At 37.2% G+C, this 69,785-nt stretch overlaps 3 protein-coding genes across 4 annotated transcripts; 2 read left to right on the top strand and 1 right to left on the bottom strand.

The window, feature by feature from the left end:
* The first annotated feature begins 9,119 nt into the window (after positions 1 to 9,119).
* LOC140169467 (D(1A) dopamine receptor-like) lies at positions 9,120 to 10,259 on the top strand. The gene has a single exon (XM_072192728.1). It carries the CDS (start codon positions 9,120 to 9,122, stop codon positions 10,257 to 10,259), a length of 1,140 nt encoding a protein of 379 aa, XP_072048829.1.
* A 934-nt stretch (positions 10,260 to 11,193) lies between these two features.
* LOC140170230 (lactoylglutathione lyase-like) lies at positions 11,194 to 36,847 on the bottom strand. 2 transcript variants are annotated; one of them, XM_072193565.1, is made up of 6 exons: positions 36,640 to 36,845; positions 30,848 to 30,930; positions 26,696 to 26,836; positions 15,904 to 15,974; positions 14,549 to 14,638; positions 11,194 to 12,811 (listed from the first exon to the last, which is right to left on the bottom strand). In XM_072193565.1, the coding sequence occupies exons 1-6, from the start codon at positions 36,706 to 36,708 to the stop codon at positions 12,711 to 12,713; spliced, it is 555 nt and encodes a 184-aa protein (XP_072049666.1). In that variant the 5' UTR covers positions 36,709 to 36,845; the 3' UTR covers positions 11,194 to 12,710. The 2 variants fall into 2 exon arrangements, with proteins under 2 accessions (XP_072049666.1, XP_072049667.1); XM_072193566.1 differs by lacking the exon at positions 26,696 to 26,836 and having other exon boundaries at positions 36,640 to 36,847.
* Positions 36,848 to 53,616: 16,769 nt separating this feature from the next.
* On the top strand, positions 53,617 to 54,747 carry LOC140169466 (5-hydroxytryptamine receptor 7-like). The gene has a single exon (XM_072192727.1). The coding sequence runs from the start codon at positions 53,617 to 53,619 to the stop codon at positions 54,745 to 54,747; it is 1,131 nt and encodes a 376-aa protein (XP_072048828.1).
* The last annotated feature ends 15,038 nt before the right edge of the window (positions 54,748 to 69,785 follow it).

The raw sequence follows: 69,785 nt of genomic DNA, 5'->3' as shown, positions 1-69,785 counted from the left end.
GCAAATTTGGAGAGGTGCTGTCGCACCACCGCACCTCCCCCCTGCGTACGGGCCTGTCATCAAGATAAAAAAAAGGGTTCAAATTCATACTCCAACATAATCCCAATTGTTTTTCAACCGATAGTTGTTTGAGAGCATCCAAATAAACTAAACATAAAGTTGTTTTTCTGACAAACCCGAAATTGCTACAAATTGGGATCTTGATGAGGCAACATGCTATTAACTATTTCGAATTCGCCCATCCAATGATGGCTAACACGGCTCGTGATATACAACACAAGCGAAACATGGCGTAAATGCAAGCAATGACAACTAAGATTGAACGCTAAAGACATAGATGCATTAGTAACATTAGTAAAACATGTACGGCGGTGAAATGAATTGGTGTAAACCATGAAGAAAACAGATACAGCGAAAGAAACATGATAATGGAAGGTACTCGTGGCATACCAATGAAATCCAGAACCTAATTTTGTACTATTCATCAATCAATGCAATTTATTTTGGAATTACTTTATTTGTATTAACAGCGCGTGTTGTTATTGTGGTGGTGGTGCCACTACGGAAAAGGAGGGATTGCAAATCAAAGGATCAGTATGTCAGATGTGTTAAGGGCTTGGGTAGCGACAATTTTACCCGTTTTCACGTAAATACATTTTTGTGGGACCTGAGAGCACATCAGACATATCGAACATTCTGAATACGAAGAATGTCTTTCTGATATCAACCAATTTGATTTTTTGAAATTCGCGATATAATACACTTTGGGAAGCACGGTGACCCAATGGTTTGGGCGCGAGCTCCATAATCGAAAGGTTGCGGGTTCGAACTCCACCACGGCCAGTGTGTTGCGTCCTTGAGCAAGATAGCTTAATTCCCAATTGCTTCACTCCAACCAGGTGTAAAAGTGGGGAGCTGCTGGGGTAATCACAATCTAAGGGCCGGTTCATATTGAATATTCGAAGGCGAATATTCGGCTTCGAATATCTTTTGGTCGTCAAAATATATGCGGCTTCGAATATAAAACTATGAACCGGAGAAAGATATATTTCTACAATTTACAGTGTTGCCCGACTGTTAACAAGTATTGCCTGTTGACCAAGGTAATCAAAATTTAGAGAATTTCTTTAACGAAGTCAATAAACTCAATTGAACTATTGTCATGATTTAATATCTGTAATGGCTCCAAATAGGAGTCAAAAGGATGTTAAACGTTGGTTATGTAATATTTAACCTATGGAGGAACTATACTTTATAGCGTTTACTATCAACTGTGTGATGATTTGTGTAATCTGTGTGTAATCAGGTGATTTTTTGAGACTATTAGCCAAGATAACTTAAAGGGCATTTCGTGATCCACAGCCTCATCCCCCACTTTTCCCAAAAAAAGTTGAGATTTTTACACCACTGGATACCTCTGGCTACATAATGTTTATGTACCAAATATTTCTTGCAGATAAAATTCGTTTAGCAAAAATATCGCCAAATTTGAATTTCGTTCTGGTGGACCAGAACGAAATTACAACACATTGTCTATGGAGCAGTGTGATACACATAATCATGAATAACTCGCAAACGCAAAATCGGCATCAACTGAAATTTTGGAAATGAGCTTTTTTCGTGGATATCTACTGAAAAATGTCATAAAAAGAGGATGCTAGGATCACGAAATCCTCCTTTAACTATGATGTTTCAGATTTGCGTTTGGGATTTTCATTAAGACGCCCTGTGTATTACCCAGTGTAAAATGTCAGTTATAAAGAATTCGGGTAAAGAATTCATACCCTGCTTTTGACGTCACATGAGGGCGCATGAAACACATGTACCCCTCCCATTTCCAATTTTTTTTTACTGGATGTTGATGCGCCGCTCCCAGACTTGCTTTTGGGGGCATTGACGATTTTCCTGTACCCAGCGCGGAGGTTTGTCCATATTTATATAATATGGTACCAACGTTCGTGGTTTTGGTTTTGGTTGTTCTGCATAATTTATGAAGACATTCATTTGAACGCTATATATCCATTCCCACATGTTACTTAAATATCATATTATTTGCATAAAACATTACTTACCATCACTGCAGCATTGGAAGGCTATTGCTTCCCACGCATTTTCCTTCTTCTGGACATCTTTGTAGTCCCTCATCTTCATATCAAATATAAATGGGTACGCCTGTACCGCGCTAATGATATTTTCTTTCAGTTCATCAGCCATCTTGCAACTATCCAGGCCTATTTGACAACTAGGTAGGTTAATTTTCATTGGGGATTTTTGAAATCATCGTTCGTCGAACAATATTCAGGTGACCTCGAGCCTTTCATATAAATCAATAGTATTTCGATATCAGTTGCGCGATATTTAATCCGATTCAACTCGGCGTGTCATAATATTTTATTCGTTGCCGTATATATTTTGACGTCACAAAAAGTATTCGCCTTCGAATATTCGCCTTCGAATATTCACACTGAACCGACCTTAAGTCGCTGAGAGTAGGCCTACCTACGCATCAGTTGCGGACTAAGTGAAGCGGAAATGATATAACAAGGCGAATATGGTAAATACTAGATCAAAATATCTAGGACCCGGTTTTTTTTTCCATTTTATTGAATTTTGACCAATTTCACCAAAAATATTTGAAATTTGGGCCAAAATCTGGCTTTTTTATGCTTTTTTTGAAAAATCAGCATTTTTTGACCATTTTTGGTGCAAATTTCTCAAAGTCGGTCGAAATTTTTAAAAAATGAAAAAACGGGTCTTAGATAATATATTGATCTAGTTTTTAAAAATTAATACAAAAAAATTTGGCCCAAGAATTTTTTTGTTACGATGCACGAAAAAGAACTGGGCCAAAACCGTTATTTTTGGGATTTTGGACCAAAAATGGCATTTTGGTCCAAATTTGACCTCACAGATGAACTTATAAAGTCTTTGCTATTCTAAATATGTATACTTTTATATGCTTTAGACCAACAATTTAAAAGTTATGAGGCCCGAAAGTTTCCATAATTCCAGGGTTCAGACCAACCTTAAGGTTATGAAAACTTAGTTAGTTAATCTTTCTTTAACCAGGGTAGTCCCTTCAGCAACTGGTATTGATCTCCAAAGGGGCCATGGGAATAATTTACAACATAAAATTTCAACAGTTACTATAAATTCAAATTAAAAGCAATGCACGGAAGCAAAAGGTACATAAATACAGTATTTTCATGTACATCAGGCTCATTTTTACATCAGGTCTGGTAATCATGATAATAGTTACGTCATTATACAGTATTCTATTACCCCCACGACCCATTATTCAAAATCGCGCACTGTGATTTGTTGAAACGCGTCACGTGAGAGCCCATTATTCTGCAATAATGGGTCGAGCGCCGTAACACATTTTACGCATAGCATTACGCTTGGTTACGCGTGCAATATTTCCGCGATACGCGCTGTCACTTACGCGTACTCGCTCCACCTTGAAGTAAACGACTTAAAATATTTGTGCCAAAAAATGACATTTTCTCTTTAAATTGCACTATTTTCTGGTAATAGAATAGAAATAAAGGGTGCAGCATTATCCTTTACACGCAAATAATGTGTCCTCGGCAGTAAAAACGTTTAAATAATGGGTTCGGCTGCGCCTCACCCATTATTTACGTTTTTACTGCCTCGGACACATTATTTGCGTGTAAAGGATAATGCATTACCCTTTATTTCTTAAATAATATTATAACAATGTACATGTTAGGCAATCAAATAGAGAGATAAAAGACACAAAGATGTATAAAGTTGTGGAAATTGATCAAATCAAATAGGTACCGTAAATCACAATTCTGAAATGAAGAGCTTGGTTCCAAAAGGCGCTAAATCCACTTTTGGAAAAAATTGAGTTATTGGTACCAATGTATAGTGTTATAGCATTAGTTTCATGGAATCAAACTATTTTTTCCAAAAGGAGCTCAATCCCATTACAGGGTGGGCCATAAATTTGACTTTTTTTCCAAAAGGCGCTAAATCCATTTCAGTTTTTTTCCAAAAGGCGCTAAATCCAACCGACCAATCACTGTGCTCTGTAGGCCGTTAAAGACTAAAATTGCATAGGACTATTCTCCAGTTGACAAGGCAACTATTGATCAAAATTTAAATCACAAAAGTTTAGAATTTCAACTTGTACACACACCCCTACACTCCAAGCAAGCACAGACGACAATTTGCGCGTAAAATGGAATGATTTGACAGAATTGTCGTTGTAAAATTTTGGAAAAAAAAAATTGCACAATTTTCTCACATTTTCAAGCGTTTGGTGAATAAATATCATTACATTGTTGAAATAAAGTGCAGTTTGATTTATAAAAAAATATTTGTGTGTATTTTGTTTAATATTGCAAATTATTTTGAATATCATTGAATATTTTGTTTCCAAAAGGTGCTAAATCCACGGTTATTGGATATTTTGTTTCCAAAAGGCGCTAAATCCACTTCAAGCGGTTTAATAAAAGAATACTTACAATTACACATTATAATCAGGATCTCAAAAACAGGTGTTTTTGTAGTTACTGACATGAGAGCAAACATTTAAAACCAAAAAATAAATGAATAAATACCAATAAGGCTTTTAATTTAAAAAACATTGATTTTCTCCTATTTCACTAATATGGATTTAGCGCCTTTTGGAAACAAGCTCTTCAAATACAGTTTTTAAAAGTATGAAGGGTCATGGAAGGAAAGTTTCCACGGATGTCTTTAGGGATTCCATTCCAAGCATAACATGGTCTGTAGTGAAAAGTTCTCTTACCAGGATTTATGTTCCATTTTGGAATGGCAGCAGAATTGAAAGTTTGGCTTCTAGTATCCATCAGCATGAATATATTGTATATCACGAGACGTGTTAGCCATTATTGGATCGGTAAATTCGGAATAGTTGATAGCATGTTGCTTCATCAAGATAAAACAGTGCTCAAATTCATGCTCCAACATAATCCCAATTATTTTTCAACCGATAGTGTTTGAGAGCATCCAAATAAATTAAACATGAAGTTGTTCATTTGATAAAACCTAAGTTGCTACAAATTTGGAACACGTCTCGTGATATACGGTACCACATAAGCGAAACAAGGCGTAATTTAAATGGAAGCAATGACAACTAAGATTGAACGCTGAAGACATAGATCCCAGGACATAGATGCATTAGTAACATTAGTAAAACGTATACGGTGGTGAAATGAATTGGTGGAAACCATGAAGAAAACAGATACATCGAAAGAAACATGATACTGGATGGTACCCGTGTCATAGCAATGACAGCCAGAACCTAATTTTGTACTTTTCATCAATCAATGCAATTTATTTTGGAATTACTTTATTAACCGCGCGTGTTGTTATTGTGATGGTGGTGGTGCCACTACGAAAAAGGATGGATGCAAACAGTATTGCAAATCAAATGATCAGTATGTCAGATGCGTTAAGGGATCTGGAATGAGCGTTTTGAGCGTTTCGACAGTATTTTTTATGAAACATGAGAGCACCTCAGACGTATCGAATTGCATTCTGAATACGAAGCATGTCTTTCTGATATCAAATAATTTTCATTTTTGAAAATTACGATATAATAAATTTTATGACAAATTATAAAAATTTGATATTTTTCAAATTTTGATATATAACAGTCCTCGAAGTAAATTTTATAAATCTAATGATATATTCTTAAAGTGTATGTAGCTGGGAGGAAAAGCCGACGATCAATTGAAAATTTTGACATTTCATATTGAAGATATGGATTTTTCCCCAAAAGACCTAATTTGTTTTGGTGTTTTGGGAAAAAAATCCATATCTTCAATACGAAAGGTCAAAATTTTCAATTGATCGTCGGCTTTTCATCCCACCTACATACACGTTAAGTATAAATCATCAGATTTATAAAGTTTACTTCGAGTAGTGTTAAAGGAGTGTTTCGTGATCCTAGCATTCTCTTTTTATGACATTTTTCAGTACATATCCACGAAAAAAGCCTATTCCCAAAATTTCAGTTGATTCCGATTTTGCGTTTGCGAGTTATGCACGATTATGTGTAGTACACTGCTCCATAGACAATGCGTTGTAATTTCGTTCTGGTGCACCAGAACGAAATTCAAATTTCACGATATCTTTGCAAAACGAATTAATCTGCAAGAAATATTTTATACATAAACATTATGTAGCCAGAGGTTTCCAGTGATATAAAAATCTCAACTTTTTTTGAGAAAAGTGGGGGGATGAGGCTGTGGATCACGAAATGCCCCTTTAAATATCAAAAATATCAATTTTTAATGATTTGCCATAAAATGTGTATTACATTGCGAATTTCAAAAAATTTCAGAATGCATATCGATATGTCTGATGTGCTCTAATGTCCCACAATAAATACTGTCCAAACGTTCTTAAGGGCTCGACAATTTTACCCGTTTTCACGTAAATACATTTTTGTGGGACCTGAGAGCACATCAGACATATCAAACATTCTGAATACGAAGAATGTCTTTCTGATATCAAACAATTTGATTTTTTGAAATTCGCGATATAATACACTTTGGGAAGCACGGTGACCCAATGGTTAGGGCGCGAGCTCCATAATCGAAAGGTTGCGGGTTCGAACTCCACCACGGCCAGTGTGTTGCGTCCTTGAGCAAGATAGCTTAATTCCCAATTGCTTCACTCCAACCAGGTGTAAAAGTGGGGACCTTCTGGGGTAATCACAATCTAAGTCGCTGAGTGTACCTACCTACCTACGCATCAGTTGCGGACTTGGTGAAGCGGAAATGATTCTGATATGTCCTGGCAGCGGAATAATAATGTTGAAGTGTGCTGATAATTAGGTGATGCCTTGCTGAAGCGCACGTTAAATCAAACAACATTTATTTTGTATTACATTTATTTTATACAAATTATATAAAATTGCTAAAATTTGATGAATACGAAGAATGTCCTTCTGATATTAAATAATTTAGATTTTTTGAATTTCGCGATATAATACAAATCATACAGAATTACTTAAATTAGGTATTTTTTTAATTTTGATATAACAGTCTTCGAAGTAAACTTTATAAATCTAATGATATGTACTTAAACTGTATGTAGCTGGGATGAAAAGCCGACGATCAATTGAAAATTTTGACCTTTCATAATTGAATATATGCATTTTCCCTCCAAAGACCTATTTTTTTATGTTATGGGTTTGGGGGCCGGGTGGGGGGATCCATATCTTCGATACGAAAGGTCAAATTTTTCAATTGATCGTCAGCTTTTCACCCCAGCTACATACACTTTAAGTACATATCATTAGATTTATAAAGTTTACTTCAGGACTGTTTTATCAAAAATATCAATTTTTAATCAATTGTCATAAAATGTGTATTATATCGCGAATTAAAAAAAAAATCAAAATTATTTGATATCATAAGTACAATCCCTGTATTCAGAATGCAATTCGACATGTCTGATGTGCTGTCATGTCCCACAAAAATACTGTCCAAACGCTCATACCCCAGCCATTAAGTAGATTGATGAGAAAGCCAGATTGTAACACATGAAGCGAAACAATAGTAAAAGATGTGAAATAAAGGTTGAGAAATTATTAAAAAATAAGAAAAAGTGTGTCAATTTCATTCTGACCCCTTTAAATCTAATTTTGTGCGCGCAGTTGATGTGTAAATGAATTATTGAGCCATCTGTCGAATAGGAATATCATGCTCATGAGAGTAAGAAAAAGGGTTGGTTTTCTACAGTCCATGGTTTAATTTTAATTGCCATCCAGTGGCGGTAGTGAAAACCTCAATGTTTTAACATGTGCTATAAATGACGAACTAGAGAAGGTTTTTTTCCTAATCATGCTGCATGAATCATTCTATTGTGGAACATCCTTCTGATACTTGTGTGTTTTGACAACTGGAAGAGTTTTCACAGGTCTTTTATCTACTGACGAGGTATGTCAAAATTGTCATCCTCACCAAATAGGAAAGTGACAGCGTTATAGTACGGTTCCTCTCTCGCTTTTTACCTCACTTTCCTCTATCTGTTCCTCTGTCTATCTTTCGATATCCTTTCAAGTAAATGTGTAAGCAAAGGAAACATTTAATACAAATGCATATTGTTGAGGCGGTCACTAATAATGAATTTATGACGTAATCATGGTACACACTCAGAACGCTAGTCTCCTACTGGCTATTGTTATTCAAGACCCACACAGTCATTTAATTAGGCTATAAAGCGATCGGTGTTGAAATTAGCAAAAATTTTCACGTTAAAATTGATTGTCTCTGTCAAATTACAAGTAATAATTTTCATTTTTCCAGTAAATGTCAGAACAAAACCATAATGCTTGATACTGAAATCCTGGTGTTAAACTTAGGCGTGACATTTAGTCATCTAGTGTAAGATTTTCGATTTTAACAGGCTTCAACTTGGCCCGCGAGCTTTTTTTAATGAACTTTTTAGCACATCATTGTGGGATATGTATCATAGTTTTGTTAGAATTTACGTTTTGATTTCACCATTCTCCACTTCAGATTGAATTTGTTTTTCAAAATCAACGTGTAAATACACCCATGGATGAATGATTCTGCAAGCCACAATAGAAATATCAATTATTTCTACTGGTTGCTTTCCAAATACAAGTATTAAGTACTGAGTTGGACATTGCAGCAGTCTGGAGTGAAAAATGAATTAGCGAAATATATTAGTTTGAAACGCAAAAAAAAAATAACTTCCGAAAAAAGCTCACGGGCGAAGTTAAAACCTATAAAAGTCCAAAATCTTACACTAAAAGACACAATTTCATGCCTAATTTTAACACCAGGAGTTTTGTTAAAAGGTATATCCAAGCACTATGTTTTAACTCACATTACTGAAGAAAAAAATGTTATATTTAACCGAGAAAATTAATTTCATGGCAAAAAGGTGTATCTCTGAATTGTGCTGATTTCAACATGTATCGATTGACTTTCAGCGCGACTATGCATAGCATGCAATAGAAGCTGTTCAGTAGCGTACTGAGTGGTAACATGTTATGCTCTACTTGCCTACTCTCACCAACTCATCATAACGGCTTGAACCAATTCAGAGATCAGCTGCATCATTTTACTTTCCAATTGGTAATCCCAATGGATTCTGCTTATATTGCAGAAGCATTTGATGGAATGATTTTGACAAACCTAACCAATGGGTCCTCCACTGGTGATATGAATCCAGGTTGGACTAATAGAGGTCTTATGAATGATACCCCATCCCAACCACATCGTCCTGCTATGCCGGTTATTCCAACATCTGTGATAATTACTGCTCAATCTTTGATGTTCATCGTTGGCGGTTTGGGTAATATCGGCACCATTTCTGCTTTTGCACTGGATCCCAAACTACGTGAAAAGGCGAGCGATTTCATTATCCTTGCACTCGCTGTGGCTGACTCCTACATATGTTTGGTTGAGACCACATTTATTATTGTTACAGAAGTAATGGGTACCTGGATTTTTGGCGATGTTTGCTGCAAAATGCGATATGTAATGCTGGCCTCTTGTCTTAACGCTGGAATAAACTTGATTCTTGCTCTAAGCTGGGATCGTTATCTCTTGCTTGCAAAAGAGTATGGTGGCTATGTGAAAATGCAGACACGAAAGATGATCTTTGTCCTTATAACCATAGCCTGGATATGCGCAGTGATCCCTGTAATTGCTGTCAATGTGAAGTTTGCATGGAGAAGTTCCTTAATAAACGTTGGTACGCATCTGCAATGTTGGCCTGCTTCATCTTTCAGTTCAGCGTACCTGCTGACAGAGCTCCTCCTGTTGCGGTGTTTCCCGATCGGACTTGTTCTTATATTTGGAGTCCTGTTTCTAATCCGCTTGCGACAACGTCTTTTTCAGTCACGGACAAGTTTCGACGGTATGGTTATGACTGGGACGTCGCGGGTGAGTACAGGGAACACAGATCATCCGAACACCTCAAAACAAAAGGCTGCCCGCATTCTGCGTAAACGTTACATAAAACCGACCATCATGTACGCTGCTTTTGTCTCCGCGCTTATCCTATGTACTACTCCTCTCTCTATCTACGCAATCAGCTTTACTGTGATTTGTCCTGAGTTCTGCTTTCAGTTGATTACACTGGATAGTTTGATTCTTCTGGCATACTTTAACTCCTGTATTAATCCAATTTTGTATGCACTAACTAATAGGAAAGTGAGACAATTTTATGCCAGGTACCTACAAAAGGTGTTCAAGACTGAGAGACAGAGGGTGAACTAAGTTCGGTTGTTTGATGGCATGTAAAACTGTTCCATTTAAAGTAAAATTGAACAATGATGGCGCTATTTTATGCCAGAAACCTACAAAAGTTGTTCAAGACTGAGTGAGAGACAGAGGGTGATATGAGTTTAGAACACACATCGCGGTTGTTTGATGGCATGTAAAACTGTGATAAGTTGGACAATGTTGGCGCTATTTATTTTAAATCTTGTTTGCATGTTTACAAGGGGTAGATACTTATATAATGATATTAGAACATCAGACAAAAGACTAACAAATGGGAAGGAAATTTTCAAAAAACTTTTTTTATCATAAAATGTAAGGAATTACTCATATTAATTGGCTAATTTAAATTCAAAATATGTAAATAGCGCCCTCAATTTGCCCACAAATGTACAGTATATATAATAAAGATAAAAAAGCAAAACAAAGATGAATACAAAAATCTATGTTTTTAATCCGCTTGCGACAACGTCTTTTTCAGCCTGTGAGTCACAGACACGTTTTGACGGTATGGTTATGGCTGGGACGTCGCGGGTGAGTACGAGTACAGGGAACACAGATCATCAGGAGCAAAAGGCTGCCCGAGTTCTGCGTAAACGTTACACAAAACCCACCATCATGTACGCTGCTTTTGTCTCCGCACTTATTCTCTGCACTACCCTCTCTCTATCTACGCAATCAGCTTCACTGTGATTTGTCCCGAGTTCTGTTTTCAGTTGATTACACTGGATAGTTTGATTCTACTGGCATACTTTAACTCCTGTATTAATCCAATTTTGTATGCACTAACTAATAGGAAAGTGAGACAATTTTATGCCAGGTACCTACAAAAGGTGTTCAAGACTGAGAGACAGAGGGTGAACTAAGTTCGGTTGTTTGATGGCATGTAAAACTGTTCCATTTAAAGAAAAATTGAACAATGATGGCGCTATTTTATGCCAGGAACCTACAAAAGTTGTTCAAGACTGAGAGACAGAGGGTGATATGAGTTTAGAGTACACATCGCGGTTGTTCGATGGCATGTAAAACTGTGATATTTTAAAGTTAAGTTGGAAAATGTTGGCGCGATTTATTTTAAATCTTGTTTGCATGTTTACAAGGGGTTGATACTTATATAATGATATTAGAGAACATTAGACAAAAGATTAACAAAATGGGAAGGAAATTTTCAAAAAAACTTTTTTATCATGAAATGTAAGGAATCGCTCATATTAATTGGCTAATTTAAATACAAAATATGTAAATAGCACCCTCAATTTGCCCACAAATGTACAGTTTATATTATAATGATTACCACAAAAAAAGCAGAAAAAGATGAATACGAAAATCAATATTTCTAATCCGCTTGCGACAACGTCTTTCTCAGTCACAGACAACGGTTTCGACGGAATTCGGCCCTGATTTGGTAAAATGATCTAACTTGAAATTAAAATCGCTGTTTCGAGAAAAAGAGCTTTAAAGTTTAAACACTTTTTTTTTGAATAAAATAAATTATTAAACAGATCTAATGTCTTAGAAAATATATAAATCTCATTATTTGGTGGCATGGTGGTGATTTGAGGATGTAATGGAAAGAGTGCCCTCACATTACCCATGATATGGATATATCTCAAAATGTCCAAATTTCAAGTAAGATCGTTTTACCAAATCAGGGCGGCGGTATGGTTATGGCTGGAACGTCGCGGGTGAGTACAAGGAACACAGATCATCAGAATACATCAAAATAAAAGGCTGCTCGCGTTCTCGTTCTGTGCAAACGTTACAAAAACCGACCCGATGTCAACACGCTATATTATATATTTTTTTTCATAAAGCTTCATACTCCGTTGGTGATCAATATTCTATTGTTGACACATATAAAGAAAGGTGATATACACGTATGATCGAATTTTCTATTATACACGCACCTGGATCATAAATGTGTTCATTTATATAATTGTAATTCTCAAAATTAAATATACCACAATTTTTACTTTTGATTTAAAAATCGTTACGCCAAAAATGCAGTAAAAATGTATCAAGAGCAAACCACCCATAGTGGGTAGGAGAACATGAAAACTAATATGAGATACTGTATTAGGATCACATATTAAGTATCATGTGAGAGTATACTCTTGTACTCCAGAAGACAGGATCACATATTAAATATTTGACACCATAGAACATAAAAACTAGTAATTTGATAAGTTAAAATAAGATTTTTAACGGAATAAATCTAAATAATATGATTATGCAGTTTATTCCGTTGAATATTTACCCCATAATTTCCCTCATTCTTCAGGCCCTGCCCTCTATCGGGTGCTAATTTAAAGTTTAAGCTTGATTGCTATTGTTTCTTTGTAAGCCTGCGGCGCAACCTTGAACAATATTGTCCTTGAGAAATATCCTGGGAGAAATATCCTGATGCCGCCACTATATACTTCTGAATTAATAGGCACTATATTTATATCATGATAATTGACTCCCATACTCCGATAAAATCTTCACCGCATTTCCGCCGGAGCAAATCTCAATCCAGTAGCCATCAGGATCTTTGATATATGCAGGACCTGCAACAACAAGAATAGAGAAATAAGCGCAATTACGGTATGGGACTACATTTTATAAACATGATCAAAAACGTGTTTCCTACTGTCATGCTGCTTATCACTCAGGGAGCGGCGTGATACGGTGTGACACGGCGTGACACAAGCATTATGGCACGCCGCACCAGACAAAAACGGCGAGACTTAAAAAATGACGTCCAGTTTAAAATATTCTCGGCGTCATTTTTTTAAACTGGACGTCATTTTTTTTTAACTCGACGTTTTATGTCCGGTGTGGCGTGCCATAAAGCATTGCTGACAAAGGGACACAATCAAGGCGGGGAATTATGGACGCACCATTAGATTATCGGGGGGTAAGAAGTTTTAAAAAAACTTCCCCACTACAAGAGCAACTTTTCCCACCAACACTAAAAAAAAAAAAGCTTCCCCACCTAACTGTGTATGAATGCAATAAAAAACTTTGCCGTCTTCGGCGGCGAAAAAAATAATTCCCCGACCCCAACTCCCCCCTGAGAATCTAATGGTGCGTCCATTAAAGCTTGTCATTGACTGCTATGTCATGACACAGCGGCAAGCGGCAGGAAAGTCGGGGGCAGAAGACCCATGTTTGTTAACCTTGCATCTTCCGGCCGATTTTTCCGGCTTCAACCATCAATTTGGTCATTTCTTCGGATTTTGTCGGACCTGCCTTTTACTATAATTTATATTTAACGCCTCGGCATGCAATCGTATGCATTACACAGGTAGAGGTTTATATAGGCGAGTTTCAGTTTTAATTAACTACTGAATAATAGCATGAAATGTAAATATACCTCATGATATTAGCTAAATTTTCAAGTTGCTAGAGCGCTTCTTGTAAACTCATCACAAGAATACTCTGAAAGCAAAATGAACAAAAGAGTTTTTCCGAGTATTCATGAGAACAGCATGAAATAATATTTTCGGACGTGGTCAATGGACCCCCTTCTCGTTAATGCTTTGTCAATCTCAGTCAAACGTTTTACATGTACGTGAGAAAACTGTAGAATCTGGTAGACATTTTTACAAAATGTCAATACACATAAAGTCAGATCAATGATATTCACAATCATGTTTGCGACTTTGATATAGACAATAATAACTGCGCACCATCTATTTTGAGGTCATTGTATGAAATCGGAGGGTTTTGTTTTGGGCTGAGGAAAAATACCGAGGCCCAAAACAAAACCCGACGATTTCACACAATGAACTCAAAATAGATGGTGCAAAGTTATTATTGTCATTCATTACCGTCGTATTTAATAATTTGAACAAATCAAAATGGCATTTTATGTTATTTTATACCATCAAACGTTGTTAGAATATAACCAGTTTTAATCATTGTTGTAACCTACCCTACAAAAAAATCGACCAGGCGAATTTAACATTCGCGCCGACAACAATAGCTACCAATCACAGAAACGCGGCGGCATCGCGTAGGCGCGTGCGTTGCAATAACGCTTAGCTTTATACACGCACGCTCGCGCAGAAGTCATTGTAGCGCGTCAGGAGTCATTGTGAGTTATTAATGACCTCGCAATTAGTGCGCGGTCAGGCAATCAATAATTATTTCTTTTGATTGGATCACAGGTTTCGCGTATATTAATGAGGTTATGAATGCTTTATACTACACTGACATAATTGGACTATGGTAGCAGTTGGAGCAACATGCCATACTTTGCTGACAAAATATGTTATAAAAACAACAAAACTTCAACCAACCTTGCTTTGGTTTCTCGGCAAATTCTACACCCAGCAATTCAAATCTTTTGACAGCGTCGTCTATATTAGGTACACGGACTGCAATATGTCCTGCAGAGTAAAATAGTTTTTAAACAAAATCCTTGACCAATCCGATATCAATCATATGGTTCTAATGATCCTAACCATACATTTCGGCGGCCGTATCACATGCTGACGTATTTGCAAAATACGCATTTCGAGAAAATCGAACTTGAAAATCTGCCGATTTTTATTTGCTGCATAATCTTGATTAAAACATTATTGTCGATTAAAACCAGGTTAACAATAATTCAAATATACCATATTTTAAATATAATTCACTTATCACTATCAGAACATATCTTATTCTGCAAAAAATCAATATTAAATAAAATACGTCACTATGTGAAAAAGACTAATGACAATTTCGACTGTCAAATGACAAATACGTCGCGCAAATACTTCACTATGTGATACAGTTGCGCAAATAAGTCAGTATGTGAAAAGGACAAAACAGCAATTTTACCGCGCAATGACAAAGTTGCGCAAATACGTAGCGCAAATACGTCAGTAAGTGAAACGGCAAATTCTTCAAATTGCAGATACGATATACTGGGCTTGCGCAATATAGATGATCGGTAAATACGTCGTTATGTGATACAGACATTTCAATGTTTTGTAAATACGACATAATTAAATTAATTAATATTTTACTAATTAAGCCACTTTGAGGCATGATATTTGGTGAATATATAGAGTAGAACATAACAAACTAATATACCAATTTTCTCAAAAATGTTAAAAATGTCGAATACGTCAGTATGTGATACGGGCGACGTAGATACAGATGTTTTTAAACTGTTTTCTAGTCATTAAATTCAGCATTATTACAACTCTTTATAACTTTTTGAAAAAATGTTATCAAAATGTTTCAAAACAGCATTTGTGTGTGTGCTGGTTAGATACCTAACACCTAATGGAAGCTAAGTTTCCCGTCACATATATTTTGTCAAGTAATGAGGTGACCCTTTTCGGCAATAGATTACGCAAAGGGTTGAGTTTGTTTTCACGAGGATTCCCCGAAATAAGACGACGAATCCTTAAAATGTACATTATTGACTACATCCTCTACTCCTACAACAAAGGCAAATGGCTGAAATCATCACTCATCAGCAGGGCATGTCTGATATTCTAAAATCTACTTCTTCATGAAAGTTTTGGCCAAATGAAAAAATAACGTGGGCAGCTGACGGGAAATTTGGAATCAACTTTCATTAACTTAAAAAAGACATTCAACTAATAATGCAGTGTCTTGTCATTACACCGTGATACCAGAAAATGATATAACATCTTACCAAATCCTCTTGGATCTGATTGACCATTGTGGTATCCTTTGAAGCTTTTGTCTGTATCAGTTCCATATTTGCTGTAAGGAGGATCAAAATAAGTCACCAATTATGTTGGATGATAACAAGATTAATATGATTAAAAAAAAAGAAAAAAAAAAGCTCAGTGATTTATAGTGCGAAACTTGAGACACAATGCCTAGATGTTGATCCACAAGCTCGTTATATTCAGGTGTGATACCGGAGACGCTAAAGTCCGCGCAGGTCAAGCCGTTGTTGAAGAAACATGGCCTGGATCGTAACGATTTCAAGAACTACCGCCCAATATCAAATCTCAAATTTCTCTTCAAGACCATTGAGAAAGCTGCTGCTTGTCACTTGAAAGACTACCTTGATGCTCATGGTTTGCATGATCCCAAGCAGTCCGCGTATCGCAAGCACCATAGTACTGAGACGGCATTAATTCGCATTCAAAACGATCTTCTGAAGGCTGTGGACAAACACCAGGAAGCCATTTTAGTGTTGATTGATTACTCCGCAGCATTCGACACCATCGACCATCAGATCATTCTCAAACGCCTGCGGGATCGCTATGGTATCGTCGACACGCCATTGAAATGGTTTGAATCTTATCATATGGGCCGCGTACATTCTGTTGATATCGGAGGCACTTTATCGGATCCTTGTGTGTTGGAGGAGGGTGTTCCTCAAGGGTCAGTGTTTGGACCTACCATATTTACAATGTATTCTGCTCCAATCGGTGATATTATCAGTGCCCATGGTGTTGAGTATATGAAATTTGCTGATGACTCACTGCTCTATCTGATTCTGAAGCCTTCGGAGAGATCAGACGCTCCTTTGCGGATGGAGAAGTGGATATCTGATGTGCGTTCGTGGAGTATTGGTGACAAACCCATGTTTAATGACTCGAAGACTGAGGTGATCCATTATCTTCTAAGTTCATGCATTTACCTCCATTTCCTAATGTGTCGATTGGTGAGTCTCTCATCCATAGCTTCGTTTGCTATCTATAAGATTGGATGGCGATTCCATCTAGCGACTGGTCCATGCGTTTGTTTCGTCGCGGCTTGACTTATGCAATAGTTTATTATACGGACTACCCGCGACTGAAATCGAGAAGCTCCAGAGAGTACAAAATGCAGCAGCTAGACTCATTACACGCAGTATCAAATACGATCATATCAGCCCAATCCTCCACGATCTGCACTGGCTACCAGTTCGTCATCGCATCCCTTACAAAATTGCACTCATGACAATTGAACTCATTTCTCGCCATAATCCTTCTCGCACACTTCGCTCATCATCTGCACATCTCCTTAAAGGGGCATTTCGTGATCCACAGCCTCATCCCCCACTTTTCTCAAAAAAGTTGAGATTTTTATATCACTGGAAACCTCTGGCTACATAATGTTTATGTACAAAATATTTCTTGCAGATTAATTCGTTTAGCAAAGATATCGTGAAATTTGAATTTCGTTCTGGTGCACCAGAACGAAATTACAACGCATTGTCTATGGAGCAGTGTAATACACATAATCATGCATAACTCGCAAACGCAAAATCGGAATCAACTGAAATTTTGGGAATAGGTTTTTTCGTGGATATCTAATGAAAATGACATAAATAGAGGATGCTAGGATCACGAAATACTCCTTTAAGCGCCCGGACATTCATAAAACCGTCACATATGACAGCAGATCCTTAAGTGTAGCTGCACCTACCATCTGGAATGCTCTGCCGGCAGACATTTCCAGCATCTCTTCTCTGCAGAACTTTAAAACATGCTTAAAGCCTCATCTTTTTAAATTGTCGTTTAAGTTGTAGTTTAATTATTGTGCTTAATTTAAGATATTGTAACCTTGTTTTTATGATTTTTTCTTGTATTGTACTAATAATTTGTGTGTTCTTGCTTTCATGTATTTTGCTCTGTAAAGCGCTTAGTGAATTTGCTTTTGTTGTCAGGCGCTCAAAAATATATTTTATTATTATTATTATTATTATTAATATTATTATTATTATTATTATTATTATTATTATTATTATTATTATTATCATTATTATCATCAGCACCAATGGAGATTAGCCATTAGACTATGCCATAGTCAATTTTGATAAATACAAATGTTATTATTAATCATGATGAACGCATTCCGTTGAACTCAAAATTGTATTGATGTTTATTAGAATTAAAGTGTTAAATAGTAAAACGGTCATAAAGAGTTTATATAATTAGTGACAGAAAAAGTTAAGTATACGTAGGCCTATGTTATTGAATGTAACATATCTTGCATAATTATAATGGCTCACTTCAATACTGATTTTGGAATCTACAGCTGTTTATTGATCGCGAAAGCCCGAGTGAAAAATGCGACTATGTACTTTGATTTTAAGCAGAACTTTACCCCGGGACTTTTTCTCTAACACAGGTACTAAGCATGGTAGTACAAGACGCGCTAAGCGTACGTCCATGCACCAAGTGAGAGTTTCACTTTCGCGCCAGCACAAAAGCCCCGCAAATTCCACAGATTGTTGTGTACGATGTAGTGAATGGTAATGGCACGGATTAAAACCATAGCGAGATCTTGGCAACCAATCACAAGCCATATCCATTTAAGGATGCATTTCATCATGGCCAATTTTAGTAGGCGAGAAATCCGACAATATCATCCATAGACAACCGTGTTAAGGAAGTTAGCCGCAATCCAGAGTAGTATACTACAGAGGGAGTACAGTGTGTGAAGAGATCAGATGTGAAAATCTGTCAATTGCACACAAAATAATTTATACACATTAGAGTTTTATGCTTAAAGGTCCGTAACCCGATCGACAACATCATCCCCCCGATTTGTGTCATTGTTAATGAGTTTTTGGTATCACAAAATAGATACTATTTTTCTCATTACTATCCTGAAATTTGACGCTCCAAGTCGATGTATTTCTGGAGAAATCGGAGAATTCACACAAGAATAGTTTCCTTCCTGGCTACCAATTTCTTGAATTATGGTCAGGGTTATCGTAGATAATTATAGTCTCCTCAACAGCTAGTTTGGTTTCGCATCATTCACATTGTATGAAAAGAGCGAACCGCAATAACTGCTGAAGAGACTTCAGATCGACCACGTTACTATAAAGGTATTAAACTTCCTTCCGAACTTAGAAGCTGTCCGCGTGGCGTAGTTGGTTAGAGCATCGTATTTTGAACCAGAGGTCCCCGGTCCAAATCCCGGTAGTGATAGTTTTTTCTGCTCCATTTTTAAACCCAAAATTATTTACATTCATTTGAAATGTACATATTGCAAGGGGAAATACATCATTTGGTTTCTTTTTTTCTGACTCGGTATGAAAAAGAGTTTTTAAAAATCTAAATTTTCCGTTCACTATTATAGTACGGGCATTTCCAGCATTGTCGTCGCTTCGGGGCATTTCTGTTTTGCTTTGTTATTGAGCTCTTTGCCATTATGCCATAATTTATATACAAAAATCATCATTAACGATATACAGACGAACACGAAAAGACTGGTTGTGGGGAAATGTCACCGTAGTAGTATTGAAATGTGTACCTAGTACAGTGGAGCTTGTGTCAGTGCAACCACGCCACGCACGCATGGCACATCACGAACGGGAATTACGGCACATGTTATTTAAAGATAACGTTATACGGGCAGCAACGAAAACCATTGGCACCCGTAAAATAAATTCTAAACTTCGTAATTGGTGGGACAAAGATATTGATGGCTGTATTAAAGAGCGTAAAGATGCGTGTAGAAAACATAGAAATTGGTGTAAAGGTGATAAGAATGACAAGGACCTAGGTCAAGATCTTTGGGATGATTACCAAACAAAGCAACATCATGTGAAATCCTTAATCAAAGAAAAGATTATGCAAAAGCGCATTGAGAGATCGATTGAAGTTGCTAAAGAGGGAGGTCCCCATTGTCGTAATTTTTGGCATTCACTTCGTGGAAACAAACGCAAACAGGATATCTATTCTCTAAAAGATCCATGTACTAACGAGATTATAAATAATGGTAACAAAATGAAACAATGTGTATTGTATTACTGGCGTACTCTTGGTAAAATGAATAGAGAACTTAATGAACCAAACAATGAAACATCGACACATGATATTAAAGAGTTGGTGAGTCAATATAGATCTTATAATACAAGTAATCTTATTAATGATGAATATCTTCACACACTTGATTTAACTATTGAAATGGTACATAATGCTCTTAAGAGTTCTAAGAATAATAAATCACCAGGTATTGACGGTATAACAAATGAATTATTGAAAAATGGTGGTAATTGTTTAGTAAATGCCTTATTTGAACTATTCAAGAAGATCATTGATACAAACATAATTCCAAAAGAGTGGAACGTGGGAGTTACTATCCCTAGTTTTATGAAATGTGACCACAAAGATTTAAATAATTATAGAGGAATAACTCTTACATCTTGTATCTCAAAAGTTTTTAATAGAATTATTGCCAATGCAATTTCGTATTTTCTTGAAAAAGATAATATACTTTCGGAAGTTCAGGGAGGCTTCAGAAAGGACTATAGATGCGAAGATCACATTTTTACCGTCCAGAGTATTGCAGCTAGTAGACTAGCAGAGGGTAAAGCTACTTATATGGCCTTCCTGGATTTCCGAAAGGCATTCGATACTGTTTGGCGGGATGGTCTTCTCTATTCCGCCTGGAATATTGGTATAAGAGGAAATGTTTGGAAATTAATTGACAATTTGTATAGAAATGTTCAATCCATGGTTAAATTTGGTAATATTTCCACTGACTTTTTTGAAATAGACGAAGGTGTTAAGCAAGGCTGTGTACTCTCACCGATTTTATTTTGTATCTATATAAATGAATTCACAAAGTTACTTAAAAAACATAATTTGGGAATAAATGTATGTGATGTAAATATTGGTAGTATGTTTTGGGCTGACGATATTGTACTAATCGCAGATAATGAACACAAATTGCAGACGATGTTAGATCTAGCGGCTAATTTTGCTCGCGCTTGGAAATTAAGCTTTAACCATAGCAAATCAAATGTATTGATTGTCGGCAAGCGATTGAACCCCAATAGACTATGGCACTTAGGGGAGAGTTTTATTCATGAAGTTGACAGATATAAGTACCTAGGTGTCACTCTTTGTAGAAACATGTCAAATCACTATCACATTGAAGAAGTTATTAAAAAAGGGAATCGAATGATTGGTTATATTAAATCTATTATTGATGGTCAAGACGATTTTAATCGTGTATATTATGGGGATATATTGTGGAAAAATTTGGGTCTTTCAACCATAAATTATGCTTCAGCTGTATGGGTGCCCAGTAGTTTAAATGATTCTAAGAGACTCGAGCACCTTCAAAATCAAATGGCTCGTTCTATCCTTAGAGCCCCTAGAAACACACCAATTGAATGTTTATTAGGCGATCTTGGTTGGCAACCAGTCGCTGTTCTTCAAGATAAATTACGTATAAAATATTTTAATAGACTAAGATGCATGTCTTTACATCGCTGGCCTAAATTGCTTTATAATGTCACCAATGTAATGTATATTTCAAACAAAGCCAAACACCTTCGGTGGTTGTCACATCTACAAAATGTATTTATTGAATGTGGTATGGATCACGTGTTTACTGATATGTCACTGTGTAATAACTGGGTTAACAAATGTATTAATATTCTTATTGATAACTCACATCGAAAATGGGAGAAGAACGCTATGTCTAAATCTTCTTTGTTAGATTATAACTTGATCAAAAACATGCCTCGTCTTGAAGGGTATCTGTTAAGTAACTTAGATTTCTATGCTGCATCTCTTAAATTTAAAGCACGCTCGAACACCTTACCGCTCAATGGTAGAACCCATCATTGGAACGATGGTGCAACCCGTATTTGTCCATTATGTAAGAATGGGGTTGAAGATCTAAGGCACTTTATGTTTGTTTGTCACGCACTACAAAATGTCAGAGCCGCTGAATACCACACTCTTGAATATAATCTAAATGTAAACAACTTAGATTTTATCTGGCAGCTTTTTATATCAAGTGATTTAAATGTCAAGACATGTTTTATGTTAGGTATCTCCAGTGATTATTTTCTTGATGTTTATAATATTGATGTTGACTGTTTGTTAAGTATTTTTGACTCAGCATGTAAATCATTTTTAAAAAGAGCCTGGGCCATGCGTAATAATTGTATAAAGTAAGTCGACGATCTCTTATTCTATCCTTTACATGTTTAATACTCGGCTCTTCATTCTGTAATTTCACGTATATTATAGTTTGTTTTCTGTGTACAGTCCCACTCGATCTGTCGGACACCCGCTGCGATACCTACTCGATCGTAAATCGTTCACTATGCGTATACGCCCTCACTCAACCCAGTGACTTTAACGTAGCGCTGTTGCGCCTGGGCATCCGCAGCATCCCGCCCGGCCGGGTGTCTAGAGTTCGATTTTGGGCTTTCACTGTTTTAAATACTGTTTTAGTTGTTTAATTTTCTCTTGTTCCTTTTACATCTTTATGTTTTTCTATATTTTGTAATACCTTTGTAAAATTGTACATGAACGCACCGTCATGTAGACGAGTGCCGCTGTTTCACAAGCGTTGTTCAAATAAAATTATTATTATTATTATTATTATTATTGCTTCCCTTCCCAGAATGCAATTCACGCATACCAAGTATTGGGTTGCAAATTTTGCTATTTATTCACATTTACGTAGAAAATACTCTCGTTTTTTTCACAAAGCTGCATAAAGGGGACAATATTTGATATTATATGTAATTTTAAAGACAATCCATATCCAAAACCAATAGGGTTACCCCCCTTTAAATGTAATAGCCAGAGTATGCAAAATGGGCAAGTGGACTACGGAGAAGTCTAATTAGCCATGGGCATAGGTATAAATCCCAGGGGAATGGGGATAAATCCCTCCAATATATTGATAGAGGGATGGTCCATAAAATCACCCCCGTGTTGACACCTGTATGTGGGTTTCTGACCAAATTAGCCTCATATTTGGCCATATAAACCTAAAAATGCCATTTTTTCGAATTAAAAAATAATAATATAATTTCGGATTTATATAGCGCCTTTTACAGATCTTGAAGGCTTCAAAGCGGTGTAATTTCGCTGCCATGGTGAATCATCACCATCAGATCGCATCAACTAGGCCAGTTGCTGCCGAACCTGGCACAAACCTATCCGTACTCCGCCCACCAATTGAATACATGAATCCAAAACCCACCCAAGTCCATAGGAAGTGATTTTGAGAAAAAAACTGTGTATCATTTTAATTCCTTCAGTTAGATTTACCTGGTCAATATGGTGCAAATGGGTGGGTTAAACTGTATTAGGTATGACGATTAGCATTTCAGCGACTTCGTGGGGTTCATTTTAAATTCTAGGCTTGGGTGGTTTTTTGAATCATAAACAAAGACAATAATGTTGGAATGTGATTACCACTAGTAAGAACAACTAATCAACGATTGTGCTGGATTCACTCTACTACAAGAAAATATTTCCAACCCCATCCCCCAATGTTAAAAAGAAATCTACGCCACTGGCCATAGGGCATGGTGGCAAGTCAGTCTCCTCCCCTGCAGTAGCGTAGCCGGGGGGGGGGGATACCCTCATGACAAAAATGAATGAAAAAAGTGCCTCTCTGACAAGAAATGAAAGAGAAAATCAGGAGGGCAAAGGAAAAGAAAAGTGGCACTGAGCCCCTTTTCTACCAAAATTCAGCCCGATTGTGGGCCAAAATAGTGTAAAATACAAAAAGTGTAAAAATAAAGCCCTTTCCATCTTGATAATGGGCGAAAATTTTGTTAAATACCAAATTTTGTCAGGCTACGCGCGCATATCGACCCAACAAAGCCATTTTTGAAGCTCGAAGACATACAGTCTCTATGTAACGGTATGATGCAACTGTAATTTTTTGTTGTCTATGCCCCCGAAATTTAATTTTGTCCCCCACTCTGACCAAAAAAGCTGGCTACACCACCGCTCCCCTGCTCAGTCGGCAGAAATGTAGTGACAAAATTTACGATTTGCATCTTCCTTTTAGTCTATTTTAGACCCAAAATAAATCCCATTTTAGAATTGTTAGCGTTAAAATATCAAATTGCCGCGCGCTTCCCGCGCATTTATATCGGCAAACCCATTCTGTGAGTAGATCTGCGAGACGTCCCATTGGAAATTCTTTTTTTTTCATCTCAAACTTGAACACGATCACAAATGAGAGCTACAATTCCATCCTTTCTATTATGTAAATCACTAATATGAGTGATAGAGCAGCGCCTCTGATGTCCGGAATACGAGGGTTGGTCAATAATATCCCGCAACCATTATTTATCTCCGCTCATGCATGACTTCGATGACTGTTACTTACGATCAACAAAGTTTGTACCTTTGTCTTTCAAAACGCACAACAAGTAGTGTCAGAGTACCTTTAATTACGTAATCTCATTTGCATAAAGTCATTGCTATATGTACACTGACAATTGTCAACATGGGCGAGAAATTTGAATTGGCTTTGAGGAACGTGTAATAAAAAGAAGCAGAAGTAAAGACCAAAGCAGTTTACAAGCCTTATTTTTGGTATGAGGTAATCTGAGTATATTCAATTGATAATTGTGAAAGAAGAAATGTATCCGTCAACAGATGAGCAAAGGGACCGTCTTTGAACTTCACCAGAAATAGGCCTATAACAACAAGCAAAAATGGTGTGAAAATCGCGAAAAAGAACCCACACGGCAGAAGAAAGAATCCAAATTATCTCCAAAATAAAACAAAACCAAATATGGTTATTGGTATGGTATTAGAGATCATAGTCAGGACAATAGAAGTTGTTGCAACAAAAATAGAAATATGCGCATGCGTTGATGGTATGCATGATTGAAAGTACCAAAAATGTATGAAAAAAGTGAAAATTCATCAAAAACGCGCTAAAAATATGACTAATACAAGGTTTGCGGAACAGTAGCTGTGTGAGTGAATTACTATACCAAGTCTTATGCTAAAATTAGACACACCTTTCGAAATTCAAATTTCTTATTCAATCCAGAGCCTCTCTATGGTGTGCTACTTTAATTACAAAAACAAGACCTTTTGAAATTAAGGGTTCATTAAGAAAGAAATGTTTATGTTTTCACCTCTGGGACCTCCCTTTTTTATAATCAGTAGATACCCAATCAAACCAGGTACCATTGGTTAAATTTTTTCATCGATTAATCTTTCTATCTCTTATTATGTAACCAACAATGGGTGATCAAGCCTACTCAGAATTGGAGATATTCAACACGATTTCTTTTATTTAATAAAAATGGTATATGTCTAAAAAGAGTCCAGCATCATGCCTATGTTATCGGTGTATAAAGCTGCAAAAACCGTGCCAGACTGTACTTTTATTCTCGAGATATTTAGAATTATGTAACAATACCTCAATTTGGCGCGAGATTTTCTTGACTACTTTTCACCATAAATCAGGCAGTGCCCATACGCTATTGTGTTTGTGCTAATGTCATTACGTAATCAAGCATTCAGCATCGCTAATACATATTCGTTTTGAAAGACAAAAGTACAAACTTGAATTTAGCGTAAGTAACAGCCGTCCTAGTCATGCATGAGCGGAGATACACCATAGTTGCGGGAACTTATTGACCCGCCCTCGTAAACATGAAACTCATGAGCTGGATCAAAATACCGGGACTAAATTAACCAAAGTTGTTAAAGGCCAATACAATTTTTTTCGCGCTTCTCGCTCATTTGTCCCGCTAATGTTCTTTTAGTAGCAGATCAGTGGAACGATTGGGAAATTTTGCCCCCTGGCTCGGTGATTCCGGTACATCCCCCTTTAAATTTTAGCATTGAAATTTTTCGCGCGCTTTTCACCGGTAAAGGAACTCTGGGGACAGCTTGGAAAAACGTCGGTTACAGTGTGGGGGAGGAGTGCCTTCTATCCGAAGAGCCAGGGGTGGCAACCATGTTGCCCAGAAGCCAGCAAAAGGTAAATCCGGCCATATACCAGCAAAATTTATTTCTCGACACCCCTCACCTGAGAAAATGGTCTAGCGAGCGCACACCCTACACATTCCACAATTGACCATCCAGGGGAATTTTAAGCTAACTCAATTTTACACGAGAGCAAAATAACCACCTCCAAAAAATAGTCTATAACGCCTTATGATTGAGCTAATTTGACATACAACAGTGTTGTTTCCAATTACTGCTTTTCATCTTGAATTATTATCACTCATCTCATCATTTCAGAAACTAACAAAAAGTATTCTTTACAATAAATTATTAAATCAATTATTCAAAGTCCTTCATTATTGTAATCAATCAATCAATCAATCAATCAATCAAACAATCGATTAACCAATCAATCAATCAATCAATCAATCAAATAATCAATCAATCAATTCATTAATTAATTAATTCATTCATTCATTCATTCATTCATTCCAATATGTATGACTTTATCGATTGTTGGGTTATTAATTTATTAATTAATCAATTCATAATTAATTAATTAATTAATCTACTTTCTTTGTCAGCCCTTGTTTTTTAACAATTTATTAATTTTAGGCTATATTTGCATCAAAGTTGCTTATGTGTCAGTTTATATGTAAAGAAAATATTGAGCAGTTACTACTTCTGAAACCAACCAAATTTTATTTGATACTGTCCGCTCCACCCACACCTGTAAAGTGTCAAGATGAGTACAATGAAAGGAAATAAAAAAATAATGAGTTTACTTACTATCGGAACTCAATGCATCCTGATAGCATAGACCACCACTCTAACTTCTTAGCTTTGTCTTTGGGAATGTCTTCTGCCTTTGCAAAGCCCATGTAAAACGTTGAACATGACAAAGCAGGCACGTGTGCCTCATATAACATTCTGTGAAAATTTATAATCAACACAAATTACTGTCAATGTATTGTATAATGGAATTTACTGTGTATGAATTTGAGTATCTTTCTTTTCTAAATAATAAATAATATTGTAATTATTATAACAATTAAACCGCATCTTTACTAAAAATGGGTACCACTCCGAATGGCAAATGGAGAAATTGCATTATTTCATTTAACCACCCCCCCCCCACCCCAAAAAAAAAAATTTCTAGATCCTCTCTGAAACAATTTTCAGTCATTTGTACCAAAATAACAAATTTTTAAACCAGGAATTAACTTCCATGTGTGTGTTTACCCTTGACCAAATTCTTGGTGTGGTGACTGGTGCACCACCTCTGCCTGAAGGTTCTGCCACCTATGTATCTTCAGGTTGTTGTAGATGATTTAGGTGGTTCAAGTGTTATAAAGCACTCGATTGACAAACCCTCCCAGGGCCGGGTTTACCTTTTTGGAAGCCCTGGGCCAAAATTTGGAGGCCTCAAACTCACCGTGAGGAAGGCATGTGCACTCAAGAGGCTAAGTTTGGTTTTGGTATATAGATCGACAGTAACGGCTGGAGCATTACAATTCAGATGGAGACAAGGTTAGATTCCATAAGGACAATTTGCGCGTGGTGTTTTTTTGGGTTAAAAGGAAGACGTCGGGCAATTCTGCGGTGCCCCACAATTTGGGGGCCCTGATTACTCCCCACTTCAGGTCCCACCCTCAATATAATGAACACTGTTTTCCTGTGTTGACTAATTATTACTATCATTCACTGTACATCAGCAGGGCTCAAAATACACGGGGGAGCTACATGTAAGGAGGATTCACAAAACAAATTTGGCAAAAATGTCTACCAGTGGCAAACAGCATACGAGGGCTACTTTTCATAGAATATAGACCTTATACGTACATGTAATAAAATAAAAAATACATTTTGAGGTCCCAGTAAAGCCAATACCTGAGTGCTAGTACATGCAGTTTTCACCGCTTCATCTAAAACATGTGTAGTAGATGCTAGAGAAAGTGTGCAGCAAACACTATCAATCTTATGCCTATTGTCTAAAGAGCTGTCATCCAAATGCTAACTTATGCTAGATTTGTGAGCCAGATGATCAAACCAACCCTGACACCATATGATCAAGGAAGTTGACTACGCAGGTCATTAGTGGACTCACACAAAATTCCTTCTTCTGCCTGAGACTTTTCAAAGACTGGGACAGCCTACCAGAAATTGCAGTCTCAGCCACATAAACCCTTAACCCTTAGCTTCAAAAAAGAACAGAAGACAGCCTTAAAACCCTGCCACATGTACTCATCTGTCACCGTTAGAGAAGACAGAGTACCCCGGTTACAATAACTGAAACTAACCGGGATTTCCAAGAGGTGCTGTGTATTTGTCACCGTGGTTTAGTATAATTCACATGCATACTTAGCCGTCGGAACGAAGAAATCTTTGCTCTACAAATGATTGCGAATTACATATTTGTACTTATTTTTCACCACAAATGGTGATATGAAAACACAGGTTATTGTCAATATTAATATTTTGCGATATACTATAGACCTTTTTCCCTCTTTCCCATCATGCACTATTCCAGGGGGTACGAGTGTCGCAAAATACATCATTTCCCCGGGGGAGTACAGAGTTATGTTCATTACATTCTGGAATGCGGACATTTCGGCTGTTGCCTTCATCACAAAAAAGGAATCTCTGATAAACACGATAATGGCGCACGATCTCTAATACGTTTCGGGGCAAAAAAACAACATTGCTATGCCTTATGGACATGGTGTCGTCGCCAAAAAAGTTTTCTGTTATTGAAACCTAACTTTGTATACATTTTATAGACCTAATGGTGAAAAACTAATGACGGGACACGCAGTGATATTTTGTCGGCGTCCGTTTCACTTTTTTTTTGGAGATGAAAATAAAATGTAAACAAAATCTCTTACACAGATGTTCTGCATCGCTCCGTAACTGCATCACTCGTGTATTCAATAATTGCATAATTAGTAACATCGATGGCCTTTACGATAATCCGCATATATGGAATCAGTATGCCCATATTAAGACAAAATAATTGCAAAGGCCTGGCAAAGACCATCGGATGCACACGATCTATGAGGTTGATGAACTACGTCATACCCTCCCCCCCCCTGGAATAGTGCATTGTGGGATAGAGGGAAAAAGTTCAATATGAAGACTGTTTACACTGGAGTCACCATATGACACTTTCTATAACTTGAGAACAAATTTTCAAACGTTCAAAATTTGTATACTACTGCAGAGTACCTCCAGAGAAATTTTTATAGGAGATCCCATGATACTAGTGAAACATCCGGGTACTTGAGAACCAGTCTCCTAGAAATGTCAATTGAATGAACACAACTGTCAACAGCGTGGTGATTCTCTGCGTACACTGTATGATGAACGTCCGCGTGTGCGTAACGCGGAAGTGAATCTAGACTATGCCATAGTCGATTTTTGATAAATAAAAATATGTTATTAATCATGATGAACGCATTCAGTTGAACTCGAAATTATACTGATATTTATTACATCAAAATACTAGTATAAAATGGTTATAAAAAAGTGTATATAATTATATTTGTGACAGTAAAAGTAAAGTATACGTAGGCTTGTATTATTGAATGCAACATATCATAATGGCATAACTATAATGGCACTTCAATACTGAACAATTCTAATTTTAGAATCTGCCAGTTTATTACAAGTTAAAAATCGACTATGGACTTTCACTTTTAAGCAGAACTTTACCCCGGGACTTCGTTCTCTAAAACACGCGGCCCTGATTTGGTAAAATGATCTAACTTAAAATTAATTATTAAACACATCTAATATCTTAGAAAATATAAAAATCTTACTATTTGCAAACAAATTGGCTAATTTGGTTGAGTAATTTTGAAATAACAACCATTTTAGGGGGTTAGATTCTTTTACATTGTTTTATGTCAAAATTTCAACTTAGATCATTTTACCAAATCAGGGCCGCACTGTCAATCATACTTGTTTATCAATCAAATCTAACCACAAGACTAAGCATGGTGGTACAATACGCGCTAGATGCGTACGTTCATCCACCAACTTTCGCGCCAGCACAAAGGCGCCGCATTCCATAGATAGATGTGTACCATGTATAATTAATGGTAATGGTACGTGTCGGGAGGATTTAAACGATAACGAGATCTGGGCGACCAATCACAGGGCAGATTCATTTAAAGATGCATTATACATCATGACCAATTTTAGTTAGGCCAGAAAGTGGCCTAACTCTCCATAGAGTCCCGTGTAAAAAGTGTTAACCGCGTCAGTAGTCCACTTGGGAAGCTAACAAACAGAGGGAGTAGGGTGACTGAAAAGACAGATGTGAAAATCTATCAATTGTTCACAAATAATTGAATCAGAGTTTTAAGCTTAAATGTAATAGCCATAGTATGCACAATTGTCAAGTGGACTACGGAGAAGTCTAAAGTGAATCAAACTTTGCCAACTCAGTCATGATTGGTTAGTAATTTCATTATTGTATCAATGGTCGTGCGTTCGCGTTGTACGAAATCGGTCGCATCGCGTACAGCTGCTGGCAGCTGTGTCCATTAAATTGAATTTTTTACTTTTAGTATACCGATTTCTTGTACTTTCAAACTTCTATTCCTCATTCAAATGTGGGTCGATAGTAACAAAAAAGAGTTCATTTGAACAGGGTACCAAGGTTCTTTTCAGGGATCATCTCAAAATGCTTATCGACCCAAGTTTTGGACATATTTTGAGTGTTTGAAAATCGCGACTTTGGAACGGGAATCAACAGTAAAGAATTGTGTGAAACTCCGTGATTACTAGACTGGTTCTCAAGTACCCGGATGTTTCAGTAGTATCATGGGACTGCTTATAAATCTTCTCTAGGGTACCCCGGTATTATATTTCCACAGACCAATATCTGTGATATTTCGTAACAATAAATTAACAGACCTTGGTGGTTGCCACACTCACCTCATTCCAAGTATTCGGGAGTAGAAATCCAATGTTTTCCTGGGATCTTTGATTAGTAACATTGTGTGATGCGAGATGTAATCCTGTTGACGACAACAAAATATTTTGAATCAAAGTTAAAACAAAAGTTGAAATAATTCACTTGCAACATTAAAACAGTAGTGTTGATTCTATAAATATCCTTAAAAAATAAAAAAGAAAAGAAAAACCGGAAGCTGACGAAAAATGAAGCAAAATACAGATTGCACTTTGCACGATTAGGCTCCTTAAGCATATCTTAGAGCCATATTAATTGTCGCAAATTTAGTGTTTTCCATGCCGCTAAAGTTACGTGAATTATATGTGACTCGACACTACGAATCAGCCGTAGACTCGGCCCCGGTTAATTTTGTTTTATTTCGTGTTTAGAAAATATATATTATAAGCTTTAAAATAGCATATCATTTGATCTCAAACGATATCCAGAAGCGGAGTTATGGTTTGTTGAACTCTGCTCCTTCAACAAAATGGTAACCTTTTTCGGTTCTACGTGTGTCTCTTTTTCCACATTGCTGGTAATAAAGTCATAATTGGCGGTCATTTCAAATCATCCCCAAGTCAACGAGGTTCAGGAATGTCCTCTCATTGTTATTGTTGGTTATACATACCTAGACAAAATACAATGCTTTGTAACTCACCACTTGAACAGGATTTAGCCAAAGCAAACAAAGACAAGAACTATTTAAGGATTAGATCATTATCCTCTTCAGCAATAGGATTATTGATTGGTTTAAACGCTATCAAATGAGAAACATGTCGCGCCTAATTGAGACACTTGTGAATACGACCTGCACGCACATTTTGCACTGTATCTCAGAATACAATTTGCCGAGTTTACGGCTCATTCGTAGTGTCCACTCACATATGCAGCGCTAGGGACGGATACTACGTTGCATTATTATGAAAATGCTTCTCCTAGAAAGGGATTCTATGCTACTGTTAATATTTGTTTACAAATTAATAGTACAACCCTTGAGACAGGAAATATCAATGGGATTTTTAATTCGATGTCTTCCAGAAGAACGGGTGAGGGTCACAGAAGGTAAACGCTAGAAATATTGTCACTCTCTCACGGATAAAAATCCAAAAACATTTTTTCTTTGAGAAACATTTCAAGGAATTGAAATAGTATATACCCTATCTATCAATATTTATAGTGCTCAACGTACTACTGTAGAGATGAAGAAACTAAAATGTCCAAATCTTTCAATGTAAGAGTTATTAACCCTTAATTTGGATGTACAGGTATATGATTATGTTGAGTAAAAGTATTTGGCCACTAAATATTAAACCCAATTCTTTTCCCAGTCAAAAAGTCTGTCTTTAACATAGATCAGGCCAGTCCCAGAATATGAAGCCATATTAGTATCATTTAGCCTTTGCGCATTTTCGTCTTCACGTATTTTGCTTTCGTGTGTTTCGCCTTTGCGTATTTCACTCTATTTCACAATGTTTCCTCAAAAGATACAAAAATCAAAATCATTATAATATAAATAATACCAGGGATCCACGAATTTACCCTTGTGGTACACCTGAGCTTATATTTTAAAACCTAAAATTCTATAATTCATATACAGTTTTTCCAAATGTTGACGTAATATCATCGTAAGGACAACTTGTTATCGTTTCTTGGTAGGTTTCATATAAAATGTCAATCCACTTCTTGAAAGTACATGTCTGGTTCACTAATGTATTTCACTAATTAATTCACTTAATTGGCTTGTCATTATATTTAAGTACCTACAGCTCCATGAAAGTACACACTAGGATCACTAATGTCATTAAGTTTATGGTATTAATACTATTATGTTCAGACAATGCTAATCAGAATGCAAAAACGAATACAAAATCTGCAAAAATGCATAAAATGAACACAGGTGCCTACAATTGCACGTAATTAATATCTCTAAAATGTAATAATAATAAAAAACGGAAGGTTTCATTTAAAATGTCATTCCATTTAAGGGGGTACTACACCCCTGTCCAATTTTGTGCCTATTTTTGCATTTTCTCAAAAATCATAGCGCATTGGTGACAAGTAAGATATGTATATTATAGGGGCAAGGACTACAACTACTGCACTGGAAATTTTATTTCAGCACAGACAACAGTTGTGGAGTTACAGTCTAAAATGAGGGAAAACCAATATTTGATCAATAAATCAATAACTACTTGCCTTGAGTTGCTGAATTTGCAGTGCAGTAGTTGTAGTCCTTGCCCCTATAATATACATATCTTACTTGTCACCAATGCGCTATGATTTTTGAGAAAAATGCAAAAATAGGCACAAAATTGGCCAGGGGTGTAGTACCCCCTTAATTGAATTATCATTTTCGACAACTCCATAAAAGTACACAGAACTTCTTTATTAAATGAATGAAAAATTGGAGTTGGAGTTGGGTGCGGTATGAAGGAAAGTTAGTTTGAAACGAAAAAAGGAATTAAGCAAAAATCAACCTTGATTTTAAGTTAAAGCCAGTTTCAGATCTGATGTCTTAATATCGCATTGTGTGCTCTCATTCAAAATACATGGTGCCTCGTGGACATTTAGCGTTGAAAGTGTTCAATTTAGTATTTACATCTATACCTTGGCCGTGTAAGCATCGAGAAGAGTTTAAACCGGCTGATATCACATGCATTTAGCAAATAAAACACAAACAATTTTTTTAATTAATTATCATATGGTTAGCAGTGTTTTTTTTTCACTGATCTGCACTCCTCTCTACTCTACTAATATATCGCAAATAAATAATGGTCTTTACAGGTTTCCTTGAGCATGTTGAAGAAAGCCGCGCTTTTAGCCTTTAGTATTGTAAATGTTGACTATACAAAAGTCCCGATATTGAGCCAACGGGATTATCATGCTGCCCCCTTTACCAGGTCTGCATGCCATTACAGGCTGCACACTTGCTTTTTGTTTTATTGTTGTACCCGGTGGCATATCATGGGTGAGCAGCAATGCAAATGTTCCTGTTGGTCATAATTTTTGGCCTGTTTTATTGGGAGACTTAGCGCGCAGAATCTTTCCATTTTACACCATTTTAGCCCCAACAAAAGTGATTATGTTGTGGTAATTTGCAACATTACATTATTTTTGCCCCAAATTAAGGTGTTTAACGGTCTAAAAAAAGAAGATGCACAGGGCAATTTTGGACAATTTCTGTCCGGTAGATGGAGCTGCCCCCCCACGCCTGTTGCGGATATTCTCGTCTAGAGGCTTTCCAGTTTATTTTCCTTCTGGTTAAAAAAACCTCCCCCAACCTCTCAACGTACAATTTCCAAACTGTGTGTCATGCAAAAATTACTTTATATAATTTTATTGAAGAGATTCATCAGGATCGTTCAAAGTCAAGTTAAATTATCAAGATTCTGGTAACAGATCCAAGAAAATGAAGTACTCACTCGATATATTTCAGTTCCTATCAGGAACCTTGTTCACTCTGCAATGACTGTAAAAAGTGTTTCTAGTTGTCAGCAGACCCAAGTGGCTGTGATGACGTCGCCACTTTTGTTGGTTGCTGTTGTGAGATGATCTGGTCATAGATTCTGTCCAATTTGTATGCCCCCTCGTCCTTGTTCATAGTGTTTTTGCCCCTGCTCCTGATCCAAATAGCTTCTTTAAGCCAACGCGTGGTTTTGTCTGCTTCTTGATCGATGATTTTAGCCTCGTCCCAGCTGATTACATGGTTGCTAGCTGCGACGTGCTCAGTTATTGCCGATTTATGGATTTGGGATGTGGAGGATTTTCTTTGAGACCTGGTGAAATTTTTGGCACTTATTTTTTCAGCTTCAGTTTTGTGTTCATGCAGCCTTGTTTTGAACAAACGGCTCGTTTCTCCGATGTACGTCTTAGGGCAGCTATTGCATGGTATTTCATATATGGATTCAGCTGTTTGGAGGGGATCCCGTTTGTCTTTGGGATGTACCAGTAAATTACGCAAAGTGCAGTGCGGCTTCATGGCGGTTGAAAAACCATGTTTCTTGAACACTCTAGACACTCTCTCTGAAAGGCCCTTGACGTAGGGTACAACGACTGACCCCTTAGCTTTGTCTTTGTCGTCTTTCTTCTCCCTTTTCTTGGTCTTTGGATGTTGTTTGTCTTCCTTAACCTTGTCGATGGCCCAATCGGGGTATCCACATTGAGAGAGAGCGTCCTTGATCTTGCTTTCTTCTTCAACTTTGTCAGCCTCCTCTGTGACGATAGCATCCTTTCTGTCTAGGAGAGTCCTTACCACTCCCAATTTCTGGTGTAGAGGGTGGTGCGACTGGAATTGTAAGTATTGGTTTGTATGCGTAGGCTTCCTGTAGATAGACAACTTTGTGTTGCCATCTGATTTTCTGGTGATTTGAGTGTCTAGAAAAGGAATACTGCCATCTACCTCCTCCTCATATGTAAATTTAATGCTGCCAGTAGGATCAATTTGATTGAGATGGTCAGTCAAGTTGATAGTTTCACCTTTTTTGACAATTTCGAGGACATCATCCACGTAGCGCTTCCAAAGCTTCGGCCTACAGCTGGGTGGTGCAGTAGCTATGGCCTGGACCTCCAACCATTACATGAACAAATCGACAGCAATCGGGCTGAGGGGACTGCCCATGGCGGCGCCTTTTTTCTGCTGGTAGATGATGCCTTTGGAGGTGAAATATGTGGTTGTTAAAATAAATTCAACCAATTCCATGATGTTGTCAACTGTCAATCTTGTTCTGAGGTGAAGAGTACGATCTTGAGCCAATTTCCTCCTGATTATGTCCAGGGTCAATTCTATGGGTGTGTTGGTGAAAAGCGAGACTACATCATGAGATATCATAACTTCGTCATCCTCAATTGTTATGTCCCGTAGATCCTCGGCCAACTGTTTGGAATTCAACACATGGTGGCTTGTGGTTCCAACCAGGGGACTAATGATGTCGGCAAGGGAACGAGAAATGTTATAGCCGATGGAGCCAGTATAATCAATAATTGGGCGCAAGGGATTGGACAGAATCTATGACCAGATCATCTCACAACAGCAACCAACAAAAGTGGCGACGTCATCACAGCCACTTGGGTCTGCTGACAACTAGAAACACTTTTTACAGTCATTGCAGAGTGAACAAGGTTCCTGATAGGAACTGAAATATATCGAGTGAGTACTTCATTTTCTTGGATCTGTTACCAGAATCTTGATAATTTTACTTTATTGCATAATACTTCTACTGCAATACTTGGCATAGTCCATCAGCAGATGAGGCTTAAATACATTCCCACAATGCACTATGATAGGGAACTTTGAACAATATAACCTATTTTAAAGGCAAAGTCCCCATTACCACACACAATGGGAATTTTAAAATTGCAGCTAACGAGCTAATAGTCGAGACTTAAAATTTGATTTTGTTAAAGAAAACATTCATATTGCATTAATTTTCCCGGGTTAATTTTATTCATAAGTCTCAATGTTTGAATATTAAATAATTATAATGATGAAAACTCCTGAAATTAGCACACAATACCAATGCTAGGTATGGTCAACTGTGCCACATGTGTACAAAAGGCAGACACACCAAGGCCAGAAACCCACTGGGATATGGGAATGTATTTTTACTAAAAAACATCCTCTGGTCCATCAGCTTGGATTTCCCGCCCTGAAATACAGCAAGATAAACAGTAAAATGTAGATCTGTATTTTAGCTACGGTATCTCGAGATGGCCTGCCAGGCATTGCCTAGTATTGTGATTTATGATTGTACTGAAATAATAATGTGCCACTTACTTTTGTGCTGGGGTCAGGCTCTGCACACAAGCTTTGTACTTCATCAATATTGAGGCTGCTTTTTGCCATTGTGCTGTTGGTTTGTCAATACACCACAAGTTCACAACTAAAATCGTAACAACAAAAGTATGTAGTTTAATATTGAGGATTCAATATCTATCCAAGACAGCCCCACAGCCCCGTTAGATCACCAAACCGCTGATGAACTTCCAGCATAGTCTCTGGGTGATTTTTCGGGTGCGACGACTGCAAGCAAGGGGTGACACTAAATCCTCGGTTGTTTTATTAGCAACGCAAACATATGACAAGTCCCGTCGGTTTGCTAGCTAGAAAATGAGGCCAGTTATCGATTCGTTATGAATAATTCATATTCGACTCCATGTTCAAGTTGGCGAATAACGACGCTGTTAGTTTTGCGAACTTTGTCTGTTCAGTGAGAGTATGGCGCGCCCCCAATACATCAGGGCACACACCACTCGAAAACGATCCGGTTTATGAAATCGCGGACAGGTATTTCCCATCAGGCACGGTGATATGTTTTTCAATGAAAGTCTACTCAATTAATTTGGAAATGACTTTTTGCAATAGTAATGTCGCAATTAGGACTTGCTGTCAATAATACGAAGGAAATGCGTCACAGGTGTAAGATATGAAATAAACTCAACCCAGAAAGTATCGAAACGATTATAGATGGTCAGATATACCGAGAACTGAAATATATAGCAAAAACTTATTTACTGTATATAAAGCGCAGCTTTCTCCTGCGCATTTTGATACCTCTTTTGTTGTTCTACGATATCATTTGGTCAAGGTATGGGCGCTTGAGTGGCTTCAAGTCGAATTTTGAAAGTTGCACATAGCTCCTATTCAAGCCAAAATGCGTTCGTCGTGTACACCCCCCCCCCCGCCCACACAAAATCAAGACAAAGGACACCGATGTGCTCCGTTTACTTAACATTGAACTTTACTTTAATTTACTCCTTCGACTTCCAACTTCAATGCTTGCTACCCTTTACTTATCTCTGACTTATCTCATGAACTCTTTCTGCTGACATCTCAATACTCAATACACCATCACTGTCTATCACTGCCTGGATTCGTCGTCGCATGCTCTGAGCAAGATGTCTTATCTTTTGCTTGGTCAATGTCTCGCCATTTCCTGAGCAGGATGCGCCGAAGGCCTTCTAAGGTGGTGTCAGGTTTGGTTGCCCTGTTAGCTTTCCTCTTAAGAGTGTCCTACAAGTGTTCTAGTGGATTAAGGTCAGGGCTCTTTGCAGCCCAACACCCGACACACATACTCAATAATACGAAGGAAATGCGTCACAGGTGTAAGATATGAAATAAACTCAACCCAGAAAGTATCGAAACGATTATAGATGGTCAGATATACCGAGAACTGAAATATATAGCAAAAACTTATTTACTGTATATAAAGCGCAGCTTTCTCCTGCGCATTTTGATACCTCTTTTGTTGTTCTACGATATCATTTGGTCAAGGTATGGGCGCTTGAGTGGCTTCAAGTCGAATTTTGAAAGTTGCACATAGCTCCTATTCAAGCCAAAATGCGTTCGTCGTGTACCCCCCCCGCCCACACAAAATCAAGACAAAGGACACCGATGTGCTCCGTTTACTTAACATTGAACTTTACTTTAATTTACTCCTTCGACTTCCAACTTCAATGCTTGCTACCCTTTACTTATCTCTGACTTATCTCATGAACTCTTTCTGCTGACATCTCAATACTCAATACACCATCACTGTCTATCACTGCCTGGATTCGTCGTCGCATGCTCTGAGCAAGATGTCTTATCTTTTGCTTGGTCAATGTCTCGCCATTTCCTGAGCAGGATGCGCCGAAGGCCTTCTAAGGTGGTGTCAGGTTTGGTTGCCCTGTTAGCTTTCCTCTTAAGAGTGTCCTACAAGTGTTCTAGTGGATTAAGGTCAGGGCTCTTTGCAGCCCAACACGCGACACACATACTCATTTGAATTTGGCGGACAAAAGCAATGGTCATTTATTGGTCACAGTACAACGCATGTGGCTTGATTAGGAGCTAAGTGCAACTTTCAAAATCCGACTTGAAGCCAATCAAGCGCCCATAACTCGACCAAATGATATCGTAGAGAAACAAAAGAGGTATCAAAATGCGCAGGAGAAAGCTGCGCTCTATATACATTAAATACGTTTATGCTATATATTTTAGTTCCCGATATATCTGACCATCTATAATCGTTTCGATACTTTCTGGGTTGAGTTTACAAGTAGTATTTGAAGTATAGAAAATATTTGCCCGGGGGGTCACTCCCATTAGAGAGATTGCGGAGAGGCGTTCACTGCAAACGCCATACGGGTTACGAATTTCTGCATTTTGCAGTAGAACGTCATAGTCCCGTTCACATCCAAACTAGCCTCCTACACAGCCAGTTTGTGTCGGTCCTAACGCTCGTCGTTCCTAGTATGTTCGTGATAGCCGCATAGAGTCTGAACCAAGACTACGTGTAAACGCAATTGCAATCATGATGGCGCTATGCTGAGACAAATAATTTAAAGGTAATAGGAAGCACCCATTGATTCACCTTGGGTGCATCAAACCAGAGAAGATTATCTTCTTTCATCGAACTACTTTCCTCGGTATTGATATGCAAATACGACTGGCTGTATCTATAATGCTCTAAGCATTCAGTCCAGATTAGCGATATTTGAGTTTTGCGGGCTATTGGAAAATGAGTATAGGTCTATGTTCACACGTGTATGCTATTTGTCTAAATAATCTAAACAGAGTTTGGTGTTGGATGCCTAGGAAGTCTTGGTGTATATTATTCGAATAACAAGAAACAAACTCCATTATCATATAAATAATACCCTGTTTAGGCCTACTTTCTAAAGCAAAATGAAAATAGATAATCTAATATGCCTAGTTACTACCCAGCAAACACAAATATTATAAATGTCGGGTTAAAGGTTATGTGAGGGTCAAGGGCATTAAAAGTTTTAATAACATTAAAAAAAACCTTTGTTCTAAACTTGCTGATAAACGTTCCAACACAATAGACACTTAAATATGTTTGCCAAATGATATTTTACTATAGCATTTCGAATTTTGGCTTGAAATGTTGTTGTATTATTTTTCAGTATAACACGAGTTTTAATGATTTTTATATAAACATACATCGATATGTTATCAAAACGTTTTAACTAAAACCAAAAACACATGCATTATCATGTTTTAAAAACATTTTGGAGTTTGCTGAATAGTATCCATAAGCAAAACACCTTGAAAGCTGTTTAATGCACAACGAAAAAGCAAGGCGAAAAATAGCGTTGCACGAACTTCTGTTCCCCGTCCCAAACAGACAATTATACCGCATTTATGCCGTAACACGACACAATCTTGCCTAAAACGCCTCTTCGCAAGCTGATTTTTGGACGGCATTTTCCACACAAAAATGAATAGGCAATCTACCCGTTCGAATTCGCGTCGAAAAAAATCGAAATTTGTTCACTTCTTCTTGTCTATACGAGATCAAATTTTAACCCCAAAATGGATTTTATTACATGTCGGACTCTACTTGTTCTATTAGGATACTTTGATTCGTTTCATAACATGATAAACATAACATTTTTCTGCATTTCATAATGCGTTTTTTGTCATTTTGGAACGTCATTTTTGCTACCAACCGCAACGTAATCGCCTTACGGTAATTCCACGATTGACCAATTCACAATAGATTTCACCCTCTAATGTAGCTTGCTGTTCGCGTTCTCGTGTCACGTTTCACGTAAATTTCGCAATCTCTCTATTGTGGCCTGTACACTATCCGCGATAATAAAACCGCGTAAAAAAGGGTAGTTTTTCGTGGATAGGCACGATACACGCTTACCGTGTTTAGGGTGTCAAAAACATGAAAAATTGGAAAAAGGGTAGCAAAATTGCAATTGCTAATACGCGTAAGTAAAATTTAGGGTATGAAATTTGATGCAAGGAATAAAATACCTGTTTAGGGTGTGAAAACAGGCGCGTGTTACCTGTTTAGGGTATCGTTTTAGCCAAGGGTAAAATCCTTGTTTAGGGTGCTTTTCAAAAGTTGATTATCGCGGATGGTGTACAGGCCAAAATGGAAGTGACCCCCGAAATAATTGACACCACGTCTGACCTTCCAGTATGTGTTTTTATTCGTTTCCTCGCGTGATAATAATTATCAATCTGCAATTATCAGACATATTGGTACTTGGTTTCCGGGGTGAACCAATAAGGGGCTGTGCAATAATTATAAGCCCTGGGGAGGGTAAAATTGGGGTGGGGGGCAAGAAATTTGTGGTGAGCCGAAAGGGGGGGGGGGCAAGCAATTTGTAGGCCAGCCGAGGGGGGCAAGCGATTTTGGCACACATTCATGGGGCGCCTTTTAAATAAATTGATTTAAAAAGGCTTAGGAAAACAGTACGGAAACGCTTTAATATGCAAATTGTCCTGCTCGCTGCGCGCGCAACATATATCTAGACCAATTAAGGTTTGAAAATTGGGATCCCAAAAATTTGGCATATGTAAAGGGTGGGGGCAAAGATTTTTTGGCGGGCCGAGAAGGGGGAGGGGCAAGCGATTTTTGGCAGGCCGAGAGGGGGCAAGCAATTTTGGCGGGCCGTTCGAAATTTTACCCCCCCGAGGAAAGTAATTATTTCACAGCCCCTAAGTGCTTTTAAATGTATGTAAATCATTTCGCAACATAGTGCCATTTCAGAATATGCATACACAACGCCAAAATGAACCAACTCATGATTGATCATAGTCTGCGTGTTAGGATAGTATTCTATGATGCAGCCGGGTGCAGCCACCAACTAGCTTCAGCTGTAGTTTCAGTCGCTGGAGCACCGTACCTCAGTAGATAAAAAGGCATGTAAATCTCAAAGTGTATACACTTGATACATTTAATATTTGGCCTTTTTCTGCCGAAAGCAGTATGTATTGGAATTGGAACCTGAAACACGACTATTGGGTGGAATTTATCCAATTTATGTCCAGTACTTTAATATTAATAGCGCTCAGGTTTGGGCTACGTTTTCCATGTTGCCACGAAGTTTTTACAGTACAAAATGCTCCATGTGTCTGCATGTCACGCTAATGAATTATGCATTAGAATACCCATATGACAAGGACGGTTATAAATTCTTTATACGGGGTTGTAGTAAAATGTTTGCCTTGAAGAGTGACTATAAAAATATTTGCCTTGATTCTGGACTTTGAAAAGAATATAAAGCTTTAAATGTGTAAAGTTTTTATTGTTTTAAAGGTTTTCAAGTTACAAGTATATTGTGAATAACCAAGTAGCTGTGGTGTTAGCTCAACATGCTAGGAAAATATTATAACCGATGACCCCCATGTTCACTTTGGCTAAATCAGCTGTACTTTTGCTGAATGGGTACGTAAAATAGCACTCGACATCCGCCATCTTGGAGAAATTAGGTGTCAATCAAGTACGGGATTGTCAATTAAAGACGGGAATAAGTTTGTTTCACTATTGAAGTAGTACGCACAACGTTCGTCGTGCCACACGTACGTACCTTAAAACTAACCGGTGGATTTGCGAACAATTTGTCGACATAAATGATGTTTGCGGAGAAACGGTGGCCCAAAAGGCAAAATTTTTCCAAATTCTGTGACCATCATTGACCTTACAATGAATTACTGTACAAAAAAGCAGGAGTACCTTTAGAATACCCTACCACATCGACGGCGCCGCGAAGCTGCACCTTTTTTTGTAAAACTACATCGACGTCGGCGCGAATTACTTATTAATAGGATAGATTTAAATTAAGTTAGAGGTATTATATGAGTCAGGTTTTTAATAAAGTATGTCGGCGTTTGACTAAATGAAGTTTGCATTCATCAAGGTAATAAGTGATAGTACGATTAAATTATTGTGGTTACTTCTAGATAATAGTAATGTCATTTGAATTTAATTTAAGCATAATGAAATAACTATATTGCATTATATAATGGCTTAGAAGTATTAATTATGCGTAATAGATTTTAATGTACTCAAGTAAAAATGATGACCGCATTATAATTAGTGTGACGTATAAGAGGCCGATTGTAATTGATTATGAATGATTATATAATTCTAATTATTATGATGGATTAGAGGGCGATGGTAGTTAATTAATAATTATGACATAATAATAATGAGTGTGAGGGATAAGAGGGTTGTTGTAAGTAATTAACAATAATGATTGTTAATAGTGATTAAAGTTATATTGATAAGAGGAATGTTAATTGTTAATGAGTGGTTTGATTAAGAATGAGTAGCATTTATTTCATGGAGTAAATACGTTAAGTATCATATATTGAATAATGATGTGATGGTGAATGAAGGTATCGTTGTTGCTGTGCTACAGCGACGCCGCAAAGGTATCGCTGTTGCCGTGCTACAGCAACGGCGCGAAGCTAGAACTTTTATGAGGGGCCTACACCGACGGCGGTAAGGTAGACCTATTTCCGTAAGGCTACACCGACGATGCAAAGGTGCACCTTATGTAGGCCTAATTGTTAAAGTTGTCATATTAGCAAATGAGTGTGGTGGAGGAAGGTATCGTTATTGCCGTGCTACAGCGACGGCGCAAAGCTAGACCTTTTTACAGGACTACACCGACGGCGCGAAGGTATCGATGTTGCCGTGCTACAGCGACGGCGCGAAGCTATACCTTTTCAATGGGCTACACCGACGGCGCGAAGGTGTCGTTGTTGCTGTGCTACAGCGACGGCGCAAAGCTAGACTTTTCGAGGGGATAAATCAAGGACGCGAAGGTATACCTATTTTCGTATGCTAACACCGGTGGCACTGAGGTGTACCTTATTTGGTCATGTCACCAAATGAATGTAGGGGAGGTATGTATCGCTGCTGCCGTGCTACAGCGACGGCGCGAAGCTATACCTTTTTACGGGGCTACACCGACGGCGCGAAGGTATCGCTGTTGCCATGCTACAGCGACGGCGCAAAGCTATACCTTTTACTGGGCTACACCGACGGCGCGAAGCTATCGTTGTTGCTGTGCTACAGCGACGGCGCAAAGCTAGTCTTTTTGCGTATTTTGTAATGACTTGATCAACTAATTGTAATGAAGAGGAGGAAGGTATCGCTGTTGCTGTGCTACAGCGACGCCGCGAATGATATGATGCACATGTGAAATGGGGAGTTGCTTGTTTGTTGACAAGAGGAAATATTAAGTTAAGTTGTCACTGGTAAGCGCATAATGCACATAACTTAGTTTGCACCTGGTTGTCACTGGTTGGGGCATTTTATGAACGACGTAACACTGGTTTATGTGATTTCATACTTTGCAGTTGTTATAAATAAAAACAGGACCGTGACCACTGAAATGTTAATTAAGAAGAAACAGAACTTTTGCACCTGGTTATCACTGGTTGGGGCCTTTTATGAACGACGTATACACTGGTTTATGTGATTTCATACTTTGCAGTTGTTATAAATAAAAACAGGACCGTGACCACTGAAAAGTTAATTAAGAAGAAAATGGTCATACAGTCCCGACTAATTAGGTGAAAAAATAAGCATCATAAGACATTTCTTTTACAAGTTCAACAAAACATTGTGAATGAAACAGAACTGTTATCGTCCATCTTTATTCAGATTTGTATTGAACGTAAGAATGCGGTCAATGTAACGTAAAGCTTGTGAGTGGTAGGGGCGCTTCATGAACAACGTGAAATCATGATAATATTTATCATTTAGGCCTATACTTAGCAAGGTCTTTTAAAAAGAAGAAATTTGGTACAAAAATCATGGAAATCGGTAGTAGGGTTGTTGAGAAATTGTCGTTCAAAGTTCACACGGCGATGTCGCTGTAGCCCTGCAACAACGATAACCTTCCTCATAGGCATCGCATTAATGGGTGAATATTTATAAAGTTTGTTTGTTTGTTTGTTTGTTTGTTAATTAATTCATTAATTATCAAACGGCGATATCGCTGTAGCCCTGCAACAACGATAACCTTCCTCATGGGCATAACCATGATAACATTAATGACTGAATATTGATAAAAGTTGATTGTTTAAGAACGTTAATTAATTGATTAATTATCAAACGGCGAAGTCGCTGTAGCCCTGCAACAACGGTAACCTTCCTCGTGTGCATCATAATTAACATATTATACGGTAATTAATGACAGAGTATTGTTTAAAGTTAATGTTTTTATTTAATGTTTTAAGTTAATTAATAATTATTTATCTCTTCTTTAAATAAGATAATTAATGAATGGAAACCGATCATTATGCAGATTTATGATTCCTGGCTGATTATGGGAAGCAAAGCAATTAATTAAATTTAAAATTTACTAATGTTCCTCTTCTTCATTGTATAGTGGCATTATTAATTAAATTACTACAATGTTGTTTTGAATCTCTCTCGTTCGTTTATTTAATTTGCTGAATTAAGTGATTTATTTATTGCACTGAGTTAATCCACACATCATTCAATGTAATCATATCATTCAGTTTCGCGCCGTCGGTGTAGCAGGGCTAAAACTAGGGTAGCTTCGGCGACGGCCAAATGTGGTAGGGTATAGTAAAGTTTAGCCAAAAAGCAAGTACCCATTATGCAACATTTTTCAGCACAGCGATCAATTTTACAGAAAAGAGATTTTATTTGAAACAAGATATTCCTGAAAAAAAAATGGTGTCAGTTCCAATTTACAATGTAATTATTATTTGAATGTAATGTTAAGGGAAGGGGTATGAACGTTTGGACAGTATTTATTGTGGGACATTAGAGCACATCAGACATATCGAATTACATTCTGAATACGGAGAATGTCATTCTGATATCAAATAATTTTGATTTTTTGAAATTCGCAATTTAATACACATTTTATGGCAAATCATTAAAAATTTATATTTTTGATATTTAACAGTATTCGAAGTAAACTTTATAAATCTGATGATTTATACTTACCGTGTATGTAGGTGGGATGAAAAGCCGACGATCAATTGAAAATTTTGACATTTCGTATTTAGATATGGATTTTTTTTCCCAAAACACCAAAAAAAAAAAGGTTTTTTGAGAAAAAATCCATATCTTCAATATGAAAGGGATCCCACCAAGTTAAATCTCTATACGCCTCACCAGTTCCAAAAAATGGCAAAAAGCCTTTTTTTTTTAAATAAACAAATATGCAAATGAGGTGGCTAATTTGAATATTTTGCGACAAAAATCACGTGGGATCTTAAGACTGCCCCTTTACCGCCACCCTACCAAGTAACATCTATATACCCTCTACCAGTTCCGAAAAATGGCAAAAAGCGTTATAAATTTATAAAAAAAAAAGAAATGAGGTGGCTGATTTGCATATTTTGTGACAAAAATCATACGACTGCCGCTTACCACAACTTCATCAAGTTACATCCCTATACGCCTTACCAGTTCTTCGAAATGGCAAAAAAAAAAAAAACCCAAAAACAATTTTTAAGTTAAATATGCAAATTAGCTACCTAATTTGCATATTTTGCGCCAAACATTGCATCAAGTCTTAGGGCAGGGCAGCCACTTACCACCACCCTACCAAGTTACACCCCAATGCACCTCACCAGCTGCGAGAAACTAACCTAGAAGCCAAAGGCATTTAAAAACAAAGTTTTATACTCTTAATATACGTACTCGTACCCTTTATATAACCAGACATTTAAACGTTTTCTGACAACCTTTTATAACCTTTTGCGAATGATGTCGAAAACGTTTTGTGTTTGCTGGGTCAGTGTTATAGACACAAAATATTATAAAGGTCAAATTTGTTGTCCACAGGCGTCAAACTGGTCTCAAATTAGTTTTTTGTTTTTGATGTTTCGTTACATAGGTTACATTACAAGGTATGTCAAGATAAACAGGACACAATGGACATTTATTTTTGGCCTTGTTACCAAGGTAACATACCACCTGAGATATTCTTTGTTTAAAATGTTTTTGCAAGCGGAGCAATCTGAGACCATCTTTATGCGCCTTCATGCATGTGATGGCATAGCTGTGTAGGAGTGTATTACCGTGTGGAAGAGATGATGCAATGTTTACGTCATCGTTTCCAAAAAAATAAAATGGCGAAAAACGGCGAACATTTGGTCGAATCTTTCTATTACTATCATATCGTGAAAAACCAAATAGCTGAGGAGTTAGCTCAATATGCTAGGAAAATATTCTGTTCGATGACCCTATGACGAGACTGGCTAAATAAGCTGTATTTTTACTGGAAAGGGTCCGAAAAATTGGCAGTCGATGTGCGCATCTTGGATAAACTTGGTGTACTGAAAATGCTCAGCAACTGTCAATCAAATACGAACTTGTCAATTGAATATAGGATAAGTCTGTTCCACCGTGGCAGAAGTACGCACAACGTTGTTGTGTGAACCGTGCGTAAATTTTAGGCTAAGGTGCCTGAGCGTTACCAGGACGTTACTAGGTGTACTGAAAAAGCCTAGCAACTGTCACTCAAACTGCCGATGTGTCGATTAAGTTGCCGTAAAGTGACTTCAATTTTTATACAGGGTTTGAAGCTGTTTGAATACGAGTGTCACAGCCCTGCTTTAACTGTCATATCAGAGATATAGGTTAAACGATACTTTTTCTGAATCCTAATATGACGAGAGGAATTCATTGCTATGGTTTTTAGCAAAATTTGACCAACTTTAAAATTTCACTCCTGTATAAGCGGTCATTTTAGATTTATGTAAATTAGGCTCTGCTCCACTACTTGGAATTATCGGGACTTTTTTTTTTTTTTTCTTTTTGTATGAGCTCTTGAGACATATGGAAAGGTTTGTTTCTATACAAAAACAATTCTCTTATAATCATCTACGCACAGTTTCCACCTCGATACACCTGAGCACACATTTTCGTCCAAGAGCTTCCAAGCAGAGAACAGCAAGCAGTGAATTGTCTCCACCAATCTTTGATTACACTACACGGTTGAGTGCATAGCATCGTATGAGCTGTGGAGCTTCGAGCTAGAAAATGGGCCTCTGTAATTGGTTTTTGTCGAAACCTCATTAAGTGTTCCCTTCATCCAATCAGAATTTTTTTTATATCAAACGAAAGCTAACACTTCCCCCTAAAATGACTTTTCGTCATTAGGTCGACAGATAACGCAATTTAATGTTATAGCAAGGCGAATATGGTAAATATGTTGAAAACTACCTATCCAAGCACATTTTTGACCAAAATGTAGGTTTTAAAAATGTAGGTTTTAAAAGTCAAAACCTCAAGTGTTAGTTAGTTAGTTAGTTAGTTAGTTAGTTAGTTAGTTAGTTAGTTAGTTAGTTAGTTAGTCTCCACCAATCTTTGATTACACTACACGGTTGAGTGCATAGCATCGTATGAGCTGTGGAGCTTCGAGCTAGAAAATGGGCCTCTGTAATTGGTTTTTGTCGAAACCTCATTAAGTGTTCCCTTCATCCAATCAGAATTTTTTTTTTATCAAACGAAAGCTAACACTTCCCCTAAAATGACTTTTCGTCATTAGGTCGACAGATAACGCAATTTAATGTTATAGCAAGGCGAATATGGTAAATATGTTGAAAACTACCTATCCAAGCACATTTTTTGACCAAAATGTAGGGTTTTAAAAATGTAGGTTTTAAAAGTCAAAACCTCAAGTGTTAGTTAGTTAGTTAGTTAGTTAGTTAGTTAGTTAGTTAGTTAGTTAGTTAGTTAGTTAGTTAGTTAGTTAGTTAGTTAGTTAGTCTCCACCAATCTTTGATTACACTACACGGTTGAGTGCATAGCATCGTATGAGCTGTGGAGCTTCGAGCTAGAAAATGGGCCTCTGTAATTGGTTTTTGTCGAAACCTCATTAAGTGTTCCTTCATCCAATCAGAATTTTTTATATCAAACGAAAGCTAACACTTCCCCTAAAATGACTTTTCGTCATTAGGTCGACAGATAACGCAATTTAATGTTATAGCAAGGCGAATATGGTAAATATGTTGAAAACTACCTATCCAAGCACATTTTTTGACCAAAATGTAGGTTTTAAAAATGTAGGTTTTAAAAGTCAAAACCTCAAGTGTTAGTTAGTTAGTTAGTTAGTTAGTTAGTTAGTTAGTTAGTTAGTTAGTTAGTTAGTTAGTTAGTTAGTTAGTTAGTTAGTTAGTTAGTTAGTTAGTTAGTTAGTTAGTTAGTTTGAAAGCAATGCACGGAAGCAAAAGTTACATAAATACAGTATTTTCATGTACATCAGGCTCATTTTTACATCAGGTCTGGTCATCATGATAATAGTTACGTGATTATACAGTAATAACATGTTTGGCAATCAAATAGAGAGATAAAAGACACAAAGATGTATAAAGTTGTGGAAATTGATCAAATCAAATAGGTACCGTAAATCACAATTCTGAAATACAGTTTTTAAAAGTATGAAGGGTCATGGAAGGAAAGTTTCCACGGATGTCTTTAGGGATTCCATTCCAAGCATAACATGGTCTGTAGTGAAAAGTTCTCTTACCAGGATTTATGTTCCATTTTGGAATGGCAGCAGAATTGAAAGTTTGGCTTCTAGTATCCATCAGCATGAATATATTGTATATCACGAGACGTGTTAGCCATTATTGGATCGGTAAATTCGGAATAGTTGATAACATGTTGCCTCATCAAGATAAAACAGTGCTCAAATTCATGCTCCAACATAATCCCAATTATTTTTCAACCGATAGTGTTTGAGAGCATCCAAATAAATTAAACATGAAGTTGTTCATTTGACAAAACCTAAGTTGCTACAAATTTGGAACACGTCTCGTGATATACGGTACCACATAAGCGAAACAAGGCGTAATTTAAATGGAAGCAATGACAACTAAGATTGAACGCTGAAGACATAGATCCCGGGACATAGATGCATTAGTAACATTAGTAAAACGTATACGGTGGTGAAATGAATTGGTGGAAACCATGAAGAAAACAGATACAGCGAAAGAAACCTGATACTGGATGGTACCCGTGTCATAGCAATGACAGCCAGAACCTAATTTTGTACTTTTCATCAATCAATGCAATTTATTTTGGAATTACTTTATTAACCGCGCGTGTTGTTATTGTGGTGGTGCATGTGCCACTACGAAAAAGGATGGATGCAAACCGTATTGCAAATCAAATGATCAGTATGCCAGATGCGTTAAGGGCTCGGGTAGCGATAGTCTACTGTAGTAGACCAGTTTAATGTATCATTCCCTAAATTAATCTCTCTGACCTGACCATGGAAAACTCATCATTCTTGTTCAGCTGTTCTGATATCCATGAGTCCACTGTAGTAGACCAGTTTAATTTATCATTCCCTAAATTAATCTCTCTGACCTGACCATGGAAAACTCATCATTCCTGTTCAGCTGTTCTGATATCCATGAGTGGGCAGGGCAGTCACTGGAGATGTGATGTGTTTCGTCATAGATTTTAAATGGTTTCATGCATGGAAACGTATAGACTACCCCGTAGTCCACTTGCCCATTGTGCATACTCTGGATATTGTATTTAAGTTTAAAACTCTGATTTAATTAATGTGTGCACAATTGATAGATTTTCACATCTGATCAGTCACCCTACTCCCTCTGTTTGTTAGCTTCCCAAGTGAAATTTCGGGGTTCGCTATCAATAAACTGGTAGATTCCAAAATCAGAATTGTTCAGTATTAAAGTGAGCCGTTATAATTATGCAAGATAATGTTGCATTCAATTACTTTTATTGTCACTAATCGTCTGATATTTTTAACTCTTTATGACCATTTTACTATTGAATACTTTAATTTTAATAAACATCAGTATAATTTTGAGTTCAACGAAATGGGTTCATCATGACTAATAATAACATATTTTTAATAAAATTCGACTATGGCATAGTCTAGGAAACGTATGAATTGTTTATAAAAATAATTAAAAAAAACAGAAAAAAAAAGGAATGCAGAGCAGTCTAGGGTAGCGACAATTTTACCCGTTTTCACGTAAAACCATTTTTGTGGGACCTGAGAGCAAATCAGACATATCGAACATTCTGAATACGAAGAATGTCTTTCTGATATCAAACAATTTGATTTTTTGAAATTCGCGATATAATACACTCTGGGAAGCACGGTGACCCAATGGTTAGGGCGCGAGCTCCATAATCGAAAGGTTGCGGGTTCGAACTCCACCACGGCCAGTGTGTTGCGTCCTTGACCAAGATAGCTTAATTCCCAATTGCTTCACTCCACCCAGGTGTAACATAGAGAACTGATGGGGGTAATCACAATCTAAGTCGCTGAAAGTACCTGCACATCAGTTGCGGAGTTGTGTACCGGAAATGATTCTGATATGTCCTTATGATAGCGGAATAATTGTTGAAGTTGCTGAAGCGCCACACGTTAAATCAAACAACATTTTTTTACATTTATTTTATACAAATTATAAAAAAATTGCTAAAATTTGATGAATACGAAGAATGTCCTTCTGATATTAAATAATTTAGATTTTTTGAATTTCGCGATATAATACAAATCATACAGAATTACTTAAATTAGGTATTTTTTTTAATTTTTGATATAACAGTCTTCGAAGTAAACTTTATAAATCTAATGATATGTACTTAAACTGTATGTAGCTGGGATGAAAAGCCGACGATCAATTGAAAATTTTGACCTTTCATAATTGAATATATGCATTTTCCCTCCAAAGACCTATTTTTTTATGTTAGGGGTTTGGGGGCCGGGTGGGGGGATCCATATCTTCGATACGAAAGGTCAAATTTTCAATTGATCGTCGGCTTTTCACCCCAACTACATACACTTTAAGTACATATCATTAGATTTATAAAGTTTACTTCAGGACTGTTTTATCAAAAATATCAATTTTTAATCAATTGTCATAAAATGTGTATTATATCGCGAATTAAAAAAAAAAAATTATTTCATATCAGAAGTACAATCCTGTATTCAGAATGCAATTCGACATGTCTGATGTGCTGTCATGTCCCACAAAAATACTGTCCAAACGCACTTACCCCAACCATTAAGTAGATTGATGAGAAAGACAGATTGTAACACGTGAAGCGAAACAATAGTAAAAGATGTGAAATAAAGGTTGAGAAATTATTAAAAAATAAGAAAAAGTGTGTCAATTTCATTCTGACCCCTTTTAATCTAATTTTGTGCGCGCAGTTGATGTGTAAATGAATTATTGAGCCATCTGTCGAATAGGAATATCATGCTCATGAGAGTAAGAAAAAAGGGTTGGTTTTCTACAGTCCATGGTTTAATTTTAATTGCCATCCAGTGGCGGTAGTGAAAACCTCAATGTTTTAACATGTGCTATAAATGACGAACTAGAGAAGGTTTTTTTATCCTAATCATGCTGCATGAATCATTCTATTGTGGAACATCCTTCTGATACTTGTGTGTTTTGACAACTGGAAGAATTTTCACAGGTCTTTTATCTACCGACGAGGTATGTCAAAATTGTCATCCTCACCAAATAGGAAAGTGACAGCGTTATAGTACGGTTCCTCTCTCGCTTTTTACCTCACTTTCCTCTATCTGTTCCTCTGTCTATCTTTCGATATCCTTTCAAGTAAATGTGTAAGCAAAGGAAACATTGAATACAAATGCATATTGTTGAGGCGGTCACTAATAATGAATGAATAACGTAATCATGGTACACACTCAGAACGCTAGTCTCCTACTGGCTATTGTTATTCAAGACCCACACAGTCATTTAAGGGGGTACTACACCCCTGGCCAATTTTTGCATTTTTCTCAAAAAATTATAGTGTATTGGTGAAACGTAAGATATGTATATTATAGGGGCAAGGACTACAACTACTGCACTGAAAATTCAGCAACTCAAGGCAAGTAGTTATTGATTTATTGAGCAAATATTGGTTTTCCCTCATTTTTGACTGTAACTCCATAACTGTTGTCTGTGCTGAAATAGAATTTCCAGTGTAGTAGTTGTAGTCCTTGCCCCTATAAAATTCATATATTACTTGTCACCAATGCGCTATAATTTTTGAGAAAAATGCAAAAATAGGCACAAAATTAGCCAGGGGTGTAGTACCCCCTTAATTAGGCTATAAAGCGATCGGTGTTGAAATTAGCAAAAATTTTCACTTTAAAATTGATTGTCTCGGTCAAATTACAAGTAATAATTTTCATTTTTCCAGTAAATGTCAGAACAAAACCATAATGCTTGATACTGAAATCCTGGTGTTAAACTTAGGCGTGACATTTAGTCACCTAGTGTAAGATTTTCGATTTTAACAGGCTTCAACTTGGCCCGCGAGTTTTTTTGATGAACTTTTTAGCACATCATTGTGAATTGTATCATAGTAATTGTTAGAATTTACGTTTTGATTTCACCATTCTCCACTTCAGATTGAATTTGTTTTTCAAAATCAAAATACACCCATGGATGAATGATTCTGCAAGCCACAATAGAAATATCGATTATTTCTACTGGTTGCTTTCCAAATACAAGTATTAAGTACTGAGTTGGACATTGCAGCAGTCTGGAGTGAAAAATGAATTAGCGAACTATATTAGTTTGAAACGCAAAAAAAATAACTTCCGAAAAAAGCTAACGGGCGAAGTTAAGACCTATAAAAGTCCAAAATCTTACACTAAAAGACACAATTTCATGCCTAATTTTAACACCAGGAGTTTTGTTAAAAGGTATATCCAAGCACTATGTTTTTAACTGACATTATTGAAGAAAAACATGTTACTTTATATTTGACCGAGAAAATTAATTTCATGGCAAAAAGGTGTATCTCTGAATTGTGCTGATTTCAACATGTATCGATTGACTTTCAGCGCGACTGTGCATAGCATGCAATAGAAGCTGTTCAGTAGCGTACTGAGTGGTAACATGTTATGCTCCACTTGCCTACTCTCACCAACTCATCATAACGGCTTGAACCAATTCAGAGATCAGCTGCATCATTTTACTTCCCAATTGGTAATCCCAATGGATTCTGCTTATATTGCAGAAGCATTTGATGGAATGATTTTGACAAACCTAATCAATGGGTCCTCTACTGGTGATATGAATACAGGTTGCACTAATAAAGGTCTTATGAATGATACCCCATCCCAACCACATCGTCCTGCTATGCCGGTTATTCCAACATCTGTGATAATTACTGCTCATTCTTTGATGTTCATCATTGGCGGTTTGGGTAATATCGGCACCATTTCTACTTTTGCACTGGATCCCAAACTACGTGAAAAGGCGAGCGATTTCATCATCCTTGCACTCGCTGTGGCTGACTCCTACATATGTTTGGTTGAGACCACATTTATTGTTGTTACAGAGGTAATGGGTACCTGGATTTTTGGCGATGTTTGCTGCAAAATGCGATATGTAATGCTGGCCTCTTGTCTTAACGCTGGAATAAACTTGATTCTTACTCTAAGCTGGGATCGTTATCTCTTGCTTGCAAAAGAGTATGGTGGCTATGTGAAAATGCAGACAAGAAAGATGATATTTGCCCTTATAATCATAGCCTGGATATGCGCAGTGATCCCTGTAATTGCTATCAATGTGAAGTTTGCATGGAGAAGTTCCTTAATAAACGTTGGTACGCATCTACAATGTTGGCCTGCTTCATCTTTCAGTTCAGCGTACCTGCTGACAGAGCTCCTCCTGTTGCGGTGTTTCCCGATCGGACTTGTTCTTATATTTGGAGTCCTGTTTCTAATCCGCTTGCGACAACGTCTTTTTCAGTCACGGACAAGTTTCGACGGTATGGTTATGGCTGGAACGTCGCGGGTGAGTACAGGGAACACAGATCATCAGGAGCAAAAGGCTGCCCGAGTTCTGCGTAAACGTTACCAAAAACCGACCATCATGTACGCTGCTTTTGTCTTCGCACTTATCCTCTGCACTACCCCTCTCTCTATCTACGCAATCAGCTTTACTGTGATTTGTCCTGAGTTCTGTTTTCAGTTGATTACACTGGATAGTCTGATTCTAGTGGCATACTTTAACTCCTGTATTAATCCGATTTTGTATGCACTAACTAATAGGAAAGTGAGACAATTTTATGCCAGGTACCTACAAAAGGTGTTCAAGACTGAGAGACAGAGGGTGAACTAAGTTCGGTTGTTTGATGGCATGTAAAACTGTTCCATTTAAAGTAAAGTTCAACAATGATGGCGCTATTTTATAGGAACCTACAAAAGTTGTTCAAATTTATACGCGTGTCCATACGCAGAGATTGTCCATTGAAATGTGTGTGATACTTTGCGCATAAAAAATGACATTGCGATTTCACATTTTGGATTCCAACGTGGAATAAAACTACGTTGAAATATCTGATTTTACCTCATGTCGAAGTTCATGCAACGCCCCCAATTTTCAGGACGAAAAAGTCATATTTTGAAAGTAAAGTCATGATATATGGATGTAGTTGTCCTTAATCTACTAAAATATATGTTTTGGGGCAACTAGAATACTTGGGGAGCACAAAAATACAAGCTAATACAATTAAATTTAAGCAGCATGTAAACCTTGGTTTTCAGTCAAAATCATAAGCGTGCTGTTTGAATTAGGCAGAGGCCATGTAGTCTGCGCTATACCATTATCTTTTCCACACGGTTGTTTGATGGTCTCATTTATTAGTTTTTCAAACAAAACATCGTGTATAACCAAATTTTAGGCTTAAACAGCTAAAAGTGATATTGTGCTAATGTAAACAGATGCTTTTGAGTCGTTCTCAACTTTAATTTCCCCTCTTTTACAAAATTATTCACTTTTATAGTATTTTTAAAGATATAAAATGTACCTATTATTGACAAAATTGGTGGCGCTATTTAGTTACTGGAAATTACCCTTTCAAGCTTTTAATACAAATAATTCCTTTTATTGTTTGATAAAATATGTTTACAAAATTTCCTTGTTGCTTGTTTCACCTATTCCAGCTGTTTTAATAGCGGTATTAATCACCCAACCCTTGCAAATAAAGAAATATGATTTAGGATAAATAGCGCCATCTATAGTTTGCATTTAGTTAATAATGAAGCCAATTCTACAGACATCAAACAGCCGTATGCCCTCTATTGACCTAGATCAGATATTATAGTAACTTTTAGTCTTTGTTCCAGGCTCCTTGTTCTCCTTCGTGACGAATGAGCACAATCCAGTTTGGAACCGAGACTAGAAATATTTAACACCGTATTAACGGACGTAAAAACGTACGTTAAAACGTACGGTCCACGTGCTGCGTATGGAACATCGCAATCTCTCTAATATCAATAATTGAATCCAAACATTAAACTTCTCTTTATATCAATTGTATCAATATTGTTGCCGAGGCTATAATAATAGAGATGAGATTTCTGAACGGGATTTAGTATAGAAAGAGAAAAAGATCCGTTACGTGATGATGACACTAATCATGCTAATATGTGGATAAAACGTGGCCTAGGGGCCTATATTAAAGCCAAAAAAAATCTGCTTTATAATTGTCAAATTCTGCTTTCTTATCTTCTGTTTTGTAAATTTTGCAATTTTCAAAATGTTTACTTTGTTCGCAAAAAGTTTAATTTTACGATTTTAGCCTGATGCATTTATTATTTTATGTTAACACATTCTATGTTATGTGACATTTTGAAGCCGATTTTAATATTTATATCATTTTACTGATAATATTGTTCATTATTTTCATTTTTGTGGGGTTTTGATTTTTTTATTCTCTTCATATGAAGACTGCATTTTCTGCTTTTCATCCTAAATTCTGCCTTTATTCGCGGAAAATCTGAAACGCAGAAACATTCGTGCAGGCTTTAGCCTATATATAGCAGAAAGAGATGATGATTGATTCGGGACGTGACACTAAATGCTATCTTCAGTAGATATACGTTCAAAGACTTCCCTATAACACGTGTTATGCGCGCGTGCAGAAAATTGTCATTATTTTTTGACCTAAATACTGAGCTAAGGGCGTATAAATAGGGAGACATGAAAGTCTGGGACGTAACGTAGCCTAATTGTATAACATGACTTATACAATATGAAGAGATTAAGATTTAGGACGCGGCGGGCTATTTTTATACAATATTTGGCATTTTCCCCAAAAAATCAATTAAAAGCTTCATTGCATGATAGTGACACAAATTGACTGTAAAATGTTTGTTCCATTTTGAGAATCTTTTAGATATAGTCGTAACCTCTACCTCAGATAACCATGATGACATGTCTTTGAATACGAGGGTCGGTCAATAAGTAATGAAAGTTGTCTTGTGATCCAATATGAGGATTATTTTCAAGGCATTTCTCAATTCTCGCATTTCACAATACGATGCACCTCCAGCGGTCGCTGGGTCGAGGCCAAAATACTCAGTGCATCATGGGAAAATGAGTCGACATCCAAAGCCCGCGTAATACCATTACTTCCATGGTAATACGAATACAATACAGGAACATGCATCATTGTGGGTTTAAATGTCATTATAATGATGTTACATGCGAATGCACACTAAAACAACAATTTACAATTATAGTAGATCCATTTTCTATCTAATCATCACAGGGAATCCTTCGTGGAGCTGTTTTCAACATATTTATTATCGCACTCGCGTGAAAATTCAATAGCAGCTAGAACGGCGATGTCGACTCTGGAAAATTTGACTGCCAAAAGCAACCGTTGGCGGCCCCACGTATTGTGAAACACGAGAATTAGTGTGGCTATAATTATACAGAAAGATTATACTGCAATAGCAATTGATTTCGCAGTACTTATACGCTAATATAAGCTAAATACCGGATAATCTGGCTCATTTTAAACACACTCTATGATCACATAAACATTGTACTTTACAATAATACTTTATTACGTAACAGCATTAGCATAAAACTACATGGTCTACATTCCTTGGCTGAAAATGAGTCGGATTTATTAAGGGAAATAAGATGCTGAAATGAGGTATTGTTGTATTTTTTTTTTACATTTTCTCAGCTCATAATACCACCTTTGTCGAGCTGACAAGGTTTTAGTTTACTCATAATGTGTGGTCAAAATATATGTTATTTTTGACAAACATTTTCTCTAAACATTTTGATATTGCCAACAATAGTACCCGTGGACATTTAATATTTTGCCAGTTCTGTTTACAAACCCCAAATATTAAAGCCATATTATAACATTTGCTGAGGACGACGCCCTTACTGATTTTTTTAAATTCATTTCTTTACACGATTATATTGTACTTTATTAAACCAATATACCCTGCAAAAATCAAGACTCTGGGTGCTGTAGTTTTGTCAAAATCCGAGATTTTGAATAAAACGCTGGAACCGGAATTATTAGTCGAACGCATACACGATGTTCATAATACACAGTACGTAAACGGCGTGCGGGACGCGTTATTTCTTTCTGCAACCATGATGGGCCGCAATGCGATAACACATAGTACATACATGTAATTATATGCCTATGAGACTAGATATAACACGAGTTTATTACCATTATTATTTCCTCTTACTTAATAAAATAAAAAGAAATCGATAGAATTAAAATTCTACAAAGGTTTACCTGGGGTTCGAACCCACATCCTATGTATCCATAGTCTAATGCCTACACGACTGTGCTATGATTCGTTGTGCCAGAAAGGTGTTTGTTTATGATACTTATTGATTACGGAATAAAGTGCATACACACAATATACTATTACTAGTATATTAGTCCTAATAAATACGAATATAATCCTAACCCTAATCCCTAACCCTAACCCTAACCCTTACCCTTACACTAACCCTAAACCCTAACCCTAACCCCTAAACCCTAACCCTAACCCTAACCCTAACTCTAACCCTAAACCCTAACCCTAACCATAACCATAAGACCCTAACCCTAACCCCTAACCATGACAATAATGAACCTTGCCTCGGACGATGCGGTTAGTGATATATTGCGGCCCATTATGGTTGCAGAAAGAAATTAAGCGTGCGGGACGCGTTATTTCTTTCTGCAACCATAATGGGCCGCAATGCGATAACACATAGTACATACATGTAATTATAGGCCTATGAGGCTAGATATAACACGAGTTTATTACCATTATTATTTCCTCTTACTTAATAAAATAAAAAGCAATCGATAGAATTAAAACTTCTACAACGGTTTACCTGGGGGTTCGAACCCACAATCTATGTATCCATAGTCTAAAGCCTACACGACTGTGCTATGATTCGTTGTGCCAGAAAGGTGTTTGTTTATGATACTTATTGATTACGGAATAAAGTGCATACACACAATATACTATTACTAGTATATTTAGTACTAATAAATACGTATTTCTTTCTGCAACCATAATGGGCCGCAATGCGATAACACATAGTACATACATGTAATTATAGGCCTATGAGGCTAGATATAACACGAGTTTATTACCATTATTATTTCCTCTTACTTAATAAAATAAAAAGCAATCGATAGAATTAAAAATTCTACAACGGTTTACCTGGGGGTTCGAACCCACAATCTATGTATCCATAGTCTAATGCCTACACGACTGTGCTATGATTCGTTGTGCCAGAAAGGTGTTTGTTTATGATACTTATTGATTACGGAATAAAGTGCATACACACAATATACTATTACTAGTATATTAGTACTAATAAATACGTATATAACCCTAACCCTAACCCCTAATCCTAATCCTAACCCTAACCCTAACCCTGACCCTAACCCTAACCTAACCCTAACCCTAACCCTAACCCTAAACCCTAACCCTAACCCTAACCCTAAACCCTAACCCTAAACCCTAACCCTAACCCTAACCCTAACCCTAACCCTAAACCCTAACCCTAACCCGTAACCCGTACCCTAACCCTAACCATAAGACCCTAACCCTGACAATAATGAACCTTGCCTTGGACTATGCGGTTAGTGACATATTGCGGCCCATTATGGTTGCAGAAAGAAATTAAGCGTGCGGCACGGTGATCTACACAACAAAGGGTCGTACCATAACATGACCGAAGGAGTGGTACGTATTGGCGACATATGCGCTGGTAGTCAATTCCAATTTTCTTTGCTTTGCCGTAGTTGTTCGGCTCAAAAATAAAAGGGGATATATCTGACAGTAAGAACTACCATTTTATGGGAAAGAAATGCTAATATATTTTGTATGAAAATGTTATAATATGGCTTTAAATATTAAAACGGGAGTCTCCCTAGAAAAATATTTGAAACGGTCATAAAAATATAATTGTTATTCTACTATTGTTACAAAAAGTAGTGGTACAAAGAGAGGGGCCGTCGTTTAATTGAATGGGAAATTTATATTTAAAAAATTTCTGTTTTATATTTCAGATTGAGATAGTCCATAAAAAATCACATGAATTATTAAATTTCTATTTACATAGCATTTTGTAATATTTTAAACCCTATTTACATGAAATTTTATGTTATAACAACATGTTATATCGATCCTCCCACCTACACACGCGCAGATTGTTGTTTTATTTGCATCAGATAACATTGCCCTGAGTATAAACACCCAGTCATTATATTTTCCTGTGTTTCGTTTTGGAGATAATTAATGTCATTTGTAATTGCTTTATCATTTTCGACATTTTTGCAGAATAATGTTGCTTCCCTTCAAATGCAGACCCGGTGTTTATTCCTGCCCAAAACTAGACATATATGCACCAATTACTCTTGCTGTTCTTAAACGTTATAAACACGTGTCTTCGCTATAATTTTAAAGGCCCGCCTTTTTGCGTGATTTGGCAGTGTCCCTACTCCCTAGTTTATTGATGTTATGCTAATACTGTTACGTAATCATGTATATGGTATAATTTATACATAGGTGATTTGGAAGACAAAGGTACATTCTTCATGTGATCATCAAGAAATTCCATCTAAATATTCAATATAAGGTGCCAAAGGTCAACTTTCATTACATACTGACCGACCCTCGTATATGATTCCATTATACTCCTTTACAACCCCAAATCGCATTCGACGCCTATTTACTTTAATACTGTGATAACCGACGCGTCAGCTAACTAATGAGGAATACTACTAATACTAAATTTATAATTTATTTCTAAATTAGCTTGCATGCATGCTTGTACCATATAAAGAAGCTACCATACATAATTAGAGTGTATACTGACTGCAATTTTAACATTATTAAGCCCCTCCATTCCACGAGTACCACCGCTGTCTAAAAGTAAGGGTCGGTCCAAATAGATATGGAACGTTTGTTTGTTTGTTTGTTTTATTTCTTCTTTAGCCTGGGACACTTAAAGGAGGTCTAATGAGCGTGAACCTGGTTTGGATGCAGAGGGAGTGTGCCTGTAACAGACACAGCCACCAGAAAAGGACCAGCTCAGATCGCGCGCCAAATAAGTTTGCAGTCCAGAAATTTCATTTCCTTGCAAAAAATAGGCAGAGGTGGGAATCGAACCCGGGACCTCGGTGTTGTAAAACCTACTGCGTTACCACTGAGCCAACTGACAATCAGCTATGAGAAGTTTGATAGTAATCCTTGATATTGCTGAATAGAATAAATCAATACTGATAGGTCTATTTATCTAATGTACGATGTTATTCAAATTGGCCTATAATAATATAATAATATAATATATTGGAATATAATGTGAAATGACTATCAATCGATCAATCAATCAAGTTGTCAAGTTATCAACAATCAATAATAAACCGACGTAGGCCTATCATGGAATATTACTAACTGGGCCTACTAACTAATATACCAAATAAATCAAATAAATAAATAAGTCAGTAAATAAATAAATAGGCATAGGCCTAAATAAATAAATAAATACATAATGCAGAATGCAGAATGCAGTTAGTATTTTAGTTGCAAAATTCCAAACATTCTATTCACACATTCTATTATAATTTTCTGCTATACACGGAGAGAGCGTGGCGCAATGGTTAGGGTACTTGCCTTTAGTGCATGAGGTCCCGGGTTCAATTCCCGGCGGTGGCGATTTGCTGGGATATTGACTTGGAAAAAAAAAAAGTCTGAAATTAATTGGCAACATCTGTAGATTAAATTCAGACTTCCGCTCTCCCCCATGGTTCATTTAGAATTGGGTAAATGAATCATGAAAGTACTCCGTAATGGAAATAAGCTTCAATAGAGGCTTTCTTGGGTTATCCTGGGTTATCAAAATCCGAACAAATAATAAATAAATAAAGGACCTGTGCCTTTAATATGTCCGCGCCTAATCAATAATGAGTCTTTCACCATGCTCACACACCATGTTAAACTATTGTATCCCTGCAAGTATTATACTGACCAAGTCCTAACACCTCAATGAAATGGATGCTATAACGTACCCAATCAAGCGAACATATCAAGGTCATATCAGGGCGTTATACAAAGAATGGTCAAAGGTCAACGTTTCCAAAGAAGTATAGTAATAGATGTAGACACAAGCTTTCGTGCGGGAAACATAAACACATAGTCGTCAGTCGTGTGGTTTTTATGAGATTTGATACGGCGCTGAAGTCTATTGGCTGTCCCAAAATCAGTACCAGACCCGGTTTCCAGACGGCAATGTGTGTGTTGTTACAAGGAATGCAAACTCATTTTATCAATGAGTGAACCACATAGAGGAATACGACATCTATCGTGAGCCAATCTGCATTCTGTTGCCTGCAAAAGCCGACGATCAGGTAAAAATTCTAAAAGCAGCGTGACTAGATATTTGCGTTAATTTCATGATACGTGTAAAACGCATTGAAAACGCCAAATTGCAGTCATAAAATATATAATATTAGTAAATCACCCAATCGAATGTTAACGTAGGTATGTGGAAAAGAACTGTAATAACAATATGACAAACTATGTGCCCAAAGAGTTGTCTTTGGCATGTCGCTTTTTTGAAATATGACCAAAAATATCAAATTTTGGAAAAACGCCCCAAAATTTAAAACAAACACGAACCTTCCAAAATAAATATACATTAGCACTCGGCGGCCCAGTCACTACCTGCCGCTGTGATTTGAGGTAACTCATTGCTTCCCCTCTCCAGATACCGGAACTTCAAGGTCGCTCATACCCCAGCCCTTAATCAGTTGAAAACACAATTAATCATCTGTTCTTCCTTGAGGCACAGGGATCAATACAACATTTACATAATTATTCAAAAGGTTTTTTTTTAAATACTACATACATTCAAATGCACAATATTAAAATCGCAAATTAAATAAAATTATACAATGCTTACACCAGGGGTGCAAATTGTGAATTCTTCCTCAGGAGCAAGGTTTTTAGGCTCAAGATTTCCTCAATCATAGGCCTACCATGCATAAAATAGGTTTATTCTGCACTTGATGAGAATGTTAACATAGCCTTTATTTTAGCACAACTATATGTTAAGTCTTCGAGCTTCCAAAAAAAGGCTAGTATGAGGACAATGTGCGCGCGTAGCGCGCAAAAAAAATTGTATTTTACACTAGTTTGGTGTCAATTTTGGTCAATTTTGGTGGGACAAAGGCTCCTTTCCCCTCAAGATTTCCTCAATCATACCATGCATAAAATAGGTTTATTCTGCACTTCAAAAGATGAGAATGTTAACATAGCCTTTATTTTAGAGCAACTCTGTTAAGTCTTCGAGCTTCCAAAAAAGGCTATAGTATGAGGACCAAATTGGTATTTTACACTAGTTTGGTGTCAATTTTGGTGGTTTTATTTTCCTTTACCCCCATTTCCTCTTTCATATTTTGTCAGAGGGAGCACAACTTGTTCAGTGCTTTATGGTTCTTCTTTTTAAATTTCCTCAATATTTTCCAGTTTGGCCTCTTCTCAGTGGCATTAGTATTGATACACTGAATTCCTTCACGACTTATGTTCCCATAAAATCTTCATTGCTGCCTCTCTATAAATTTCCTCAGATATGATTGCCGCCTCTCTGTAAATTTCTTCAGATATGTGCCCTGTTTCCACCTGCCTTCATCCAACTTCTTTTTTTCCTGTTAAATTACATTGAATACCTCCTATGGTGATGAATTGTTAAATTCCTCATATCCCATATTACCACTGAATTCTAACACCAACACCTTCCTCTTTTGTTCTTATTTCTTGAACAATAATGTGAATTTTGCACAACCAGTGTCTTTAAAGATTTCCTCTCTTCCATTCAGTAGCTTCACTGCCTCACATCACAGTCCTCCCCTATTATCTTGTACCTCACTCCTCTTCTTTTCTTTCCTCTTCCCCCCCTCTCCCCTTCTTTTCTTTTCTTCTCTCTCCTCTTTTTCCTCTCTCTTTTTTTCTTCCCATGGCATTATTTCCTCAATTTTGACTCTCATTTCCTATGAGCGGTGCTCCCCGCTCCCGCACAATTTGCATCCCTGGCTTACACATAATTCAAATTGCAAATTTAGATACAATGCTTATAAATAATTCAAATTGCAAATTTAGATACAATGCTTACAAATAATTCAAATTGCAAATTTAGATACAATGCTTACAAATAATTCAAATTACAATGTAACTTTACAAAAACAGGGACATAGTGTAACAATAAAAATTATACAATTACAATTTCGCTTCTAGGAAAAACAATTAATCATCTGTTCTTCCTTGAGGCCCAGGGATCAATACAACATTTACATAATTATTCAAAAGGGTTTTTAAAATACTACATACATTCAAATGCACAATATTAAAATCGCAAATTTAGATACAATGCTTACACATAATTCAAATTGCAAATTTAGATACAATGCTTACCAAATTCGTCGCTGTTTTGACATACTGTCGTATGACGAAATGTGCAGTTTTGAGAAAATCGCACTTAAAGTGTTTTCAATTTTTCAAGACCCACTGGAGAGCACCAAAGTAAAATACGTTTATTATTATCAAAGAATATAATCAATAATATATCTGTCTTTGTTCTCAACATAATACAAACTGTTAATTCATTCAATAATTAGTAGCAATTAATCTGCAAACTCATACGACAGTATGCCAAAATATGCACAATTTGAAAACCTATGTATTAATAATGATACAACATTGTGATACGACAGTATGTCAAAACAATAGGCAACTACAGTTACACGGTGGCCTATGGCGACGTATCATGATACGACTGTATGTCAAAATCCAGAATGACATTTTAGGGGGGTTTTACAAAAAACTTGAACCATGTCGTATCACACTAATTAGTGCCATATCTCATTAACTAATTACATTTAGGTCTCAAAACTTTGTGAATATAAGAGTTTCATTCACAGATTTTGAAAGTTTATATAACTCATCATTTTGCCCAAAAATCGTCATACGACAGTATGTCAAAACAGCGACAAAATAATTCAAATTACAAATTTAGATACAGTGCTTACAAATAATTCAAATTACACTGTAACTTTACAAAAACAGGGACATAGTGTAACAATAAAAATTATACAATTACAATTTCGCTTCTAGGAAAAACAATTAATCATCTGTTCTTCCTTGAGGCCCAGGGATCAATACAACATTTACATAATTATTCAAAAAGGTTTTTAAAATACTACATACATTCAAATGCACAATATTAAAATCGCAAATTTAGATACAATGCTTACACATAATTCAAATTGCAAATTTAGATACATTGCTTACAAATAATTCAAATTGCAAATTTAGATACAATGCTTACAAATAATTCAAATTACAATGTAACTTTACAAAAACAGGGACATAGTGAAACAATAAAAATTATACAATTACAAAAAATTAATATGAACTGTATGGACATACAGCCCCGGGACCGTCCTGTACTGAGTCCGATGATGTACGGTACCGTCGCGACGGCCACCGGGTCCCTGTACTGGCTACGCCGCTACGCCGTAGTGTTCATTTCTAAAAATCAGTGTGCGAATATCGCAAATAATAACTTCAATTCCATCATAGATTATTTGATAAGCTATGATTCCATACGCTCCTTTCCTGGTCATCGAATTGTTTGTTGTATGGGGTTGTGCAACACTGACTTTTGGATGCTGACTTTCTCTATACTTACTTTTTGACCCATCACCATACCAATTGTTCAGAAGTACCCAAATGTATCCTAATTGAACGCTTTTATCGCATTAGTCTCCACTGAAACCCCACCCATATCGATATAAAATCACTGAAATGGTATACGTGGCACATCCCCGTTACCTTCAATAAGGGATACTGGCCAAATATGATTTTAGTTTGGTGGTCAGAAACCCACTGAGGCGTCAACATTGGGGGATGTTTGTATGGACCATTCCCCCTGGTAAAATATTGGGTGGATTTATCCCCCCGCACAGTGTCTTCGACCCTATATCTTCATGGCAGGAATCGCCATGGTAGGTTAAATCCACAGCCACGATTAGCCATTTGGTTCAAACCTTTAAAGCTCTTTCAAACTAATAATTAGTCGAGGGACATAACTAAGGCTACTCACAATAGCCGGGTAATCGATCTTGGTTGTGCGTGATTAAGCTTGTATACCCCATTGAGGTCAATGGTCATCGACTTTTATACTGCCTACAGTGAGTGCAGCTGTACTACACGCTGCACGCTGTAGTCCATAACAGGACCAACGCAATATAAAATGGTCAAATTTTGAGTTCAAAGCGCACGGCCAATTTTCAAAGCGCATTCTAGCGACTATCATATCTGTTCAACACGTATTTCCAAGTTTATGAGACCAAATCTGGTTTCTTGAGAAAAAATCATGACGGGAGATATTCATCATTTTCTAACCCGGTATCAGAAGATTTTCGTCTGATATCAAAATCGTGCATAGCAATTCACGTGTATCGATCCCGTGTATTCATTTTAGTGTCCCTTCTGCACCAAATAATTATTAGCCAGGCGGTGTCGGTGTGCCCCGCATCTACGCCTATGCGGGCGTTCCTTCTTATCTCCACCGGTTATTTAACCGGTCTTTGATCTCCACAGGTTATTTACCGGTCTTTGTCACTTTGCAACTTGCTTTTCAAATATTGTCTGGTATGCTTTACAGTTGACGATATTTTTTGTTTCAAAAACACCAAAGCTATGACATGAATCATGAAAAAAAGAACTTTGAACGAGATTCGGGATTCGGAACTTTGAATCAAGTCAAACAGCATGAGCGTAGAGATGATACCCCGACAATAGAAATACATAATGATAAAAATGTATTCAAATGGTAATATGTAAAGTGCTGGATATCCAGCATCACGCATGAACCAGCTAATCAGCAGCGGCGGTATGGTCACTTCGGCACTAAACATCATGTGACAAAATTCAGCTCCGGCAACGCCTGAAAAAGCGGCTCTACGTGTATGAGGAGTGTCACTATATGGTGTAAGTTCAGCGTTAAGGTCTTGGAGCCAGGATGTGCGAGGTACCATCCAGATTCAAAGAGGTAGAATCCTAGACAGTTGATCATAGCCAAAGTCTGGGCGTCCGTTGATTTTTCACCTGCAAAATTAAATTATGGAAAATTTCGATTATGAGTGTACAAGTTTATGTGAATGCCGCACACCAAGGCAGTTAAGCGAATGCCCTGGTGCCGTGTGTCATTACCGCTCATGCACTGATCAACCACACGATAAAAAGATCCGGGAAGCACCGTAAGAAAACTTGGCAAGTGGTGGCAAGAAAGTTTCGCACCACGTACGTCGAAGTTCACTTTTCAAAGGGCGAACTGTTGTTACGAAAATCAAAACGACTGGTAAACAGGTCACTAAATGACCTCAAAAGGTCAAATCTTCTCATTTCGTCTGTGAAAAATAAAATGACGAAATTGCAACAGTGACTGTCACCCTTTATACGAGTGAAAATACAGCTTATTTAGCCAGTGTCAACATGGGGTCATCGGTTTGAATATTTTCCTAACATATTGGACTAACTCCACAGCTATATGGTTTTTCACAATATAACAGTAATGGAAAGAAAACTGAAATTGTTAGTCATTTTCGGCACAAAATTTTTGGCAAAAATGACGTCACGGACATAAACAACAATCTCCTAATTAGCATAATGGTCGCCATTCCTCCAGCTAGCTCGTCCTGTGATTGGTCCTTTAGTTATCTAGTTTTTATTCTATATCGCTGCCGCACACCGACATCGGCTGGTTAATAATTACATTGTACAGCAGAGACACTAAAATCAATACCTGGGATCGATATACGTGAATGTGGTTTGCATGATTTGATATTCAGACGATAAATCTTTGGATACCGGGGTAGAAAATGATGAATATCTCCCGTAATTTTTGTTATTCTAATGAAGCCATCATATTTTTTTGCTTACACTTGAATATATGTGTTGAAAGGATATGATAGTTGTTAGCTTGCGTATTGAGAAAGAACCGTGCGTATTGAGCTCAAAAACTGACAAAAATTCTGATTTTATATGTGCCGAACTATAGCGCAGCGTAGGCCACTCGTGGAGGCAGTCTAAAAGCAGATGACCTCATAGCGTATACCATGCTCGCTTACACACACCGAGGTCAGTCACCAGGCTATTGTCAATAGCCTTAGTCGGATGTCCCTCGGCCCATTATGCGTCTCAAAACTATTAAACAGGTCGGAACAAAATGGCCATGCGTGGCTGTGAATTCAACCTACTATGGCGATTTCTGCCATGAAGATATCGGGGCGATGACACTGTGTGGCGTGTATGATGTGTTATTGGGGTGTGTGGGTGTGTGTCTGGGGAAGTTGTACATAGTATTTACAGACGAATGCAAAGTTTGTGCATTTTATTCCAAATGTCAAGTTCGCTCACACCCTAACAAACACAGAAACAAAAACAAGTTCGCTCAATTTGTTAAAATTTAGATAGAGAAGAGGAGCAAAGAAAATTTGGCTAAAGCAGGATTCGAACCAGTGCTCTACCAGCCGAGGTGAGCTATCCCAGCCCTATGATGGACGGCGCACACCGACATATCTCCCGTAATTTTTTTTATTCTAAAGAAGCCATATTTTTCCTTTCACTTGAACCTATGTGTTGAAAGGATATGATAGTCGTTAGCTTGCGTATTGAGAAAGAAGCGTGCGTATTGAGCTCAAATACTGACAAAAATTCTGATTTTATATGTGCCGAACTATAGCGCAGCGTAGGCTAGCTGTACTCACTCGTGGAGGCAGTCTAAAAGCAGATGACCTCATGGCGTATACATGCTCACTCACACACACAGAGGTCAATTACCAGGCTATTGTCAGTAGCCTTAGTCGGATGTCCCTCGGTTCATTATGCGTCTCAAAACTATTAAACAGGTCGGAACAAAATGCCCATGGCTGTGGATTCAACCTACCATGGCGATTTCTGCCATGAAGATATCGTGGCGATGTCGTGTGGCACCGGGGATCACGCACATATCACGATACAACCCGGGAAGCGACAATATGGATCCGTGAATATCTCGGGGTGAAGATGCGACTTAAATACTTAGAGCAAACAATATAAAGAGAAAATGATCAGGTAATAATATTAAATGGAGTCTCCGGCAATCATAACATTATGCCTTATATGTTAGAAAAATAATTATCAAACATGAATCACATGGTTTTATTGAACAAACTCATATTAACCAAAAAACGAATAAAAACAGTCGGCTCTCAACACGCGATATTCAAAATTTCCGCGCCCAAGTTGTCCAAGTGCAATAACGTAATGGATATTTGTGCTCAATTGTCGTCAGCCTTCATTGTACTCGTATTACTGGGAAGTCACACAGTGTCATCGCCCCGATATCTTCATGGCAGAAATCGCCATGGTAGGTTGAATCCACAGCCACGCATGGCCATTTTGTTCCGACCTGTTTAATAGTTTTGAGACGCATAACGAGCCGAGGGACATCCGACTAAGACTACTGACAATTATAGCCTGGTAATTGACCTCTCTGTTCGTGAGTGAGCATGTATACGCCATGGGGTCATCCGCTTTTAGACTGCCTCCACGCGTGAGTGCAGCTAGCCTACGCTGCGCTATTAATAGTTTGGCACATATAAAATCAGAATTTTGGTCAGTTTTTGAGCTCAAGACGCACACTTCGTTCTCAATACGCAAGCTAACGACTATCATATCCTTTCAAAACATATGTTCAAGTGCAAGGAAATAAATATGGCTTCTTTAGAACAAACAAATTACGGGAGATAGTCATCATTTTCTACCCCGAACAACATTTATTTTCAT

The sequence above is a fragment of the Amphiura filiformis genome, chromosome 14 (assembly GCF_039555335.1).
Source record: "Amphiura filiformis chromosome 14, Afil_fr2py, whole genome shotgun sequence".
Taxonomy (NCBI): Eukaryota; Metazoa; Echinodermata; class Ophiuroidea; order Amphilepidida; family Amphiuridae; genus Amphiura; species Amphiura filiformis.
Note: the sequence above shows the minus strand (reverse complement) of the source record. Positions and strands in the feature narration are given on the sequence as shown.

Bases quoted from the DNA above. Each gene is read 5' to 3' on its own strand.
- LOC140169467 (XM_072192728.1), top strand. From the start codon at position 9,120: ATGGATTCTGCTTATATTGCAGAAGCATTTGATGGAATGATTTTGACA.
- LOC140170230 (XM_072193565.1), bottom strand. From the start codon at position 36,708: ATGGCAAAAAGCAGCCTCAATATTGATGAAGTACAAAGCTTGTGTGCA. The intron at 30,931-36,639 runs GTAAGTGGCACA...TGTCGTCAACAG, and splicing joins AGCCTGACCCCAGCACAAAA to GATTACATCTCGCATCACAC. The intron at 12,812-14,548 runs GTTGGTTGAAGT...TTGTTGTTGCAG, and splicing joins TGCCGAGAAACCAAAGCAAG to GTCCTGCATATATCAAAGAT.
- LOC140169466 (XM_072192727.1), top strand. From the start codon at position 53,617: ATGGATTCTGCTTATATTGCAGAAGCATTTGATGGAATGATTTTGACA.